Source organism: Gobio gobio (assembly GCF_949357685.1).
Source record: "Gobio gobio genome assembly, chromosome: 23".
NCBI classification, from domain to species: domain Eukaryota; kingdom Metazoa; phylum Chordata; class Actinopteri; order Cypriniformes; family Gobionidae; genus Gobio; species Gobio gobio.
Window position 1 is genome coordinate 34,209,778 of NC_137119.1, and position 72,089 is coordinate 34,281,866.

The 72,089-nt window shown below is 37.9% G+C and overlaps 3 protein-coding genes across 6 annotated transcripts in view; all 3 read right to left on the reverse strand.

The window, feature by feature from the left end:
- Window positions 1-9,326: 9,326 nt before the first annotated feature.
- hccsb (holocytochrome c synthase b) lies at window positions 9,327-16,553 on the reverse strand. Its single transcript, XM_079805473.1, has 7 exons — window positions 16,461-16,553; window positions 14,558-14,689; window positions 14,342-14,475; window positions 14,113-14,261; window positions 11,510-11,629; window positions 10,588-10,674; window positions 9,327-10,493 (listed from the first exon to the last, which is right to left on the reverse strand). The coding sequence occupies exons 2-7, from the start codon at window positions 14,676-14,678 to the stop codon at window positions 10,295-10,297; spliced, it is 810 nt and encodes a 269-aa protein (XP_079661599.1). The 5' UTR covers window positions 14,679-14,689; window positions 16,461-16,553; the 3' UTR covers window positions 9,327-10,294.
- A 251-nt stretch (window positions 16,554-16,804) lies between these two features.
- Window positions 16,805-45,505, reverse strand: tlcd4a (TLC domain containing 4a). Of its 4 annotated transcripts, none has more exons than XM_079806013.1 (7): window positions 45,167-45,505; window positions 32,983-33,152; window positions 31,504-31,593; window positions 31,290-31,348; window positions 27,949-28,043; window positions 21,951-22,024; window positions 16,805-19,279 (listed from the first exon to the last, which is right to left on the reverse strand). In XM_079806013.1, the coding sequence occupies exons 2-7, from the start codon at window positions 33,135-33,137 to the stop codon at window positions 18,964-18,966; spliced, it is 789 nt and encodes a 262-aa protein (XP_079662139.1). In that variant the 5' UTR covers window positions 33,138-33,152; window positions 45,167-45,505; the 3' UTR covers window positions 16,805-18,963. The 4 variants fall into 4 exon arrangements, with proteins under 4 accessions (XP_079662139.1, XP_079662138.1, XP_079662141.1 ...); XM_079806012.1 differs by lacking the exon at window positions 45,167-45,505 and adding an exon at window positions 33,605-33,701; XM_079806015.1 differs by lacking the exon at window positions 27,949-28,043 and having other exon boundaries at window positions 31,321-31,348; window positions 45,167-45,493.
- A 17,697-nt stretch (window positions 45,506-63,202) lies between these two features.
- cnn3a (calponin 3, acidic a) overlaps window positions 63,203-72,089 on the reverse strand; it is a 23,871-nt gene continuing 14,984 nt past the window's right edge. Inside the window, exons 3-7 of the mRNA XM_079805644.1 lie at window positions 71,204-71,270; window positions 70,756-70,893; window positions 70,547-70,663; window positions 70,003-70,149; window positions 63,203-64,309 (exon numbers count right to left, since the gene is read on the reverse strand). Coding sequence (XP_079661770.1) covers window positions 63,968-64,309; window positions 70,003-70,149; window positions 70,547-70,663; window positions 70,756-70,893; window positions 71,204-71,270 — 811 coding nt within the window. The 3' untranslated portion in view covers window positions 63,203-63,967. The remainder of the gene's footprint in view (window positions 64,310-70,002; window positions 70,150-70,546; window positions 70,664-70,755; window positions 70,894-71,203; window positions 71,271-72,089) is intronic.

Sequence of the window (72,089 nt, forward strand, 5' to 3'; positions counted from 1 at the left end):
TGCGATTAGACTTATGGTCATGTAGAGATCAGTGGAAAAGAAACTTTATTGGAGGGTTTTTATATGGTATTGCGTTTCTTTATATATATATATATATATATATATATATATGCACTAAGTGGAGTCCATAAACTCTGAGAACACACTGAAAATAAATAACATTTTGAAAGTAGAAGAAACATTATAAAAAAAATACATAATTATGAAATAAATTATATCTTATACATTACAAAAAATGTGTATATGTGTATATACAATGGGGCCATACTGACCAAGACCCCACTGAATATAATTTAAATATACACACACACACACACACACACACACACACACACACACTGGGGTCTATAAAGTCTTAGACTACTAGACTACAATAATCCAAATGTATTAAAAAAGAATGAATGTATGAAAAATACGAACATTAGGAAGATATAAAAAAAAGATCAATGTTATATTCTTGACATTTAAGACAATCTAAATCTCTTTGGTGAGTTTTTATGAATTAATTAATCTTTTGAGTCTAATCTTTTCTGTGAATCATTCATTCAGTTCACACAACCTGTCTGAATGATTTGTTCACTAATCGCACTGATTCTATTGTCAAATTCAACTCATTGGGTGCGTATCAGCTCCATAGTTCAGTAGTCAGGGCACTGATCAGGGAGTCGGCCATTTTAAGGACTGTCTCGATCGCAGAATCCTTCCAGTGAGTCAAACCAAGAGAGTTTCGATATTTTTCCTATTTAAAACTTGACTCTAAGGGTGTTTTCACACCTGAAAGTCCGCACCAAGGTCCGAACCGAAGTTCATGTTTTGATAGATTTTATACATTCGGTTAGTTTTGGTTTGGTTTCACATTGCAATTATGCGAGCGCACTAAAGAACTTTACATGACGCACTTGCGTCCACTCGTCATTATCTATGTGGGCGGCATCTGGACATTGATTGGATTGTAAACGGACGTGCGTCTGACGTCAGCGTCTTTGACAAGAATGAATGAACGGACGCATATCGTTGCCACTATTGAACAGTGCGCATTAAAAGTGGACATTTCAAGCTTTATGTACACATATTTCTCATGTTTGTGAGACAAGTAGCTACTGAGTTTCGGTTTATTTGAGACGCGCTCCAGTTCATGTGTAAAGCATGTGATCGCTCCCGCGATTATTGTCTGCTATAGACTATTTGCTTCTTATTTATTAAATCTTTATTAAATTATCTGATTAAACGTTGATTAAAATTAAGATACAATTTATACAAAACGAAATTCACATTAAAGAAAGTAGAGTAAAAATAATTTCTGACCTTCTGTCTTCTGACATATTGCGCATCTTTTCACAATCAATGTAGCCTGGATTGAATTTAAAAATAACATTATAATATTAAACATAAACAGGAATTTCCTGTAAATGGTCTGAAAGTACGAACCATACAGAAAATGCTTTCACACTAGAAACGAACCGAACCTTTGTTCAGTTTGATCCGGACCGAGACTACCTCTTTTCGTCGGACCAAATTTCGTCTGTTTGGAGGTTTCACACCTGTAATTTTGATTGGGACCAAACTGAAAAGTCCGAAAATCCGGACCAAACAAGGTAGGTGTGAAAACGCCCTAAAAGTGCTACCGCCAGACCCGGAGATCGGCTGAATGGATTTTAGTTTTTTTAAAAGTGGAGTGTTCCTTTAAGCTCAATGACAGGCAATGCAGAGTGCGGTGTCCAAATGAAATAACTATAACATTCATAATCCATTCACTCGCTCAAAATCACGAAGCAATGGGGCTCCAAATGTCTGCTTACATTTGATTGCTTCAACAACTAATCTAAGAAATAATTAGTGTAGGTGAGGAGTGTTTTCGGTCGGATGCTGGTCATGAGCAAAGCCAATCAGACAGGATGAACATCCATCCAATCGTGATGAAACAGAAAATGAGGTCACAATGGCGCAAACAATCGAAACAATTATTCTACAGCTGCTGATATTCCATCTTTTCTCGGCACGATAAGAAGCCCCACAAGAGGGTGAGTTTATTGATCTGGGCGGAGGGTGGGATGTCTGATCATTGCAGTGGTCATTATGCATGGGCTGGTTTCCCCCCTGCACTTATTAAGCTGCTTCGTTTTCTACCTGTTTCCATCAGAGCTCATTAAAAAACAATGCAGAAGGCCTGCCTATCTCAGCGTGCTGGTTGACTGCACTATAAAAGTCAAGAACTCATCACTTCCAGTGCTGTGATAAGCCCACGGCACAAATTGAAACCGGTTTGATTAGGCCTTGTGGATGGCTCTCTCTCTCCCTCTCTTTTTCCAGTGGGGTGCGTATCAAATCTCCCCTGAGGGTCGTCTGAGATGGATCCATGCCAATCCTTTGGCCACAAACCGGTCGGGTCCTTTCAGAACATGACCTGTGTTGCACACACAAACTAACAGTGTGAGGTCCAGTCGTGGCGCCTAATGTATTCAAAAGCCCTCTGGCGGTGTGCTGTGTGCATAAATTATCTGAGGTGAGGAAGTCAGACTGGATGTTGAATGTTGACGTCTGTGGATTTCTGCAGCCTAAGGGCTGCTCGATCTGACTTGATGTTGTAAACGCCTTAAAGACCTTCCTAACTTTCTTGTGTCAAGGATAAATGTCTCCTTTTTTAATTCTGGGGTCTTGCTTTTCCTTGTTGCATGGCACTGCACATATTTGGCTGGAGGAAATTGACACGATATTTACATTTACCTGCTTGTTTTGGGGCAAACGCAGATGAGGAAAAATTTGTTACAGTGTTAAAGCCTTCACAATCACTCCCTCTATACGCAGCATTGTTTTGCTACACACTCCAAATACAAGATGTAATCAGATGAAATAACTGGTCAATTCACAAGGATCCCAAAAACGTCCCTCTAAGTTGGCCAATATGCACCTCCTTATTATAAATGCACAATTCAAAACTATTGACATTCACCAATAAGACTGCACATCAAAAATAAAGAATAAAAAGTCAGTGTATTTTCCCCCACACAGAGATAAAAAAGCACCTCTCTCTCTCTGTTATGAACTTTAATGACATCCCATTCTTAATCCGTAGGGTTTAATATGGAGTTGGCCCATCCTTTTCAGCTATAACAGCTTCAACTCATGTGGGAAGGCTTTCCACAAGGTTTAGGAGTGTGTTTATGGGAATTTTTGACCATTCCTCTAGAAGCGCATTTGTGAGGTCAGGTGATGTTGGACGAGAAGGCCTGGCTCGCAGTCTCTGCTCTAATTCATCCCAAAGGTGTTCTATTCGTATCAGGACTCTGTGCAGGCCAGTCAAGTTCCTCCACACCAAACTCGCTTATCCATGTCTTTATGGACCTTGCTTTGTGCACTGGTGGACGGTCATGTTGGAACAGGAAGGGGCCATCCCCAAACTGTTCCCACAAAGTTGGGAGCATGAAATTGTCCAAAATGTCTTGGTATACTGAAGCATTAAGAGTTCCTTTCACTGGAACTAAGGGGCCAAGCCCAACCCCTGAAAAACATCCCCCCACACCATAATCCCCCCTCCACCAAACTTTATACTTGGCACAATGCAGTGAGGCAAGTACCGTTCTCCTGGCAACCGTCAAACCCAGACTCGTCCATCGGATTGCCAGACAGAGAAGCGTGATCCGTTACTCCAGAGAACACGTCTCCACTGCTCTAGAGTCCAGTGACGGTGTGCTTTACACCACTGCATCCGACACTTGGAGATGTAAGGCTTGGATGCAGCTGCTCGGCCATGGAAACCCATTCCATTAAGCTCTCTACGCACTGTTCTTGAGCTAATCTGAAGGCCACACAAAGTTTAGAGCTCTGTAGCTATTGACTCTGCACACTCTGAGTTGCTGTTGTTCCCAATTGCTTCCACTTTGTTATAATACCACTAACAGTTGACCGTGGAATATTTAGTAGTGAGGAAATTTCACGAATGGACTTATTGCACAGGGGGCAACCTATCACAGTACCACGCTTGAATTCACTGAGCTCCTGAGAGAGACCCATTCTTTCACAAATGTTTGTAGAAACGTCTGCATGCTTAGGTGCCTGATTTTACACACCTGTGGCCATGGAAGACTGGAACACTTGAATTCAATGATTTGGAGGGGTGTCCTAATACTTTTGGCAATATAGTGTATTTTAAGATATGTCAGTGCAAGTTGCTTTCAGTGACTAGACTTAAGCCTTGTCTGTGAAACCGGGGGAAGTACTAATACACATCCAATATCCTAGTAATATGCATGCTAATAAGCAACTAGTTAATAGTGAGAATTGGACCCTAAACTAAAGTGTTACATGTTTTGACTACTGAAACCTTTACTGTGAACTGTATTTGAAAAACCCTGATGTATAATATAACTGCAAAACAAAATGAATGGTGTGTGCAGAATAAACTCACACTGAGTGTACAAAAATGGTGGTGGGGTGTCATAAAATTGTCTCCATGGTTACCACATTTTACTTTCAAATAAAACTATTAAGTGCAGTAAAGCTTCCTGCGGGACTCTTGTCTTCCTGTTCCAGGCCCCAGACTGACAGCCCTTAAACACTCTGCATGCATTCATTTAGTTTTAGCATAATGCTATTTTCTTTATTATTATCATGTAGACGAGCACAATTACTTATTCCAGTGTGTGTGTGTGTGTGTGTGTGTGTGTGTGTGTGTGTGTGTGTGTGTGTGTGTGTGTGTGTGTGTGTGTGTGTGTGTGTGTGTGTTTTGTTTTGTTTTTTTACTGATGTGTGTTTACGGTAAAGTGTGTGGGAGAAGTGGTCCGGATGCAAATTATGCATGGGATTTGCATTTAAAACAGCTACTGATAAACAAGTGATTTCACTTAAACTGGGGAGAAGACACAACATTACATGGAATCACTGCCACAGCTTTTCTCACTGCTCCAGATAGGGCAGATACATATTTTGTATAAATATGCAGTGACCCCAAAACCAATTTGGACACTTATGCCACTTAAAAATGTATGAATGTCTGCATTATGAAAGTGCAACTATCCTTCCTTCAAAGGAATGCCACCTGGATTTATATAATTCAAAGACATTTATAGATTTTTAAGTGTGGACTAAGACTAAAGATTCAATAAATATTATTGGCTTAAGCTAATCACAGAATAAAATTCATTTTTGAGCTGTTTTAGCTGAAAGCAACTTGCACTGGCATATCTTAAAATATATCAGTGCAATTGTTTTGTCTCAAGATGCACGTCAGTAATGTTTTTTCTAAGGCAAGTTTATAAAAGCTACTTAAATGTCTTAAATTTGTATTTAAAGTTAACTAAGGCCCACTCTTGGCTTAATCTAAACTATGTATGTGAAACCAGGCCATAGAGCTTAATCAAAACTGCATTTGTGGCTTAATGTTGATTATCACACACACACACATAACATTTTTTTTTATAATAATAATAATTTTGACTCTACCCTCATTTTCTGAACAGAATGTCAAAATGCCATTTGCCATCACATTCTCATAGTAACTGTTCCATATTGCACAACGCAAAGGAATTCAATGTATGTGTGAATCCGTGCATTTAACAAAAAAAAGATCTAATTCAAAAAATTATTTTGTCAAATGCATGTAAATTTAAAGGTGCACTATGTAACTTTTCCATCCACTAGAGGTCGCCTATTCAAAACAAAGGCGTAGTTTGATGACGCCAAGTTTGAGCGCAGAATCCTGGGACATGTGGTCTTCATCTCACAGCCAGTGGAAAAGAATCGGGATGGGACTCGGGCAGAAATCATGTTCATGGATGCGATTATTAACGTTACTGTTGTATGAAGCAGAGCTGGAGCGAGTGTTGTGGGAGCTGAGAAAGGCCGCTGGAGCGATTGTTAATAAGATGAACGCAACACTCGCCTCGTGAGCAGCGGGACTTTTATTATGCCACAGTCACCAGAGCAATTTCCGCTTTTCCGGTCATGAGTATGAGGTAACGCAGCTCTGTTTATCATATTAGATACATCTGAGTGTGTTGAAAATGATGTTATGACGTTACTCTGTGCGTTCGCTCGGCGGCTGCTATGACATTTGTCGCACACTGCAGTGAGAGTAAAGCGTTTCTGCAAAATAAAACCCGAAACCGAGGGTAACGCAGATATGACGCAATCGGCAGGCGACTCCCTCACACGTCCCGGTTCCTTGGGTAAAATATTTTCTCACGATTTACAAATAGTTGGAAACATTTGGAATACTGTAAGTACTCAACTGAACAAAATATATAACACTAGCCTAGTGGTTTTTGTATCTTTTAAAAATGTTAGTGCACACATAAATATATATATATATATATATATATATATATATATATATATTTTATTTATTTTTTTTTTTTTTACACTATTTTTTTTTATATTATATAACTGTTTTCTATTTTAATATATTTAAAAATGTAATTTATTTCTGTGATGTAAAGCTCAATTTTCAGCATCATTACTCCAGTCTTCAGAGTCACATGATCCTTCAGAAATATCAATTTTGAAAAATGTCAACTTGTGAAAAATGAGAGATCATTTTTAGTATTTCTTAATGAATAGAAAGTTCAAAAGAACCGCATAGGCACTTAAAATGGAACTGAATTTTTGGAGGTTTTGGAGAAATGTGAAGATTATTCTATAAAACCACTTGCATGAATTCAGGTAAATCTTGTGTATTATTTGAGCTATAAATCTATTCAAATGTCATTAAATTCTCACACTAAAATCAAATGAACATCTTGTGGCTATACAATTGAAACTAGTTGCAGATCGACCCCATTCACATCCATTGTAAGTTCCTCACTGTAACCCAGATTTCTGCTTTTTTTTTAAAGAAAAGGAGGGACAACTGGAAATTAATTTTTGTGGCAATCAATATTGACAAATTATGTCAACCGAGCTTGTGCTGAGCGATGTGCATTCATCTTCTAACCGACATTTGGTAACAAATTTTAGACAAGGACCTCAGTGGTAAAGACTCAGTTATGATGACCTCGTCACGAGGTCATCATAACTGAGTCTTTAAAATAAGTGGGACTGAATCGGCAACACACAAGCTTTTCCATCATCATCAGCATTTACAATCAATACAACAGCGAAAACATCAGCCAACATCTGAACGTCCATGTCAGGTCAGGACCAACCACTGACCCGCTAGCTAGAAACTTTCCAACTGTTACTCCTTCCCATAATTAATGTTACAGTTCTGCAATCTAGACAAAGCCTGGTTATTGTACTTGGCCCAGCTGGGCATCTTTTGGTATGTAAATGAAACAGACTGGAAGGATTGCAGGGGGTTTGAATCCCCCCGCCAGACTCGACTGCCACGGGCTGTTTGTATATCTGTTCTGTGCACTACAAGGGGCTTTTCTGGTTCCCTGCCAAACAGAAGCCCTGACAAAAAAGCAAATACAAACATACAGTATCTTTGTCGCCACACATACATTATTCAAAAGACCAGGGCGGCCAAACGAACGCAGTGGACCCCACAATACAGCGTAATCATAGTATAAAAACGCTGGAGAGATCAGTCACAGTTAAAACTGCTCTTAAAGCTCAGCAAAATCAGATTCCCAGGACGGAATGGTGGAAACTTACCCCAGAGGATGAGGTTATTCTGGGCCGTGAGTGAAGATTTCTTTCCCACACCTACTCACAGATACGAGGAACCTCTGCTTTTCCTCTAGGTGCTTCAAAAAAAGCTCTTACAGGATTGACTTCATCACCTTTAGGGTAAATATACTGTTAAACGCATCATCTGTTTTTGTTTCTATATGTATTTTACTATGGACAAATTATTCATAGTATTCATGATGTGTGTGTGTGTGTGTGTGTGTGTGTTTGAAATTATTCATAATACCTAAGGGTGCAAAAGCACAACTAACAATAATAACTAGGAAGCAATTCTTACTGTAATTCTAAATGTGATCACATATAGGCTATACATTTGAATCCAGTCTAGATTTGAAACCTGTAGTTCTAGAAGGCTTTGGCAAATCTAACTACTTTTCTCAGAAATGCTCATTGTAGTAGCATCATGCTAACCCCAAAAGCTACATCCGAAGCGATTTTCACATACACCGATGCGTCCGAAATTGCATACTCTCTTGAAAAGGCACTTATTTTGAATAAGTGTTACTTCACGACCGCTAAAAAAGTATGTCCTATGAGTGTGTGTAGTATGAATGTAATCTGGATGTACTACATTTGCCATGTTGTCATTATCATGTGACCTACCAGTGTCAGCTGTGTCGCTTCACTGCCATTGCCACTGCCGTATGTGCACTTCAGAATCTCTTCCAGGTACTTTTTGTCTACTCTTTTATGAATACTGTGAATTCGGACATAGGCCTACTTCTTTTTTCACCTACTACTGTTTTTCGCCTAATATATAGTGGGAAAGTATGTGATTTCCGATGCAGCCTAAATGTTAGTAGCTACAGTATCATTTAAAGGTAGACATAACATAAATGCATATTATTTAAATCAATATAATACAATGTTATGGAGTGACCCTAGAGTTGAGTTGCACCATGCAAAAAATGCAATGTGATACTTGATATCAAAATAATGAGTAGCCTAGGCCTAATTAAAATGACATGTATTGTGTGATCCTATCATTTTTATTTCATATGTGTTTTTTATTCCAAGCCACTGATCACATTGGAGCCGCAAGGAAAATTATGACATGAAAACAGTAGGCCTACTAACTAGGGACTATTTTGTCTATTCTGCCTAGCGACAGACCCTTCAGTTTTTCCAAGTAAATTTATCACTGTTTAAGGTTTGTTTCACTGGCTGACATGACTTCATACTAATGTATATTGGATTCAAAATCACACAGAAGCAAATGTTTTCGATTACCTTGTAGAAAAAGCTATTCCACAGCTGAAAAAAATGTCTAAATACCTAGAGGGTAACTCGTGTAGCACCTTTAAAGGGTTAAGTTCACCTAAAAATGCTTTCATTAATTACTCGCCCTCATCGTTCCAAATCCGTAAGACCTTCGTTCATCCTCGGAACACAAATTAAGATATTTTAAATGAAATTGTTTGTTTTTTTACCACAAAAAACTCATAAAATTAAGGTTAACCCACAGTAACTTAGTCACATGGACGATTTTAACTGTCTACCCCTTTCTGGCCCTTGAAAGTGTTAATTAAATTGCTGTCTATGGAGGGTCAGGATTTAATCAAAAATATCTTAATTTGTGTTCAGAAGATTAACGGTCTTTAAATTTTTGGTGGACTAACCTTTCAACTCTGTCACTGTATTTAGTGTGCAAGTGCTAAGCTAACAAACCAACATTTAAGTAAGTTCCACAAACCAATGGTTCATGAGTATTTCATAGTAAGTTTAAAGGTAAAAAGTTAGTTACATTTCATCCTTACCTCTTATAAATCATAGGTGACTTTGGAAATGATAACTATTAATCACCATCACCGATGAACAATAATGAAAGAAATGATTTTTTTTTTCTGAGGAAAGGGCACCACCTGCTGGAGTGATCTGGAAAGCGGCAAAAGTGAAGACTGACACCCAAGCAAAACTATTGAAACCGTGTATTGGAACACTGTTGATTTACTTGTTGGAATTGTAATTTGGTACAGGTCAGATTTAAAACAAATGAAGTGGTTACAAATGATATTTAGCTAATTAGATATTTTTGTTTCAGAAACACTCAAAGAGAGCACAGTCAGCAACACATTAGCATACACACAAACAATAATGAAGCAGTTTGCGCAAAATAAATAAACCCAAACATCAGGTATGAGAAACTGTATCATTTTGAAAACTGAACCTGACAGCATGATGAATATGGACGAGCTGAACAAGGGCTTTTAATAAAAAAGCCACATTTCATATGCTTCATCAGATCAAATACATTCATAAGCAAAGACCACCAAACCATTTTGCCAAGCTACAAATGCATACAGCTGCCAATCGCTCAAAACACTCACTAACCAACCTTTGAAAGAGAAAAACAACCAGTAGATATGTTAACCTCTGAGTAAGATCAGATAGCAAGCTTTCAATTTAATAACCATCACTCAAAAAGTAGAAAAAAAGATGCTCGCCGATGATGAATTCAAAACCTCATCAGCAGGGGAAAAAAACATTGAATTGTTTCTCTCTCCAACAGAGAACATCAACCTGCAACTTCCTCGGTGTGCAATAATTTGCAATGATTCATGTTAAAGTCAGCAACAACCAATCTCAGAGCCTGTAGAACACAGATTCTATATGTACCAATGTCTCATAGTGGTGCAGAAATGATCAAACTGTGTCAGGATGGATTCTACGATGTCCAGCGCCACCAGGCCACCCTCGTCCGATCCCAGACGGCCCCCATAGAATCGATGGCCGGACGCACGTCCAGGATAGAGAACTGGTAGGTGTCTTTATCAAGGTCCCCGTCGTAGTAGTCAATGACATAGCGGACTTCCTTTCCGCACCGATCTACGATCCAATCATGTCGGTCGAAAGGCAATTCATATCTACAGAGAGAGTTAGCAGAGAGAAATCAAGCACTCTGCAGTGTTTTAAACACAACATGAGAAGTATCCTTTGGGATTCACTTTTATATCTCACCCCATCCAGTGACGTATTCTGGCTCTGGGTGAAAACTCTTTGGCTTTGCCCCCGAATCTCTTCAAAGTTGGACCACATGGACACTCGCTGCCAGAAACAAACATGTTTGAAACTAACAGCAGTGTCTAGGGTGCTATGATCATTCTTGCATTCTTGGCAGTTTGTACAAACAAAGCAAATCACACTGCCAGTGACCATCTAATGACAAACAGAAGGCAACTAACACAATATTATCACCTCGTTTATCTGGAAGCAACAGGGATGCAGAGGTGATGATGCAGCTTTTATGTGATTAAATCACAAGTTGTTTTATTAGCAGTCACCATTATTTCTGCTAACAATATAAAAACTGCAGTGGATCACAGTCTGTTATACTAAGGCTGCATTTATTTGATCAAAACTACAGCAAAAACACTTATGTTAAATGTTATTACAATTTAAAATAACTTTTTATAGTAATTGTGACCACACAATTCTGACTTTTTACCTCACAATTTTGACTTTTTACTTCACAATTCTGACTTTACCTCGCAATTCTGACTTTTTACCTCGCAATTCTGACTTTTTACCTTACAATTCTGACATTTTTACCTCACAATTGACTTAACCTCACAATTTTGAATTTTTACCTCATAATTTGACTTTTTACCTCACAATTTTGACTTTTTACTTCACAATTCTGACTTTTTACCTCACAATTCTGACTTTTTACCTCGCAATTCTGACTTTTTTTCCTCGCAATTCTGACTTTTTTTCCTCGCAATTCTGACTTTTTTCCTCGCAATTCTGACTTTTTTCCTCGCAATTCTGACATTTTACCTTGCAATTCTGACATTTTACCTTGCAATTCTGACTTTTTACCTCACAATTCTTACTTTTTTTTTTTATCAAACACTGATTATGAGAGTTGTGTTGCAGTCACCTGACATGAAGGGCTTCCCACTTCAGGATTTCCTGCCAGGCTTGATCGTTGTTTCGATTGTGGATCTGAATTATATTGGACATGTCCTCGGGAGCAAGACTGTCATCCTTCCAGCGCCACCTAGCAATACAACAAATAGCAATTAGCTATTTACAGTAATTCATGACAATGGACATTTTCCATCCATAATGTGCAAAACATGAGCATGTCTTGTCTGCAAAGTATCTAAAACCATAGCTTTGTCCCAAAACTTAGTGTGCTGCCCACCTAGACAGCATTTTAAGAAATCATAGGCACACTCCTAAATAAGGCTGCTCCAAAGAGTAAGCAAAAAAGGCCACACACACTAGTTTAGGGTCCAATTCTCACTATTAACTACAACTTTTGCCTTAATAAACTCCTAATTACTGCTAATTAATAGTTAGTAAGGTAGTTGTTAAGTTTAGGTATTGGTAGGATTAAGGATGTAGAATATGGTCATGCAGAATAAGGTAGAGCCCGACCGATATATCGGCGGGCCGATATTAGGCTTTTTCCAAACTATCGGTATCGGCATTTATGATGGCCGATAAATGAATATTTAAAAAAAAAAAACCGGACGAAACACCGCTCAAACACATTGAGTGTTGGCATTTGATAGTTTGTCCACAGCATGAGATGTATCATCTCTCCCCTGCCCGTTATTTTGAAAAAGTATACATATTTCTAAATTATGACTTATCATAGACGCTAACCACAAAGCTAGCTAATGCCATATGGCTATCAGTGGGAGAATGCTAACATTTATGCGCCTTGGAAATCACAACAAACTTATTCTGCCTAAATAAAGTAATGATTACTGTATTTATAACTAGTATATTTGTAGATCCAGTCCCTGCATTTTAAATCATAAGTTAGGCTCGTGAAGAGTGAACGAAAGTGCGTTGCTGACTTGAAGCATTAACGAGTCGAATAATGGATTTACTGTATCATCAGTAGTAGATTTTAGAAGGCAGGCAGCAAATGATGATTGAAAATGGTTTGTTGTAGCTTGATGGATAGAATTAAAAGAGTGCATGTAAATGGATAAGCAAGTTGACATTGTAATTATAAGGTAGCTCATATTTATACTGTATATAGTTTATATTTTGCTGTTGTTGTTATTTATCAGAACTTCTAGAACTTAACTGAATATTTTTTTTCCCAGTCTTGCTCAAAGTTATATTTATAAAGCTTACCACATCTATTAATACTGGTCACTTTGATTTTTTGTTTTGTTTTTGTTATTGTGTTTTCGTCCAAACGACTTTAAGTTTCATATCTTAAGTTTGTATTTTTATACATTTTATTTATCAGAACTTAAATATATTTTTATGTTCCTCTGTTCTGTTGTGACAATAAAACAAACTAGTTTATTTTTAAACTGCATTATCATATTATTTTAGAGAGGCTGAGTTATCATGAATAACTACAAATAACTAATGTAAGGGAAATCTGTTTGTGTTTTTTACGCGTTTCTGTTTTTTTATTTATTTATTTATTTTTAATATATATATATATATCGGCTGATATATCGGAATATCAGATTTTTAAATGACCAAATATTTGTATCGGTATCGGCCTTAAAATTCCTTTATCGGTCGGGCTCTAGAATAAGGCATTAATATGTGCATTATAAGTACTAACAAACAGCCAATATCCTAGTAATATGCATGCTAATAAGCAACCATAAGCAGTGTTACCGCAAAAAATTTTAAGACACAGAATTTGACCATATATAAGGCAACATCTAACAGATCCTGCCCGGATAAAGCAATCTGCGAGCATAATGGAAACATTTATATGTTCATATATATATATATATATAAAATTTTTTTTTTTTTTTTACTTAATAGTAAATAAAAAAGAATTATATTTAATAAACATATATATCATGTTTATATGACATTTTTTACATATATATTTTTAGTAAATAAATATATGTTTATATTTAATAATATATGAATAATTAAATGTGTATGTTTTGTTTTTGTTTTTTTTTAAATACATTAATACTTTTATTAAGCAAGGATGTATTTTGTAAATTGATCAAAAGTAAGAGATTGATAGAATGATTTCTTAAGGATCATGTGACTGAAGACCGGACTAAAGGCTCATGCATATTCAGCTTTGCATCACAGGAATAAATAACATTTTAAAATATAATAAAACAGAAAACAGTTATTTTAAATTGTAATAATATTTCACATTATTACACATTTTACTGTATTTTTGATCAAATAAATGCAGCCTAGTGTGGTAATCTTATATAAGCATAAGAGACTTCTTTCAAAAACATTTAAAAAATCGTACTGACCCCAAACTTTTGAATGGTAGTGCATACACACTAGCTCATGCAAAACCATTGTTGTGGTCTCTTTCTTGACATTGGAGAATAATGTACAATTTTTTCTATCTGGGGTAATCAAGTTACAGCACTCACAGACTTCCTGAAACTAAGCCAAATGACATATCAGCTCTCCAAATTATAAACAGGATGTATCTGGTTGTAAAACATGGATTTAGGGATCTTTATACAAACATACTGTATCATTTTGTACACAGTACAGCACACCGAAACTCACCCCTTCCGCAGCATGGCATTCCAGAACATCTGTTCAGAAGGATAGACCCAGTTCTGTTCTGTGCCTGATCGTGGGATTTTAGACTCCTCTCTTTTGACGGACAAAGGGAACGGCTGGTCTGCGGCGGCCGCCTGGTTTGGAGGGGGCATCTGTGGTACACATAAAAGCAACATTAAGCCAAAAATAAAAATCCCAAAGAGCATCTTATTCAGGGAGGTGCCCAGCTCACCATATTTGTGGGATCGATGGCTCCTTCAGAAGCTCTCATGGGACACTCGACAAACTCATAAGCTCTCTCTTGGTGTGCTGGGCCGGCCGGAGGCGTCTGAGCCTGATGCATCGGGCACTCAGGAGGCGGAGAGCCTGGGTTTATATTGCACATTACGAATTATTACATACAATCCGTTGATATCCAACTCATTATAACAGATGGAGTATGACTCACTTTTAGGGGACTCTTGATGCATGGGACACTCAGGGGGTGGGGACAACCCTCCAAAATGAGGCGCTGACATCGCAGACTCTGCCCGGATACTGGGGGCAAGACTGGATACGGATGCACCCATGATGAACAGTGCTGAAGAGATCAAGGACATTAAAATAAAGATCAAGCACACCCTGCTGCATCATTACTTGCGTCAAAATCTATATCACATGACTTTAAACATTTGATAATATATTACTGAATTGATGCTAAAGCGATAGTTCACCCAAAAATGAAAATTCTGTCATCATTTACTCAACCTCGAGTTGTTCCAAACCTATTATGAGCTTCTCGCGTCTGCTGAACCGAACAAAAAATACGATATTTTGAAGATTATGGGTAATCAAACAGTTGATAGGCACCATTGACAAAAAATACTATGGAAGTCAATGGGGCCCATCAACTGATGGTCACAGACATTCTTCAAAAGATCTTCTTTTGTGTTACGCAGAAGAAAGAAACTCATACAGCTTCGGAACAACTCAAGGTTGAGTAAATGATGACAGAATTTTCATTTTTGAGTGAACTATCCCTTTAATGGAATTGTTACACACAAACTAAATTCATTGTTTATTCATCTTCATGTTGTTCAATAGCTGTAGATTTTCTTTCTGCTGTATATATGGAAATATATACAGCATCTATATATATGGAAACTGTATGATGTGCGTGTGTGTATATTATATTCAGGGACATATAATATATATATATAAAATCATACAGTTTCCATAAAACAATCCATATGATTTTGTATGCGTGTATGTATGTATATATATATATATATATATATATATATATATATATATATATATATATATATATATATATATATATATATATATATATATATATATATTCAGTCTTCTGCTAAGTCGAGTCAAATTTGAGGGTTTTTAATGTGTCCATATTTAAATGTGGTGTGTTTAGTTATGAAAAGACCTCATGCGAGACAAGTGCCATATTTGAATAAAGGCAAAAATGTGACCCTGGAACACAAAACCAGTCATAAGTTGCACGGGTATATTTGTGGCAATAGCCAACAATACATTGTATGGGTCAAAATTATAGATTTTTCTTTTATGCCAAAAATCATCATTAGGATATTAAGTAAAGATCATGTTCCATGAATATATTGTGTACATTTCCTAACGTAAATATATAAAAAAATATATTAGTAGTAGTAAAATGTGATGCTAAGGACTTTATTTGGACAATTTTAAAGACGATTTTCTCAATATTTAGAATATTTTGCAGAATTTGCACCCTCAGATTCCAGATTTCCAAATAGTTGTATCTTGGCCAAATATTGTCCTATTCTAACAAACCATATATCAACAGAAAGCTTATTTATTCAGAAAATGGATTTGAAAAAATGAATTCAATTGGTTTTGTGGTCCAGGGTCACAAATATCTAACTTATGCAAAGCTGTCATGTGACGTAGAATATATGGCCTGAATCATTATTGTGCCTTTTATAGTCATTTTTGGAGCTGGTCACCATTCAATTTCATTTTTTGTAAAATAACAGTGTAAATATTCTGTCACATTCAGAACAATATTACAATGTTGTTTTGGATGAACTGTTACACCTTTCACTATTCTTAAAACAAACAAATGGGCAAACACACTACATCGCCAGTGACAGTTAATCTAAAATACAACGTTCTGATCATTTATATATTATATTATATACCAATCCCAAAATGTAAGAGTTACAAAATAAGTTATGTAATATCATCCATACAGTCATGTAAAAATCACAATATTCCACTACAAACTCCATAATAACGTAACCAGCTTTGTACATATCTAAACATAATAATATCCCTCAAGCAAGGTCTACAGATATGAGAGCATAACTCACCTTTATGTGCCTCTTATGTGAGGATCGGACGCTCTGCAATGTCAACGTGCACCACTACTACTTCCGCTACATCCAGCGTGCACTGCGCGCGGGGCGGGACGTAGCTCATGAATATTAATTAGATTGTATGAATGTCCTTGAAGTGAAGTCATATCGACTATATAAGTTAGGAGATGCTGACATTTTTTATGGAACATTTTAAAACAAATACTGTACTAAAATCTTTAAATGTCATCTCTGTTTTGTCTTCTTTCTAGTGCAGTAAAACTATGATTCATTTGAAATAATTAGACTAGGCCTACGACATAGAAACCACATCAGAAGAAGGGACATACGAAATGGTTATGGATCAAAATGAGCATATTGCTTTATTGAGGCAAATGGCATAATGTAAGTGACAAATTAAGGTGAAATCATAAACGTGTCATTCCTCATGTATACATGCACTTTCCTTCAGTATGTGGGAACACAATCCCTGTGGCCACTGTAAGAACATATGTAAACACGGCAACAATTTCCTGTGTCAACGTATGGAACGTACGGACAATGTTTTAAAAACACACAGTCATGATATTGTGCATCTCCACATTTCATACACCAAACGTTAATGCTGAACACTGAAAGTTTGGACCTTTATGTGTTGAATGGATTTCCTAAAAATCAACAGAGCTGGAAAAGTACAATTCAATATGGTCTTGGCAAAACAAACAAACAATAAAAACTCTTGAATGACATCTAACCGTCCATATAGAACAATGCCGTCTTGGAAATGAGCAGCAACAGGAGGTTTTGAAAGCAAATTTACATTGAATAAACTGTAGGTGTCACCACTTACATACTAAATATGCTAGATTAAGAACAGACTTCAAACAGCCATTCTTACTTCTGACCTTTGGTTGCAACATTGGCGAAAACTAAAGATAAAAACCAAAGTGATAATCATTCATTCCTTCACATGACTATACAGTGACCCGTGTGGTATGAAATGACACTAGAAGTAGTAAATAAAAGATGTTTATTGAAGAAAACAAAAAGGCATTTTAAGTGATTGAATGCAAAGGCAAAAACCACAACATGGATTCCTGTATAACTCGTGCCAATAAAAAGACAATTCTCCATAGGTCTGTCTCTCAGAATAACGCATTTCAAAATTCAAGTACCAAGTTCAATAAAAACAGAACCGATTTAAAATTGTTTCCACGCAAAGCCATCTCTAGCTGTCTTTCATAAATCAATAAAACGACTCATGCACTCACATCTGTGCCGCCACTGAATGCATGTGTGTACAGCATGAATATTCTACACTAAATTTGTCTTACATAGTGACAATGGATTCATAAAAGTATCTCTGTATTGTGAAATCTCTCATATGCTGTATATCTACTCGGATACATTGACGACTTTTATATCTTTCTGTTAAAAAATAATAAATATGTCGTACAACATTACCATGCCTTCCCAGTGTAAAACTGGTTCAATAAATTAGGTACGACGCGGGAAAACTATTCGACACCGGCGTCGAGAACTCCTCGAACATTCACGAGCTACACAAACCAAAGCTCTGTTGAATCTTCTTTTAAAACCGTTTCCAAAATCATAAGCGCTAATTAAAGTTCAGTATTGATACGCTGTACACAAACGTAATGAAAATAATCATCGTATGTTCAATAAAATTTCTATGTACAATGCAAACATTCAGAGAACATTGCCACATGCAATTAACTGTACAGTGCGAACAAATCGTGACGTCTGTTTCGTGGAAACACAATGGAATCCGAACGGAATCTGGAGCGAGTGTAAACCGATTTCATTCTTAAAACAGTTTCGCATCGGGAAGAGTTCACTGCGCTTATCTGGTATACATAGAAAACATTTTGGCTATTTAACCCACAGCGACAGATTTCCTCGAATACATCGCAAGTACAGCATAACGGTGGGTTTTCCAAGAGATTTGTCTTGAGTACACTGATCCCGATCGCTGATTTTCCTGGTTTAGTGCAGTGCAGTTGTGTGGATGAATCTTTCACAGTCAATATACGCGGCTTTGAAGTAAACGTGAACATCGGGTGACTCACTGACCGCTTGGCCCCTTTGCACAGTACAGCGATTGAGGGTGACGGACAGAACTTTGATGAATAAATAACGTGGTTTACCTGCCCACAGTTTAAAATTAAAACCACCCTCGGGTGTTCAGAAACAAACAGTGAAATACAGTTCAGTCGGTGGTCTTGTACAGTGCATCGTTTGCACTTTTTGGTGTACAGTTTTTTAAAACAAACTAAATAAAAGTGGGTCGGCCAGTCTTTTCTGGTGTACTAGATCTCAATCGGACATTTAGTCAAGAGTTTCTGGTCTTAACTCTGTGAGATATTGCTCTGGGGTGGTTTTCATTCTCAACCGGTCACTATCATGCAATAGTGTCCACTCCCTTGAAGACCGTCAATATGCCAACGACCCTGTTGGTGAGCAAAATACGAATGTCCTTCGAGCGATTTCCTTTCGCTCAGTCGGTTTTTCCATTCTCCTGGATCTCAGGTTTGGACCTCCGGCTGGAACGCAGGACTTTGTAGCAGCCGCGGGCGATCTTATGCATCCACATGACGTTCATGATGTCCAGACAGATGCTGGAGAAGATCCAAGCGCTGCGGCCACCGAAGGAAACCCTGTAGAAGGCGTCCGTGCCGTACACGGAGCACATTCGGGTGTAGTATACCGGCATGACAGCGATCCGCACCACGAAAAACACAGCTGCCATCAGGACCCCGTTAGCCATGTTGGGTTTTGACACTTTGGGGTAACCTAACACTTCAAAGAACCAGCTGGAAAACACAGGTGAGCAAAGTGACATGCTGTGAACTAATCTACTAGCACAACATTTGTGTCATTTCTTAATAAGACAGCATGAAATGGCATTTGAGACATTGGTAGCACTTTATTTTACAGCTCTGTTCTGCAAGTACATACTATGCAATAACAGGGTAATAGCTGGGTACTAACCATGAAGCTACCCCTAAACTTAACCTTAACCCATATAGTTACCTTATATTACCTAGTACTTTCTTAGAGAAGTACACGTAAGTGCACGTGCTGTAAAATATATAGCTACGGAAACATTTAATTAGGGATGTTAACAAGTTTTGTGCCCCCTAGCCAAGTCACTGTGTATTGAGTATCTGCCGATACGGTCCTGTGCCCGGTTGAATGAAACCTCATGTGTGGTTTTATCCCTAAGAGGGAAAAAAATCCCTGAGGCAAGGGATTTCTTTAAGAGCGTTGCAACAACGTCTTAACCGTCACTCTTACCTAAGTGTTTATACTAATAGATTCTGGCAAAACACGGCAATGGTTGCTATAGTTGCGAAATCTCACGCACTGACTTTTAAACAAGTTTGAAATTTACTAAACTATACAGCTGTACTATAATATTGAGTTGTGGAGAATATTAAAGGCTGTCTGACGTTTGTTTTTAGTCCAGCTACGACACTGGAAGCTGTTCCACTCGCATAGTTTTCTATTAAATTACATTATATCTACAACTCGTTGTTATTGTATTGCACCCACGCATCAACGCCACTTTGCATGTTTGGTGATTATTCACTGAATGACGCGCTCTGTGTCCTAGACGTGACACGTAGTTGCAGTAACAGGGTAATAACTAGGTACTAACCCTGAAGCTATTAAAGGGATAGTTCACCCAAAAATTAAAATTAGCCCATGATTTCCTCACCCTCAAGCCATCCTAGGTGTATATGACATTCTTCATTCAGACGAATAAAATCTGAATTATATTAAAAAAAGTCCAGGCTTTATAATGGCAGTGACTGTTAGGTCATTTTTGAAGTCCATAAAACTGCATATATCCATCATATAACTGCTCCACATGGCTCCGGGGGGTTAGTACCCATTTAGCCCTTAGGCTCCGGGGGGTTAATAAAGGCCTTCTGGAGCAAAGTGGCACGTTTGTGTCTCGTCAGGGGTTACTCTTTCGCCGTAAAGTCGACTTGCGCACCGCTGACCACCGGAAGCTAGTTATTTTATTCCATAAAGTTTAAATATGGATTTTCTTTTTACACAAAACGCACCACTTCACTCCAGAAGGCCTTTATTAACTCCCCGGAGCCTAAGGGCTAAATGGGTACGAAGGACTTTGTTGCAACGCATAACAGAACTGTCAAGTAATTAAGGGAAAATGCTTAAAGTTCCTTAAGTGGACCCTTAAAACAAACCATGTTTCACTAAGGGTACCCTTAAACTTATAACTGAGGGTTTTTTTAAATTAAAGGGCTTTTATGCAACCGGGCCCTTATCTTATAATTGTATTTTTAATAGGGTATTTTTACAGGGCTCCAGACTAACATTTGAGACCAAGTGATGATAGAGCCAGCACCTGATTTGGATAGTACTGAAGGGGGAGGTCAATTTAATCATAAAAATTACTATTTTTCTGCATTAATAAGTGCAGTTACTAATATTACATGTTTATTTCTTGGAAATGCACCGCACTTGAGTTGAGATGCAGATAAAATGAACATTTAACAACTTATTTTTATAGGGAAAAATCTAAATATTGTACTTGTTAAATCGCTCTTCCACATCATTTCCTCTATAGCATGATACTGAACTGACCGACAGCTTCAGTGATTATAAAAGAAGCGTTCTTTGCTTGCTTTCGCAGACATTTGCTTCGCAATTTGAAGAAGTTTTTGTTTTTCATGAGACTTTGTAACTTTTCCTACTTCACACTTCAGCACAAAGTGTCAAACTTTGACAAAAATTGATTTCTTGATGATGTTATATTTTATAATAGGCATTTCATAATATCTAAATATAAATTTAAAAGCAAAGGTGTGAAAACATATTCAGGAATGGCTAATAGGAGAATAAGTGCTCCTCTGCCGCCATCTACTGATTATAGTGGAATTGGTATTTTTTATTTTTAAATGAAAGCGTTTGGTGCCAAGTGTTGGTTTTCCTACATCTTGAAAATTTAAGTTTTACAAATAGAGACCATCAATAGATAAGTCATCACTAAAAAAAATTAACAAAACGGGATAATATTTAGAACTTTAAAAGTGTTATAAAGGGCTTGAATTTCACTCTCAAAAAGTTGTACAAACCTTGAAATTAATTAATGTAAAAACATTTGATTATTTGTTCCACAATACCATGGTTACAGTAAGCATTACTACATTAAATCCATTGTGAATGTTGGTGATTTGTGAATTGAAAAGCCTTCTTTAACTTGTCCGTTTCAACTTTATATTTTAAATGCTCAATATTAAGGTTTAGTATTTCTCCCCCGACTAACCGGCTTAAATAAGCGACTAATAGTTGACTAGGCTAGTCGACTTTTATTCAGAAACATTTACTGAAAAAGTAAACGGTGTTAATTCAGATTTTATGTTGTCTTTAATGGCTTTTTTACATGGTGGGCAACATTAAAAAGTTTGCTCGTAAAATATTTTGAACTCTAATCAGCCAAATACCTACCGTTGGTTTACACACGGTGTGGAAAACTCTGCAAGCAGACGGAAGTTAGCAAAATAAGGCAACATTCCTTGACCCTGGAAACACAAGGCGAAGAACAAACAAACAATGACACAGACACAAGTTATATAGAAAGACACAGCCTCATGAATCAACTCCATGAACATTCCCAATATCTCCTGCTGTCAGGTGAACACAGCTTGGGTGCTGAGTTATGATACTTCACTCTGACACACAATTTTTTTTTTTTATTAAAAAAACAGAAAGGAGGTTGCAGGAGGATAGTGTTATTCTATTAACATAGGATGTATTTTTTTAGATCAAATAATGCCTTTTAGTATTTACTGTCTATATTAAGCTTGTTGAATATGTAGAGATGATACATTACTTTCATTGAGAAAAAAATATGTAAATTGCACACTTGTATGTACAGAGCAGCAAAATTCAGAGTGTTAATAGATTACATTCATGATTTATTAAAGTCATACATCATGAAGAAATGTCTATTTGCCATAAATAAATAAATAATCTGGCTTTAATAGTGCAGAGTTTTTTGTTGATATCAATGATATTTGTAATTTCGAAGTCCCTGTAGTTATTACAGTAAAAGGTTAACAGAAACGATATTTAACAAAAGAAAAGTTAATTATGAAAATAGATACCAAAACTGTGTTGTCAATAATAACAGTCAGCATTTCAAATAAGCCACATATTGTCAGGCACAGTCTGAGCCCAAATGTCTGAGACCGCTAGAGAAAACACTTCTATTTTGATTTCTTCATTATAAATTATATTAGATAATATGGTAAAACTTTAGTTTAGGGTCCAATTCTCACTTGCTTATTAGCATGCATATTACTAGATATTGGCTGTTTATTAATACTTATAAAGCACATTATGCCTTATTCTACATCCTTAATGCTCCCAACACCTAAACTTAACAACTACCTTATTAATTATTAATAAGCAGTAATTAGGGGTTTATTAAGGCAAAAGTCATAGTTAATAGTGAGAATTGGACCATAATCTAAAGTGTGACCGATAATATTATTGAAATGGATATTACATATACAGAGGAAAAGGTACCAAAATTGTACCTCGTACAACAGCTTGTCACTGGGTCAGTACCCTAAAAAGGAAATCTTTGTACCCTTTTCACCCTTAAAAGATGCAAATTAGCACCTTAGAGTACAATATATACCTTAAGGTACTACTATGAACCTTTTTGTGGTAAAAAAGGTACAAATGTGTCCTTTTAAGGGTACTGCCCCAGTGACAAGTTGTTATACCTCTAAAAAGGTACAATTTTGAGACCTTTTTTCTCTGTGTGCAATGTATACACGCTTGCGTATCATCAACCAACCACTGGCATACAAAATAGTGTTTTAGTCATTTTCGCAGATCTGTGAGAACGGGGACCATTTTGACAACGTTGTCATCTGTACGCGAAAACACAAAAGGAAAAACGTTTCGTTTTTAGTGCATCATTGTTGTGTAAATGCATCCCTTAAAGGGATAGTACTCCAAAAAAAGAAAACTCTGTCATTTACTCACCTAAACCTGTATGAAGCTCTTTCTTTTGTTGAACATAGAAGATATTTTAAAGAATTTGGGGAACCAAACAGCTGCTGGTCCCCATACTATCAAAATCGATGGGGACCAGAAACTTTGTGTTCAGCACAAGAAAAAAAATGAATACAGGTATGGAACAACACGAGGGTGAGTAAATGACAGAATTTTCATTTCTGGGTGAACTAATAAAATCCCAGATTTGCAAGGTGGTCTCAGACTTTTAGATCCCACTGTATCAGTGCAGCAACGGTCAGCCATGCATGTTTTGTCAAAGAATTAAGCCTTTAGCCTTTCCTTGAGTCTGTGCCGATGAAACGTTCCTCTCAAAACATCATTCCTGAACATTTTTGCATCTCTGTAACACACTTACCTTGAGGGCTGCAATTAAAAAACACATTAGCATACTTACTGCAAAATGGACCATATAATATCAAGAAAAAAAATAAATCAAATAAATAATAATCAGGTTGGCTAGCAGATGCATGCTGGTACCCCTAGGTACTGGTAAGTCCATACTGTAACTGGGCTTCAGTAACTGCTCAGAGTTCCATAACAGCAGAACAGCAGACAAGACAGGAGAGAGTCCATCTAGATCAGCCAAGCCTAGCCCTCATCTCTTAACCCGACTAACAGTGACACTGGTAGTTTTTGCATGAAGGGTTTTGCTGGTCAGAGGAAGTGAGGCTGCGTTATTCAAGAAGTCATGTTAGGTGGGACAGAGACAGACGGACAGACAGATTCTTGGAAAAAAAGGTGCAGAAAAAATGCAAAAAGAACGAACGACACAGAAGCAGCAACAACATTTAAGACTCGTTGGACATGCACTATGAGGAACAAATCACACTGACAAATTAATTCAATTTTACTGTACTTAAAAAAAAAATAGAGTTTGATAGAGTGTTAAAGGTTACGTGCCAGTGCTTAATATATATAGTGAAACGCTTTATTTTTAATATGAAGCATAATCATTAAACGCTGAAAAGATTTGATTAATGGGTTTATTATTAAGCTTTAATGTTATATAAATAATTTAGTGTGGGAAGTACGTAATAACGAAAAGACACTAAAAAGGTCTGCTTTGGCCACTAACAGCATTTCTAAACACAGGAAACAATAACAACGAATGACATTTCGAACGACAGACTTATTTACTCAGTGAGACCCAACAGAGACTTCCTGCTCCATGTTAAATTACATCTATTCTCATGTAATAATTTAGAAAAAGGCTTGAAAAGGCAGTCATAAAAGTGACCAGTGACAGTATGGTCTACATCCTGACAACAAAATGCACGTTCAGGTTGAGGCGATCCTCAAAGTTGCATTAGATCAAGGTAATAAGGTATACAAGCAACAATAAAGCCATGAATATCAGTCGCTGCCCCAAATGCAGATTTCAGAAACAGAATTTTTGTGTCGCTGATTTTTTTTTAGAAATGTATACTTTAAAATAACAAATTAAGCCAGCAGAAATCATTTGTCATGGTCATTCTACATAGCGGGTGCCTTTTGAGTCCCTGTTGTTAATATATATCGGTGACTAAATATGTAACACTGACAAAATTATTACTAGATTACTAGATTATTAAGCAGAATTACAGCTGAACAGAAGTAATAATACATTACAGTATACTTAATATTTTTCACAGCGTGCAAGCATGACCAAGAAAAATATGTTAGTTATGTCAGGTCACTCTGAGGATTATATATTAATGACTTGAACAAATAAAATCTTATGCCAACTTCAAAATTTCATTCAATAGCATAGCAATTTATCATAACATGTACATAAATGTAAATATACTACACACACACACGTATTAGTGCTGTCGAACGATTAATCTTAATTAATCGCATCCAAAATAAAAGTTTATGTTTACAAAATATATGTGCGTGTACTGTGTATAATTAGTATGGATATTTGCATACACATGCATGTGTATATATATTTTAAAAAAAATTATATCTCTCTCTCATATATATATATAAATATAAAATTATTTTACAATGTTTACTGTATTTGTAAGTGGTCTTAATTATAATATTTAGAATATATTTTTTAAATTATAACATAAAAATGACTAATATATATATATTTTTTTTTCCTAAGGTTTACTGTATCTGTAAGTGGACCAAAAAACTGTTTATTGAAAAGATATTTGTACAAACATTGTTTTTTATAAATTACCATACTAATACTAGCATGTACATTGTAGTGTCATGGCTTTGAATGAGTGTGACAAAACTAGATTATTTCAATTAACAAAGAAATCATAGTGGAGTTGAAAATCTTTGTTGATTGTAAAGGGAACAATCTAGTTGTGTCACATACACTGCATCAACCCGGATACCATAAGTATTAATACATACACATTAATATGAATGTATTAATATATAAGAATGTAATTTATTAATATTTCAAGACATTCTTTGTCTAATATACTGTTAAAAATATTAGAAACTTTTTAAAACGGAAAAGGCACCCGTTTCACAGAACCACCTATGCCAAACAACGGAGCATCAACCGATGCTTTTTATTATTTCTTATCTGATTTTTCAAATTTTTAACAAAAGGCACAAGGATGACCTTGTGCAATGTGTAGTTATTTAGAATTCAGTTGAGGAACAGGTCAACCTGTTATTCTGCAAAACCTTCTCATAGTTTGGATTATAGAGCATCTCAAGACAGCCCATTAAACAAGCGCTTGCTCGCTGTTACTCATCCTGCAGTTGAGGAGTGGATGTTAGCTTTCAGAAGAGAGAGTATTTAGGAGGAAGATCGGCTCAAAGCAGGGGAAGGTATCAGAGCATGCACACAGGAAACCCTCCAACGGCACCACAGGAGCAGCGAGCATCAACACATGCACACAATCCGGTGCAGTCTGGGCCGAGACCCGGGCCACAGCTGACCGTTAGAGTTGCTGGGGGGGGGGGGGGGGGGGGGGGGGGGGGGGTCAGTGAGGTAGAGAAGAGGAGAGAATGGACTTCTGCATAACCGTCAATGAGCATTCCATGCAAAAAATACCATCATCATCATCATCATAATCAGCTACAGAACCTGGTGACCTAGAGGGTAACCGTACAGCTGAACCAAGAGTGAACAGAAGTGGCCTCAGTGGGAGGTGTAGTCTAGTGGTTAAAGATCTGGGCGGGTAAATGCAAACATTTGGAAACCATTTGAACAAACAAAGGATATACTAAACAGGGATGAGCAAAAAAACACAAATTTCCTAAACCGTTTACATAAGATGTGTCATTGTGCTCAAAATTAGACAGAGCACAACAGAACAGGACAGACTGCATAACTTAGGATGCATAAAAGACATCAGTCTGAATGTGTTTGTGTATATAACGGCGGTGCTTTAAAAATAAAAATAAATGCATTTTCCAAGACAGTTGTACTGTGCAATATAATAAATTATTAAAAAAACTACAAGAAAATCAACTAGTTAGTTGGAATGCTCATCCCTAATATTAAATAAAAATATTTTTACAAATGAGAACTTTGCATACATTAGTTAACAAGGCCCTTATTTCTTCAGAGAAGGTCACAGGCCCCACATGGGGTCAAATTTTGTTATAAACTAGAATGACAGCGCTTCTTTGTACAATAATTCCAGGACATTAATAATGTACAGTCAGTCTGTCATTATTGCTTAATAAACCCTATCATGTTGATACAAGATTTCCCAGTTGGGGTTTATGTTGCCAGTTTATTATCCTGATTATTACACTGCTACTTGCATAAATAAATACATAAATGCATAAAAAATGCCTAGATAAATACATAAAAAAATTGCACAAAGCCTAAATAAATAAATAAATGCATACATGAATAAAATGCCTAAATAAATGTATAAATCAATGCCTAAATGCTTAAATCAATGCCTAAATGCTTAAATAAATGCCTAAATAAATAAATGCCTACATAAATAAATGCCTACATAAATAAATGCTTAAATAAATAAATGCTTAAATAAATGCCTAAATAAATAAACAACTTGAGTTTAAATTATGTAATACAGACCAGATTGTAATGACAGACATGAAACTAGCTACTGGTGGCCTGGTCCTGTCATTATACAAATATATTTGCTGCAATTTGCCTTCCGTGCCGCAGAAATGTCCAATCAGAAGTATTCCAGAAAGGCAGCAGCTAACATTCACTTTAACAATGTTGAATGAGTGCTCTGAATGCTCAAAATGTGTACATTTTAAAAAGACGACACGTGAATAGTGATTGGAATGACACAAATGGAATAAATCCTTCTGAAGAAAATGACTTCCAGAGAATTCTGTTGATGTTCCTCTGTTTATAGAGAACACAGAGCTTTCAGCACCAGCTGCACACCTGACACTACCACTGCTCACTCTTGGTTGTCTCTTTCCCATCTTGCCTGCATGTTCTGTTATGGGACAACAGGGAACTCACCAGTACATAGTAGTAAGCATACAACGCTGCCAGGTGGTGGATTACAAAAAACTTGTCTCCTATTGCTCTCCAATAGTAAAATATAAGCAGCAGATCTGAAAAACACAAAGAAAAAAAAGGCGAGAAGAGTCAAAACTACTTTAAGGAATATGAATTTGGCAGTTTTAATTTAGATGTACACAAAACACTGCCACGAAAGTGACTTAATACATTCAGAGAGCTACAAACAATAATATAGCCTCATCTCACAAGGACACATTTATCTAGGGACTTTCACAGCACTAAATGTTTTCTCTGTGGTCAATTTAACCTTGCTTTAAAAGCCTCTGCCAACATCAGATGACTCTGGTGGCTGTGAGGTTATTTGGTTATTCGGTTGATTATTTCTTTAGAGAACATTATGCAAATATTACATTAAGTTACCAATTTATATGCCCCTTACCCACTATCATAAGAATATAAACAGTTTCATAAATTTTAATAAAATAAATAAAAATTCTAGGGATGCACTGACACAAACATTTTGACCGACACGATAACTTTATATTTGATAACCGATACATTAGCAGATAAATCTAAACCCACATTTTATATTATTTTGGAGAGCCTGATTACAAAAACAAAAGTCTCACCATTAAAAGCCATGTCCCAAGCACACAATCATAATGTCCCCATTATAATTTTATGTAGCCTATATGTTGCGCATGTTGCACTTTAACTGTATTTTCCTTTTTGAAGTGATTTCAATCATATTTCAAGCAATTCAAAAACATCATGGCGAACGGTGTGCATCTGAAGTGTCTCGACTGAAGGAAATAATACATTATTTATCGGCTTCAATATATCGGCAACATTTTCTTATCGGGCCGATAATGACAACTTTACAAACCGGCCGATATCGATATGGTGGCTGATATATCGTGCATCCCTAAAAATACAAAAACTGAGACTAAAAGTAAATATATTATAATAAAAGGTCTTATTTGAAATTAAAAAAATTGGTAACACTTTACAATCATGTCACATTTGTTAACATTAATGAATTAGCTAACAGGAAGAACAAATATATTTGCAGATTTATTCATAAAAATACAACTGTTAATTGTTCATTCACTTTTTAATGTTAATAATGCATTAGTAAATATGTAATTAACATTAACTAGGATAGGATTTAAAAATAGTTCATGAGAACTAATTTAGTCAACTAATGTTAAATTAAACCGTATTGTAAAGTATTTCCAAAAAATGCTAGTTAGGGCTTTTTCCTTGACTGGGTAAACCCAGCCTGATCTGCCGGCGATTTGATTTCGCCCTGCAACTCAGTCTGGAAACCTGTACACTAATTTCTGCTGCTTCTGTTACACTTTTGCAGGAACCAATCACAGACTGACTTATCCACCTGGCACGCTATTGGCGGGTTTAATGCTGCCTTCACGTGCTTTCCGAATGATCGTAAATACGAGTTTCCAAGGTAAAAATTGCACATGAACGCCCTCTGATGTCATGTTCACCACTAGGAAGTTCGGAAATAATTTTGATCCCCAAATTCCCGAGATGGGTGTGCCATAAACTTTAAACATGGTGGCGGGGAGAACTACTGCTGTGGCAGGTGTGATTTTATTAGTTTTTTTCCCCAAAACAGCTAGATCGTCTTGTCTTGACATTAATGTAGTGCATTTTTACATATACAAGTAATCATTTGAAGTGTATTGTATGTTTGATACACAGCGATAATAGCCTGCATTTGACTGAAATTACAGAATCGTCAGAAAGCGAACTATCTGGAATGTTTATATGGTTATTATTTATTTAGAAACTACATATGATGTTAGTTTTAATAAGATTTTCCCAATAAATAAGCAAGAATAAACCTGGTGTCTTCCATGTTTCCTGTTCATTCCGACAACAAAGCACTTGAATCCAACAAGCTCGTAATCACGACTTCTAAAGTGGGAATTAGGAAATTTCCGATAGCATGTGAAGGCAGCATAACACGATGACAGATAGAGAAGCGATGGGTCGTTGCCTGTTGATCACGCCTCTTGTGGTCTGATTGGTTGAAGGACTATCCAGTTGCATACAGTCATTTGAATTATGCTTGTTTATCATGCCTCTTGTGGTCTGATTGGTTGAAGGACTAATCGACTGCGTACAGTGTCGTTTGAATAATGCTCGCCTTTTGTGCAGTAGAAAAAACAGAGCAGACTCCCCAGACTAATGTTCAATCTTAAATTGAGCTTGGTCTGGTGATAGCCAGACAAGCTTTCTCCATCAGTTACTGATAATTTAGTCAACTTTCAGCTTTGAGAACATTAATTGCATTAAATTGGCCAAATGACAAGAAATATTTGAGAAACAAAAAAAGTAGAACACACCGAAAAACAAGACTAAATCTAACAATCATTGCGCATGGTCTAAAGTGCACGCTGCAAGTGCACTTAAGGTGTGTCCGAATCCACTTTTGCTAGTTTAACGACGGGAAAAATGGTTGGTGCGCCAAGCGCATGTTCTAAAAGGGTTGTACCTATTCTCTTAATGAGCCATGGGTGTGTTTTGGGCGTAACGTGCAATAAATAAATCATAGTCTTATCTCCCATTCCCTTTAAAAGCCAGTTGCGCTCGCACCATGGCGGAGTCGCTATTTACATGGCGGAATTTGCGAGCGGAAAGACTGAACGCTTCTCCAGAGAGGAATCCTTTTATTTTTATTTTTTATATTTAAAAATGTTTGTGTGCTGCTGCACACAAACGTCCCTGTGTGTGTAATAAGCAGAGTGTACGCACATTGTGGACCCGCCTATAGGCGCATACTACTAACACGCCCTTTAAATAACACAAAAAAATACTGGTTGTAACAAAAAGTTAGCAACGCGCCAACAATGCACCTGAACACACCTCGTTTTCAGACCAGCACGCCCATGGGCACACAGATGAGCACAAGTGCATTTGCTATTTAAAGAACGTGGCGCAGGACGTGAAAATGATAACTGCGTCGGGCTGAAAGTAGCAAAAAACACTTGCGTCGCATTGCGCCGGGTGTATGATAGGGACCAATGAGTGCAAACAAAGCTTAAAAAAAGATTGAAAAAAAACATGACATTATAATAGAGTATTTACGGAATTATCTAAAACCAAGTTAAAATGGCCACATAGATATATCAATATCTTTAAATATGTCTATCAGAAAGTCCCCAAAACAGGGGCAAGAAAAAGAGGAAATGACATGAATTTTTAAATCAAACTCTCAAAACACCCAATTGTCAACAAAAATATCCAGCATTCCTATGCATCAAACGAAAACCCTCCACCTCCAAAATCAGACATCTGCCGTAAGCTCTCACCAGATATGAGGTAGCCTGTAGTAATGCTCACGTTTATCTTCACCAGAGTAGGATCTCCCCTGTTGTGGTAAAGATGAGAACAAGGCACTGAGATTACTGCAAGACCATGTTACAACAGTTACTGAAAGCGTCCTGCTAGTGTGTAAAGAGCAGCGCTTTCCCAGCATGCCCTGCATGCAGTGTGACGGGTCGGTCCTGAGGGCAGAACGCTCACCATACGGGGTCCTGATTGACGGCCTCATCGAAGAACAGGATGTAGAGGCAGAAAAGGCCGACCAACAGGGCGTGGAGCGTGGACACAGTCCTACAGAGACACACAAAGGAAAGGTTTTAATCACACTTGACAGCAGTGTTTACAGTGGTTTGCTTCTCCCGTAGAACCATGCCAAGTTGAAACAATCGAAACGGAGCGATTGACTGCTGTCAGTCAACCAGACGCTGTGTGCCATACATCTAAAGATCTCCTCCAGCTGGCTGTTCTCTTGACAGCCCGCTGAAATGAGCAAATTATCGCTGCTATCTTCCCTCCGTTTCGTTCTGCATACACGGACATTAGTCATTTTGAGTGGCAGCTTACAACCTGCTCTCCTGCTTCTCCTGATAAGACATTTAACAGGGAAATGTCTGAGGCGCCACTGCGAATCCACTGGCTATATTCAACATACTGCCTGTTAAGAATGGCTATTAACCTTTAGTTTGACATTATTGTAACTGTATGTATAATTGTACTTAACAAAAACAAATGACTCAGTGAATAAATGACTATTACAGAATGAGCTGGGGGGGCATATTGCAATCAGTTGTCTAAACGATTCTTGAACAAATTAGTATTTTGAGTTCTTTTCAGTGACTCAGAACACAGCGCGACCAGCACAGTTCGATTCCTAAACAAATGACTCTTACGAGCTAGTTCTTTGTAGTGAATCAAAACATACAGTGCATGCAAGGGGTCTTTATAGTTGGTTCTTTTTAGTGAATCAAATCCATACAGTGCAACCAGATATCTAAATGATTCCTAAACAAGTGAGTCTTTTGAGTCAGCTCTTTTTAGTGAATCAGAACCAAACAGTGTGAACAGTAACCTGATGATTCTTAATAATCAAACGACTCTTATGAGTGAGTCAAACATCCAGTGCAACCATTTATCTCCAAAATATTCCTAAATTAATGTGTGTTTTGATTCAGTTATTTTTAGTGAATCCAAACCACACAGAGAAACCAGGTTCATCCGATTCCTAAACAAATTACTTCGGAGTGTTTTTTTTTTTTTAGTAAATCAATAGTGCGACCAGTTGTCTAAATGATTCCTGAACAAATGAGTTATTTGAGCCAGATATTTTTAGCAAACCAAAAACACATACCATGCAACCAGTTATGTTTGAATGATTCCCAAACAAATGACTCTTATGAGTCAGTGAATCAAACCAATTGTGTCTAAATGATTCCTGAATGAATGAGTCAGTCCTTTTTAGTGACTCAGAAACATACAATGAGTCTTTTTGAGTCAATTCTTTTTAATAAATCAAAACTGCACAGTGCAACCAAGCTAGAATGAATCCTAAACAAATGATTCTTATGAGCTGATACGTTTTAATGAATCAAACAAATACAGCCATTTTGTACCATTTTGAAACACTGAACATCTACAGACATATCTGATCATAAGACAAAAAGAACAAGCATGCTTCGTTACCTTGAGTTCCACTCGATCTTCTGTTTGTGGGTGAGTTTGAGGAAGCCAGGGCTGATTCTGGACGACGCCCAGGGGCTCACGCTGTGAAAGAGCCACTGGAAGGTGCAAAAACTCACCACCGAGATGAGCAGGATCAGCTGGCTGAAGGGGTCCATGGCCACCCGACCCCACTGCAAAAAAAAAGAGCAGAGGAGACAATTGCAGTTGCTTTACAAAAAGACATGAACATCAATGTCCTGTTGAGATCACACAATGGAAAAATCAGTCCAGGAGAAAAGTAAGGTAAATGTTTAACAGACATGCCCTCTGCCATTACGGTGTTAGTGAGGAGAAACAAATGAGGCCATCTCACGTTCATAAAAGTAAAACAGCCTCTCACACATTTTATCTAAAGCATAATTGTTTGATGATATTAATGCTGCCAGGAATGATGCAAGAGTTTGTTGACCATTCCAAAAGACTGTCCAAAATCTCAGATGTTACGCGTCCTGGTTACACAACTGTAAACAGCAGGCTTCTTTTGTAATAAATGACAATACATACGTAATCCTTGATGGCAGTAATGTGTATATACACATTACACTTAGCATGGATCTACCTTCTCCTAAAGATGAAATCATACCTCTGACATTTATAAAAAAATAAAAATAAAAATAAAGACAGTTTTAACAGTTCCTCTTTCAGTCTGGCTCATTGTGCACCAGAAAAACAAGTCTGTCCCCTTTGAAGCACATAAGGAAGCAGTGATCCATAATGATAATCCTTTGGCCAAAATAATCACAGCATTCCAGCTGGGTTTAGCAGGAGTAAATCGGCACAAAAAGCAAAAGACAGACACTGCATTCATGCTCACCTGAGCTTTTCTCACTTCCTGTAACAAGGGGCTTTAATGTCTTCCATATATGGTCGTTCATTAGAAGAAGAAGAAAGCCACAGGGTTAATGTTCAAATGGTCGGTTAGAGGATAGGCCATATCAGTATTTGAAGTACTTGAGCTAGTTTTTTTTAACCTTTCATTTGTAAACAAGCATTTCATTCACTGGATATATACAGTGAGGAAAATAAGTATTTGAACACCCTGCTATTTTGCAAGTTCTCCCACTTAGAAATCATGGAGGGGTCTGAAATTGTCATCGTAGGTGCATGTCCACTGTGAGAGACATAATCTAAAAAACTAAAATCCCAGAAATCACAATGTATGATTTTTTAACTATTTCTTTGTATGATACAGCTGCAAATAAGTATTTGAACACCTGTCTATCAGCTAGAATTCTGACCCTCAAAGACCTGTTAGTCTGCCTTTAAAATGTCCACCTCCACTCCATTTATTATCCTAAATTAGATGCACCTGTTTGATGTCGTTAGCTGCATAAAGACACCTGTCCACCCCATACAATCAGTAAGAATCCAACTACTAACATGGCCAAGACCAAAGAGCTGTCCAAAGACACTAGAGACAAAATTGTACACCTCCACAAGGCTGGAAAGGGCTACGGGGAAATTGCCAAGCAGCTTGGTGAAAAAAGGTCCACTGTTGAAGCAATCATTAGAAAATGGAAGAAGCTAAACTTGACTGTCAATCTCCCTCGGACTGGGGCTCCATGCAAGATCGCACCTCGTGGGGTCTCAATGATCCTAAGAAAGGTGAGAAATCAGCTAAGAACTACACGGGAGGAGCTGGTCAATGACCTGAAAAGACCTGGGACCACCGCGGAAGGTTCCCCTGCTTAAACCAGCACATGTCCAGGCCCGTCTTAAGTTTCCAATGGCCATTTGGATGATCCAGAGGAGTCATGGGAGAAAGTCATGTGGTCAGATGAGACCAAAATATAACTTTTTGGTCATAATTCCACTAAACGTGTTTGGAGGAAGAAGAATGATGAGAACCATCCCAAGAACACCATCCCTACTGTGAAGCATGGGGGTGGTAGCATCATGCTTTGGGGGTGTTTTTCTGCACATGGGACAGGGCGACTGCACTGTATTAAGGAGAGGATGACCGGGGCCATGTATTGCGAGATTTTGGGGAACAACCTCCTTCCCTCAGTTAGAGTTAGAGAGATGAAGATGGGTCGAGGCTGGGTCTTCCAACATGACAATGACCCGAAGCACACAGCCAGGATAACCAATGAATGGCTCTGTTAGAAGCATATCAAGGTTCTGGCGTGGCCTAACCAGTCTCCAGACCTAAACCCAATAGAGAATCTTTGGAGGGAGCTCAAACTCTGTGTTTCTCAGCGACAGGCCAGAAACCTGACTGATCTAGAGAAGATCTGTGTGGAGGAGTGGGCCAAAATCCCTCCTGCAGTGTGTGCAAACCTGGAGAAAAACTACACAAAACGTTTGACCTCTGTAATTGCTACTATACAAAATATTAACATTGACTTTCTCAGGTGTTCAAATACTTATTTGCAGCTGTATCATACAAATAAATAGTTACATAAAAAAAAATCATACATTGTGATTTCTGGATTATTTATTTTTTAGATTATGTCTCTCACAGTGGACATGCACCTACAATGACAATTTCAGACCCCTCCATGATTTCTAAGTGGGACAACTTACAAAATAGCAGGGTGTTCAAATACTTATTTTCCTCACTGTATACAGGGCTTGACATTAAGTTTTTTGCTCACCAGCCACTGTGACTAGTGGTTTTCCAAAGTTACTAGCACTCAGCATTTTCACTGGACACAATTTTGTCATTAATACCATGGGTAAAAACTGACATATAGATATTTTTAACATCTCATAATTTGGCAGCAGGTATATTAGGCTACTGTCACTTTAAGACCTGACGCATGGATCCATTATACTGTTACACATGGGTTTTCTTTCTCAACTGTTTACGTTCACTTTAGGGCGGCATGTTTAATCGAAATCGAACCGCAATCGCGATTTGGGTTATGTGCGATTATGAAACCGCAAAGGCTGCGATTTTAATTAAATAAATAAATGCCCAGCATGTTAGTGAAGAGCAGGGGCCTATTGCACAAAACTAGGATAAGGGATTAAGCCGGGATATCTTGATGATCTTGTCATCTGTATGCGAAATTTAGTACACCGCTGTCGTGTAAACTTACCCTGAAGGCACACTCACACCAAGAACGATAATGATAACGAAAGATAACTGTATATTATCAGATAAATTGAGCCAGGATCACCAAGATATCCTGGCTTAATCCCTTATCCTAGTTTTGTGCAATAGGCCCCAGCTCTGTGATCAGGAGTAAACGCTGCTCTGTCTGAAAAAAACTGCGAATTTGAGTCGCTTATAACGTGCGTTTGGAAAAACAACACGCGTCAAACATCTACACAAACTAGTAATGTGAAGTAATGTTCATAAACCTGTTGTCCAACAAAATACGTTTAAAGCCCCGTTTTTCCTGATTTTTTTTAAGCTTTGATTGCGTTTACACTGTGCAATATAACGTGTTCATGTTTCGCGTGTAAAAAAACAGTATTTTTCACACAATTTACTTATCTGTAAACCGCTGTTTTCACCGTCCTACAAAAGGGCTCGAAGATTTCCTTATCCTATGAAGTCCCTCCTTCAGAAATACGTAACGAGTTCTGATTGTGCCAGCGGTTTCCGTGTTGTGATTTGACAGCAGCTTAGCGCACATTGCCTGGAAAGTAGGGCTGTAACGATATGCGATACGAAATCGAAATCGCAATACGCAGGTCCACGAACCTGTATCGCGATGTGAGAAGGCAGAATCGCGACACACCCCTTCCAACTCCCAGAATTATCCTTCCTGTCCAGATCCAATGCAACCACATTTTTAAATTACTAGTATTATTTGAAGTTAACATTATAAAATACGTAGACCTACACCACAAAACTAGTTGAGGATAAATTCTTTAATTTTATCTGTAAGCGTCCTCCAATCACGTGTGATACCTTAAGCTTTCCAATCATGTGACGCGTCACGCAAGCTAGTTGAAGAACGCGAGGAAACATGGCAACCAAGCCAGAGATCGCGGACCCTCCTAATACTTTTAAGTCAGCAGTATGGCAACATTTCGGCTACCCGGTGGAGAACAAGGATGGCAATCGTGTAGTTGACAAGACCCACACAATTTGCCGTAAGTGTCTCAAGAAGCTTCCCCAACCGGCTGGCAATACAACCAACAGGCAGATGCATACATCCCGACATCAGTTTAGCTCGTGCACAGAAAACAACCCAGCAGCAGCAGCCTACACTGCCTAGTTTATTCCAAGCAAAGTTTCCAGCCAATTCAGATCGAGCACAAAAAATTACAGATGCAATTGGAATTTTTAATTCACTGGATATGCGCCCTTTTTCGGTTGTTGAAAACGAGGGATTCAAGTATTTACTTAGTGTGCTCGAGCCCCGTTATGCATTACCGAGCCGGGCGTATTTCTCTCAAAATGTGCTACCAAAACTTCTGGAGAAAACAAAGGCTAAGGTGGAGGAAGGGTTGAGTACTGCTGAATCCATCGCAATCACCACCGATGGATGGACGTCCCGTGCCACAGACAGCTATATGACCATAACCGCACACTATATTACGGCCGATTGGCAAATAGCAAACCCCGTCCTCCAAACACGCGCTGTGTATGAGAGCCATACAAGAGACCATTTATCGGAAATACTTAAAGAGGCAGAGTTCTGTTTGTTTTTCAACAGTATTTTATTACAAAGAAAACAGAAGTGTTATAGCTTTGGCTATATAGTTTAATTTACTTAGGTATTTTGTTAATAATTTACATAGTTAATATTGTTATTTGGTGTTCAGTTTATACAGGTTTTTCAAATGTTATTTAATACATTTATTTTTTTTCCCTCAAAATATCTTTTGAACTGTTTTGTCAAAGCCCTCCCCCCCCATATCGAGGTTTGTATCGTACCGTGGGTCAAAAATCGTGATACGAACCGAATCGTGGGTTTGGTGTATCGTTACAGCCCTACTGGAAAGGTCACGCCTCTTACCATAACGGGGAGATGCATGCGCTCAAAGTACAGCGTCCCTGAAGGCCAAACAAAGGTGATTTGACTCCGGGATGAAAATAACAGCGTCTGAACGACATGGCGACAAACACACTCTACAAACGCAACCGAACGCAACCATAAACGCAACACTTCCTCTTCTCCACGTGGGAGAGCAACAAGACCACGCCCCCTTTTTTGTGTATTCTTGTGGGCGGAGGTTAATCAACAAACTGTTCTACTGACGTCATCAAAGCAGGATGTACAGGGATGTAGTCCAAACCGGCCGTTCGCTGTAGGCTTTGAAAGGGAACTTCTGTTAAATAAAATATCTCGCTTGACATTGAACTTTGAGCTTTATAATTTTACAGGTATTATTTATGCTCTAACAGCAACATTACACAGTAACTAAAGTTTGAAAAATGGGATCACGAAGAATAGGACCTTTAATATGTTAAGACTGACTTCATAAAGTCAGTCGAGCTTATGTGGCGTCACAGAATTTCAATCAGCACTGCATACTTCATTATTATGAAAATACCCGAGAAGGCTTGAAGAACTCAAATACACCATATCTTGTCGCAGAAGTATTATCTTCATGTCTAATCAGTCAAAGCATTTCTATCTTCCTTTTCTCAGCCAACAGCGTGAGCTTCATATCAGGGAATTCCTGAAAATTATTACTTCTCTGAGGCGTATGTGGAGTTTCTGCTCGAGGGCGCCCTCTGGCTTCCAGTGTGAATCTTTTGGGTAGAAAATAAGAAAAATAATACTTCTAAATAAATGTATATGACAATCCATATGTTTTTCTTCAATGTACAGGTTAATCCCCACAGTGGATGCATAAGAGGCTCATATTTCATATTAAAGACATAGACTTTAAGAAATTGATATCACAGATAAAAAGATTTAAGATAATTTTTTTACAATTAATCCTTAGACCTTTCTACTGATTTTTAGTCGTAGGCTGTCTGCATACTAACAGGTAACCCATAATTTTTTAGTTTTCTGTAACCTAAATATTATAATTATTTTACTGCTATATTTATTCTTAAATGCTCTATTTAAATTTTTTAATAATGAATGTTATTGTAATAGTAATATTTCTTATTTTATTTAGCAATAATAATAAAACAATCATAATTATTATTTGTTAAATTAATAAATAAACACAATGTTATATACACACACACTTTTCATTTGTAAAAATAAAAAAATAATAATAAATCACAATTTTAACCAGAATACCAATTAGATATTTTCCCCAAATCATGCAGCCCTAGTTCACTTAAAACATAACTGTTTAACTGTTCATGACTGTTTACATGAAAACTCGCTGTAATTTTAAAAGACCGTAATTTTGTAATTATTTTGTGTGTATTTGACTGTTTAACAGCAATAAGCTGCTAAAAAGAACTCAATTTAGTGCTGAGAGATGGCTTTATGTGCGTGCACTTTGGGTGCGAGTACAAAATCTACAGGAATGAGTAAAAATATTTAAGAAATTCAAGCCCTGCATCACGAGGAGGTTTGTGTGTCAACTCGCTGTCAGAGAGATGAGAGAGCGAGAAAGCGCAGCTGGTTTCATGTATTGTCTATTCTGTGGAAAATTAGTATTGGAAGTTTAGATATTTCAGTATCGATGTGTATCGGGGGGGGAGAACAATATTTTTGACAACACTACATTGCAATTTATATATAAAATTCAACCCACCAAAGTGACTACTGTTGGATTGACTGCATTACACATGCATTTGGCAGGCAGACAGGTGTTAATGTCAAGCCCTGTGTGTGTGTGTGTGTGTGTGTGTGTGTGTGTACCCAATGTATACATACTATATATTAAGTGAATCAGAACCACAGAGTATGACCATAGAAATGGGATTCATAATCAAGTGACTCTTATGAGGCGTTTCTTTGCAGTGAATCTTGTGTCTAAATAATTTCTGAACAAATGGTTTTGATTCAGTTCTTCTTAGGGAATCAAAACCACACAGAGCAACCAGTGTCAACCAATCCCTAAACTAATGACTTATGAGTGGTTAATGTAAGTGAATCAAAACCATATAGTGCGACCAGTTGCCTAAATGATTCCTTAACACGAGTCCCTTAAGCCAAATCTTTTTAGTAAACAGTGCAACCAGTTTAAGTGTGTGTGTGTGTGTGTGTGTGTGTGTGTGTGTCACGGTCTGGAAATCTATATTCTAATGATTTTAAATATATTTCTTCAGACATTCAATATATATTTACTCATAACAGTATATTTACACAACACTGATATACTAATATTAGTACATAAGATATACAAGCATGTCCTTGACAACTGGAAATTCCAAAATATGGAATGGAAAAAGCATCATTTTCAAGTGCTCATAACATTTCCCGCTGATCTACTTTCATGACCTCTGGCCCATTACGGCTAATGGAAAACCTGAATCGCACTCTTACCTAAGGCTACAAGGCTTCAAAGGACGATAGAAAAATACAAAACATGAACCCTTTGCACTGAGAGAGTAGTGAAAAGAGACTGACACAGATTTGAAAACCATGAAATTGGAGTTGTGGCTTTTAGACCATGTTTACTATCTTTGAGGTCATCTACACTGTAGTGTATAAAAATATAAAACTTTAGCAGAGATACACATCTAAAATGTACAGTCTTTCAAATACTAATCCCTCGTCTTGTCACAGGGGTGTTTCATTTAGTTAGCCACTCATCCATATCCTGACATGCCTTAACTTGCTCATGATTGCTACAACAAACAAGTGTCCAATTCCACCCCCCCCCCCCACCCCCAACCCCCCCAACATAAGGGTACCAAAACTGCAGGTTTCCCTTCCTTTGACTGGTAGTTCCATCCCAAACTAATGCCATTCGGTTGTGCCAATGTCTATGCTTGGTTAGTTAAGACACTTAAAAGTGGGAATTCACCACAGACAAAATGGGCTGTCTGTTAGTGGTGTAAATCAGACGGTTCATCGTGATACGATCTGTTATCAATATCGATTCTCATAGGCAAAAATGTAGGGCTCAATGCTAAGAATATTTTCTACAGATAACCAAATTATAAGCAATAGTTCAAATAAATACAATAGATCAAAGACACAAAAATGAAATAAACAGTGCTTTTCATTCAAACAGAAGACGTCATCAAATATAAAACAACACTGCATAGTCTTCTCTGTATAAATTCAATATAGATTATTCCTTATTAAAGGAACACGGTGACTTTTTGGGACTTTAGCGTATTCCCTGTATCCCCCAGAGTTAGACAAGTCCATAAATACCATTCTCATCTCCGTGCGTGCCATAACTCTGTCTGACGCACCCACCGCTAGCCTAGCTTAGCACAAAGACTGGAGGTAAATGGCTCCAGCTAGCCTACTGCTCAATAAGTGACAAAATAACGCCAACATTTTCCTATTTACATGTTGTGTTGTGTATTGTGTGTAGTCACATTGTGTACTAAGACTGACGGAAAATGAAAGGTTTCGATTTTCTAGACCGATTTGGCTAGGAACTATACTCTCATTCGTGCGTAATAGTCAAGGAACTTTACTGCCGTACCATGGGTGCATTAGTTCCACAGACATCTTCCACATTTGTTTTTTATCTGTCATCTCTCTCTCTTTCTGTCATCGCTCAGCTAATGTCCGTCCTGTGTCGTGTCTTTTGAATAATGACGTGCACTGGGTGCTCTCTTCTCCCCGTCATTAGTAGACACACCCCTTACTGCTGATTGGCTATCAGTTTGTTATTATACTCGGCCCGAGACACATTTCTAAAGCAGTTTTGAAATAACACTTACCACACCTTTAACTCATATCACATCAAACCGTGCAAATTATTATTGATATACTTTGTTCTCAAATTGTTAATGTTAACATCAGGGGGGTATTCCAGAAAGCAGGTTATGTGACATACCTGGGTATGTTTAAGAGTAAGTTAGCGGAAAAACGGAGGTAACTTTCAGGGTATGTCAGTAACCATGGCAACTCGCTCTCTAAACATAAGAGCAGGTTATGTTCCAGGGTTAGTTTGCTTAAGAGGTATTCAGAAGTGTTTTATATAATTAATATAGTTATTATAACCAAATTCTTTTCAGTTATATAATATACAATAGTATATATTAATTCTAAAGAATTATAATAAGTTTAAATGTTAATTCAATTCAAATATATTTATAATTTATTTTATTTTCATTTTTTTTTTAATTTTTTTTTAAGATTACTTATTAAACGAAAAGATGATTGCACAACCACCAAATAGGTGGCGATGTGCACTAAGTAGGTTATGTAAATTGCCAATAAACAAAAGAAGAAGAGGAAGTAGAATGGGGCGCTTTTTCTGTTGAGAATGTCTTGTGTGATCACGGTTAACATACTCTGAGTTGGCCGAACTTACCCCCGGACTCGTTTTTGGAACCAGCATACCTTGAGTAAGCAAGGTTTGGGTTAATCAACCGAGAGTTCAAGGTATATGTGAAGATAAGTTAACCTTGCTTTCTGGAATACCCCCCAGCATTGCGTGACTACGTGTATTAAGTGTGTTTAGCGTTACCCCTAGATTTCAATTTCCGTACAGTCTAATTTTTTGCTTTTGCCTACGGGTCAATCTCCAGTTGACACTGATGATTGTGGTGATGGTGGACCTTTCTGGATTACGATCCGCCTTCAAAATGATACGTTTAATTATTCCAGCTGCTGTGAGAAAAGGCTATAAATGATCCACCACCTGAAGCATCCTCACATTCGATACTAATACTAGCTGGACTCCTTTATGTAGCTACACAGACGTGGCGTAATGACGCAAAGACGAATGGCGGCAAGCTCGAATTTCCAGCAGAAAACTACCAGTATCACTCAAATAATCATAACACATTATTACAAGCTTACCGTTGTGAATCGGGCTAAGGTTGGAGATAGTTTTGAACACTGGCTGGTTATGTACAAGCTCAAAAAAAAAAAACTTTATCAGTTGCAGTCTAATTTTTTGTGACGATTCAGCACTGGCCCGATCAGGACATTGACTGTTCCATCAACTGTGCAGTCGAAGTTTTAAATATGGATATTTTTCTTACAAAAACCTATTGCTTCACTTCAGAAGGCCTTTATTAACCCCCATGGAGTCGTATAGATTACTTTAATGATAGATCGATGCACCTTTTTGGGCTTCAAAACCAGTAGCGCCATTCACTCCCATTATAAAGCTTGGAAGAGCAAGGATTTTTTTTTATTATAACTCAAATACAAAAGTCAAATACACCTAGAATGGGTAGAGGGCGAGTAAATCATGGGATCATTTTCATTTCTGGGTGAAATATACCTTTAAGAGCATCTAAACAATTGAGTCGATAGTAAGCGTGATTTCAGAACGTGGTCAAAAATATTCAACAAGGTTAAACATGAGACTGTGACATCAGCACATCTCCACATGAGGTGATAGGAGTCAAAAAACATGCTGTGACTAAATTTAGATGTTCTTTATGTTGCAATATGCTCCATGCACACATGTTCACCCACTCAGGGGGAGGGGTGGGGGTGAGTGTATTTAAAGTCCCTATACAGGTTCATGCTGGTTGTGAAGGGCAGGCATCCAAAGAGGTCACGAAGTAACGTATGGCAATGGCTGTGACAACAGGAAGTTCAGCAGTTCTCACAGATGAACATGTGTGATCGCACGTCTTCTGCGGTGTGCGCATGTATCATGAACAAAAAACACAAATGTAAAAGCGTTCAGTAGTGGAAAAGGCAGATTAGCATGCTTTTCATTGTGATGTACAGGTTAATCATGTGGGTGGCGGATCCCAGCATTGATAAAGCTGCATTGCTGGCATGCTTTACTGCATTGAGTAAATGCATCAAATATTAAGAGAAGCAATGAATGAAAGATTAGCTGAGCAAAGCAAGGCTCATAGAGCAGAGGGATGGATGCATGGCTAAATGGATGCTTTAATAAACCCATGAGGAAACTCCACAACAAAAGCAACATTTTTTAGAGTGTTTGCTCATCTGCAATACCGTTTCCTGTCAGACAACATATAGACATTTAGAAGATGTTTATGCATGTAAAACTGCTTTTCCTAAGACATTTAACTGATGTTTTTACACAGCAGATCTCCGGGTCTTTAGCAGATGTACCGGTGCTATCAGTCGAACAGTGAAAATGATTTTTCACAATTAAAATTACAACATCTGCATTTTAATTGGGTTTAAATATAAGATTTTGGTTATATGAGACAATAAAAACAACTGTATGGATCAAAACCACTCCTTCCCTGGTTCAAAAAAATAATTATTTAGATTATTTAAAGACAAATAAACAGTTCCATTTGAAAATGATAATCATAGTCATGATTCAGAAACTCAAGATATTTGTAAACTTATGTTTTTGTCTCGAAAAGTCGACAAAGGAAACGTTTTTCCATTACCTGATGGCTGTCCCATGTGGCCATAACATCAAAACTTTAATGCCAGTTCTCAAAAGTTTTTTTTAAACAAAACATGACTACAAATACTACATTTCTAAAAGCATGGCACGTGTGTTTTAAACTAGATTATTTTTAAAAATATATATATATATTTTCATTGAATGTTTTATACACACACAGCAACCCTCAAAACTGAAAGTAAACTCGAAGGAAGAGCAAAATAAAAGACCCCGGAATAAAGTTTAGAAGTCAGAAACACTGTTTGATGAAAACATGTCAAACACTTCCAGAAAAAAATTATAATTTGAAAAAGAGATAAGATAAGAGAAAGTTAATGATTAAGTCGCAAATGTAAACAAAATATTTCCCTTCATACAGACATGCCTCTTCATGAAGAGTCGATCATTTAAATGTTCAACTTTTGGCCTTTAAATGTCATTTTTTAGCTGTCATTTGTCAATAAAGTCGGTCATTTAACTCCGTCTGGTGTGCTGCATTGAACCGCATAGCTTGTGTAACAAATTTGCACATCTATATTTTTGCTTAGATGAGCATTTTATGAAGATGGGCGCGTGTCAGATATACATCGATAGCACATATTTGATAGCACAAATAAATATTGAATCTCTATTAAAGGTCTCTAAAACATTACGATGGATAGAAATCGACTAGTGTTGTTACCGACATGCCTGCTTTCTTTAGGCCAAATCACACCGCAATGCTGGCTGAAAACACAACGCTTATGCAATAAAATATTGCTTGATATCATGCAATACATGTATTAACCCATATGCTTACCTCTTATCAATCATCAATGGTGTCTGTTGGTTAGTTGTGCATGGTGTCTGAAAACATGGGCTGATCAAAATCCGTGTTTTCTCGTCAGTCAGACACATGCATGATTCTCCTCTCTCCACCACGGCGATATGAAATGCATGATTTCAAAGCAAACATAGAACGGAAGGTCTTTATAGTAATCTCAATCTAAGATGCCTGTATGTTTATAAGCGCGCGTCGCTGAGAACATGTTGAGGATGATTATATGAACCTGATGATGGCTGTATGTGATGGTGGTGAAAGGATCCAATTTCAGCTTCATTCTTAAAGAGATATTCACACAAGGATACTCTGCCACTCTCTTGTGGAGGGATTTGATTCAACAGTGAGTCGAATCTTTTGAATCAGACCAACAAGATTCGCTCGGAGGCCATTTCTGCAGGTTACGTCGCTTACGTCCAGTAGGGGGCGATACGTGAGTGAGTGAAAAATTCCACGTAGTTAGAATTGAGATAGCCTATAAATTCGCAAGTCTTTTTTTCCACTTGCAATTGCGAGTTTTTATCTCACAATTCTGAGAAAAGAAGTCAGAATTGTGAGATATAAACTCACAATTCTTACTTCATAACTCGCAATTGCAAGTTTATATTTACCCTAATGCAATTCCTACTTTACAACTCGTAATTGCGAGCTTATATCACGCAATTCCGAGGAAAATAGTCAAAATTGTGAGATAAAAAATTCGCAATTAGGCCTACCTTTTTTTATTTTTTTATTCAGTGGCGGACACAAACTTGAAGCTTCCCTGGCTTTCCCCCCACAAATGACGGTCATTTTTCTCTATTTGTCTGCTGACGAGTTTATCGAGCTAAAACAACAATAACAGCCTAAATAAATTAGCCTACCAGGTTCTCAAGACAGTTTTACATAGCCTATTCATAATTTTCCATTGTTCTTAGCTAGTTCCATTGAAAAAAATATGATAGGCTATATATATATATATATATATATATATATATATATATATATATATATATATATATATATATATATATATATATATATATATATATATATATATATATATATATATATATATATATTTGATTTATTTGACAGATTTATTTTGAAGATTTATTTGACAACGATTTGTTCACAACAATACTCATTTGCGTGGACATTTGAAATGGAATATTTAAACATTATTTAGTCACTTTATGAACAACTTTTTGGGGACGTATGGTGATGTGATGGTAATAACCATTGTACTTTGATACTTTTAATAAGTGGGCCTAATTTGAAATTGAATGATATTCACCAAGAAAAGAAAAAAACGATTTGGATGATCATCTAGAAAGATTTTAAGCCATTTTTGTCCCACAAAGCTAAAAATAGCCTGGTCAAAAATATATATTTAACTGACACACCATCAGTCATACTCTCCTCTAATCACCTTTCTCATTATTAAGATATTTTTAGGATATTTTCTATTTTTTGTCATTCATATAGGGCCATACTGGATATAGAGTGAAAAGGATTTCCAATGACCTACGGTAAAATTATATTATGCAGTCCCAGTGTCAGAAATTAAACAAAAAAAGGCACAATATTTGCTCTATTGTTTTAATTTTAGAGCCATAATATAAAAAACACCTTTTTATCACTTTTGGTGGCTTTATACCCTTGATAATTTCTGACCTACAGGGCACTTTACAAAAGTGCAATTTTTCCATGTACTTCTCACAAACTTGGGTTATGATTTAACTTGAAGTTTGGTATGCATAAAGTTCACATTATATTGACCAAACAAACAGGTGCGATGTTCACATTTTGATCCCTGCTGGTGGTCAAACTAAAGTCCTTTTCAAGGAAAGTCTGTCCATATTTATCCAAGTATTTGACAGGGGGAATCCTAAAATCACCAACACTGCTTGCCAAACTCAAATTTAAATAACATATTTCAAATCAGCAACAAAATCTTATAAGAACTGTTCCATAATTTATTATATTTTAATGCTTTATTTGAACATGTGAACATTTGCACTATGGCATAACAAAATTAGAACATACTAAATACAAATAACATCAATAGAGAGAAAGAAAAAAACAAACATGAGTACCCAATACCATAGCTCAAAGTAAAACCAAATAGCAAATAAAAGAAAAAGAAAGAGGGCATTACACAAATTAAACAAATTTTACATGTTCTGAGAGCTTTTTTGTGAAGCGAAAGTTAAATTGTAAGTAAATAATGTTTTATCTCTTGTAGGAATAGGCTACTACAAAAATAGGTTTAGGCCTACAATTCGCAAATTTATGAATGTAAAACCTTCATAGAAAGAGAATTAGGTTTATTATAAAGCAGGCAATTGAATCATCTTTAAAAAATTTATTAAAAAAAGAATTGAAAAACCTTGTAAAATAGTATCATAAATGCTTATTTTTTCAGGCTAGACCAGCTAATGCGCATGTGCAGGTCGCTGCAGTGAGGTAAAGACTTTACCAATCAGCGATTAGCTCTTTTATTTAGCTACTGTAGAAGGCGTTTTTCCGCCATATTGCGTTACAGTTTCTCCCATTCATAACCGTCTTTGGTGAAACTAAGGCACTAGAATAACGCTTTCATCACACTTGGCAAAATGTTCTTAACAAACATGCCAAATTTGCATCATGTGCCCATATCTCAGGATAACAGACAGGTGCCAAACCATCTAAATTCATGACTCCCACACAAATAATGAAAATGCAGTTTCTTCTACTCACCGCCAGATGGCAGTGAGTCTCCATTGTGGTGTGAATGCGATTTTGAGCAGGAACTAGAATAGCACAGATTTGATACAGCATTCTTACTTTCCACATTCCAGAATATAATTCTGTAGTCAGATTATCACAGTACATTTTATTTTCATGTCGATTTATCCAACAAAAAACAGTTTATGGTTCCAGGATTGTTCATGTTATGTGAATCCGATCCATCAATACAGTGACATGATTTTCCTGCATCTGTGTCACTCTCCACCCTCCACTTCATTAGGCCCCATGCGGAAAGAATTCCATTCTCTGGACCTTTTCCTGAGGAAATAGACTAACTTAGCTAACACATATACAGGAAAAATTAAACAGGCCTCCATGAATTTTGTAAAATCTTCTGTCTGCCAATGTACAATGTGAAAAATCTCCAGCTGCCTGAAGACATTTATGAGTGTGGATCTCTGGAATCAATTTTGGGGCCTCAGGAGGGAAACATCCACTCAATTGATGCATAAATCAGGCTCAATTTTATATTTCGCCAGCACTCACCTATACAAGGTCATGTAAAAATTCTGCATAATTATGTTAATTAATATTATAGTTTTCTTTTATATTTTTTATATATTTTAAAAATGTCTATAAATATGTCGTCTCCAGCCTTCGCTGGCCAAGTTAACACATCCATTTCCCATTAATCTCTGCATGTGAAGTAGATAATAGCAAACACTTCTGTCTAGGGTTGGGAACCGAGAACCGGTTCTTATTCAGAACCGAAACTGATTTTTGAAAAATACCAGAACCGCGCGAAATTCCTAAGTTTCGGTTCCGAAAACGGTTCTGGTGCAATGTGTGTGCGAAGCGCTGGAAGCGTATCCTTTAATAGCGAGTGACAGCCAGTGTTGGCAAGTCCGTGGTTTTCCCGCTTTCCCGTTTTCCACTGTTGCCGCGGGCTGTGTTTCATGTCCGCGGGTTGAAGCGATTGTGCAATTGTGCGGGTTTTGTTGTGAAAACCTGGCAACCCTGGCTCACCTCCTCATGAATATTAATTACGTTGCCTGCCGCTTCCAGGAGTGCAGCAGTTCAGCCTGAAAGCCCTCGCGCTACACATTTACGGTTTTGCGTCAGATATTTTCTCGTTGACCACCAGCATGGCGAAGAGAAAGTCACAAGTATGGATTCATTTCCAAAGAATGAATGATAATGAAGCAAAATGTGAAAAGTTAATAACATGCAAAGGAGGCTGCACTAGCAATTTGACAAAACATTTGCTACAACACAGAGTGCCTCAGGGCTTATACCAGATTTATAGTGAAAGGCCTATATATATATATATATATATATATATATATATATATATATATATATATATATATATATATATATATATATATATATATATATATATATATATATGTATATATATGTATATGTATATATATGTCAACCGTTGAGTCACCATGGTTTAGGTAAGCGTTTAGGCACAATTACCTTTGTAATGCTGAATTGCAATTTATTATTTACAAGTTCACTGAATAACTGAATTACTATTAAATTAATATACAACTAATTAATAAATATAACTAATAAATATAATTTATAACTTGGTTTTATTCAGAGACAGAGAGATAAAATGTAATAAGACAATTTCAGAGGTGTTCATTTGAAAAACAATGTGTTGCAAGAATGGCTTAATTAATACTGTAATATATGTACAGTTCAGGACTTTTTTGACATTGCCAACCTGTAAATTAATTTTAGAGCAAGTAATAAACACAAAATGGATTGTTTGAGTTGCGTATTGTGCCTTTTTCCTTTACCACTATTTGTGTAATAATTTTAATGGAACCGGAATCGGAACCGGAATCGTTAGGCGGAACCGAAACCGGAACCGGAACCGGAAAATTTCTCACGATTCCCAACCCTACTTCTGTCTGTTGATGCCAAAAACTAAAAGAAACCGGCTTAGTCTGTTCCTTTTTCTCAGCATTCATGCAGAACACGACAGAGATCATTTCTCCGACTTCAGACGTATAGCAAAACGCACTGTCTGTCATGATGCCAGTATGGCTGAATTGGTGAAATCAGAGCAGGGGATAAAGAAATGCTCTGTCAGACCACGGGACAAAAATCAATCAAGCATCAAGTACTCCTAAGATCATAGCCTATATAAGTCAACTTATTGACTGACATGCATGGGAGTATTTAAAATAAGGCTATTCAATCAAATCTTATAAATTAATTAAGAATACATATAATAAATAGTAGCCTACTTAGAACTAAATTCTGAAGAAAATTTAAGTGGTGCTTGACCATTAAAAAAAACTGGCTACCACAATGCTAAGGTGTTTTGGCTGGTTGCCAGGGTGTTGCTATGCAGTCGCTAAAGATGCGGTCACAAATTGTGCTGTCAAAAAAGTCCATGCAGCAAAGCGTCACCAACTTGAACCCATTGCGAAATGTGTATGGAGAAATATTTAGCTCTTACATGAAAATACCAATAGGTGGATTCCTATCGAAATGGATTTTGCCCACGAAAATTCACTGAACAGCAGTAAATGTGACAGCACCTTAAAGGGATAGTTCACCCAAAATGAAAATTCTGTCATTAATTACTCACCCTCATGTTGAGCTTCTTTAAGAGCCAATGAGGTCCATTCTTGTGTTACACATCAGGTTTGAGCTTCAGCAAGAACCAATGAGGTTCATTCTCGTGTTACGCAGCACATTTGAGCTTCTGTAAGAACCAATGAGGTTCATTCTCGTGTTACGCAGCACATTTGAGCTTCTGCAAGAACCAATGAGGTTCATTCTCGTGTTACGCAGCACATTTGAGCTTCTGTAAGAACCAATGAGGTTCATTCTCGTGTTACGCAGCACATTTGAGCTTCTGTAAGAACCAATGAGGTTCATTCTCGTGTTACGCAGCACATTTGAGCTTCTGTAAGAACCAATGAGGTTCATTCTCGTGTTACGCAGCACATTTGAGCTTCTGTAAGAACCAATGAGGTTCATTCTCGTGTTACGCAGCACGTTTGAGCTTCTCTAAGAACCAATGAGGTTCATTCTCGTGTTACGCAGCACATTTGAGCTTCTGTAAGAACCAATGAGGTTCATTCTCGTGTTACGCAGCACGTTTGAGCTTCTCTAAGAACCAATGAGGTTCATTCTTGTGTTACGCATCACGTTTGAGCTTCTGTAAGAACCAATGAGGTTCATTCTCGTGCTACGCAGCACGTTTGAGTTTCTGCAAGAACCAATGAGGTTCATTCTTGTGATATGCAGCACGTTTGAGCTTCTATAAGAACCAATGAGGTTCATTCTTGTGTTACGCATCACGTTTGAGCTTCTCTAAGAACCAATGAGGTTCATTCTTGTGTTACGCAGCACGTTTAAGCTTCTGTAAGAACCAATGAGGTTCATTCTTGTGTTACGCATCACGTTTGAGCTTCTGTAAGAACCAATGAGGTTCATTCTCGTGTTACGCAGCACGTTTGAGCTTCTATAAGAACCAATGAGGTTCATTCTTGTGTTACGCAGCACGTTTGAGCTTCTATAAGAACCAATGAGGTTCATTCTTGTGTTACGCATCACGTTTGAGCTTCTGTAAGAACCAATGAGGTTCATTCTCGTGTTACGCAGCACGTTTGAGCTTCTGTAAGAACCAATGAGGTTCATTCTCGTGTTACGCAGCACGTTTGAGCTTCTGTAAGAACCAATGAGGTTCATTCTCGTGTTACGTATCACGTTTGAGCTTCTGTAATGGTAAATGGACTGCATTTATATAGCGCTTTTAACAGACATACGGCCATCCAAAGCGCTTTACATTTTGCCTTACATTCACCCATTCACACACTCATTCACACACCGACGGCGGTGTCAGCCATGCAAGGCGCCATCCAGCTCGTCGGGAGCAGCTGGGGTTAGGTGTCTTGCTCATGGACACCTCGGCACTTGGTCAGGTGGAACCGGGGATCGAACCACCAACCTTCCGGTTTGTAGACAACCTACATGAACCACTGAGCCACTGCCGCCCCAGTGTCTGTAAGAACCAATGAGGTTCATTCTTGTGTTACGCATCACGTTTGAGCTTCTGCAAGAACCAATGAGGTTTGTTCTCGTGTGTCAAGCAGGTTCAGTTGAGCTTCTGTTTATGTTCGCTGATCAATGTTTATATGTGAATAAAATCCTAAATTCAATCTGTTCATCGTATATAGCGATCAAGTCTCTTCAGAAAATTTTAACTAAACTGCTCAATTCATGTTGATTACATTTACTATCTCTTTATGAACTTTTTGAAGCATCAAAGTGGTAGTTTTGTAGCTGCCAATGGAGGAAAGCTCTCAGATTTCATCAAAAAGATCTTCCTTTATGTTACAAAAATGAACAAAAGTCTTGCAGGTTTGGAATGACATGAGGGTGAGTAGGCTAATTAATGACAGAATTTTTGGACAGAAAGTGATGAACTAACCCTTTGAGCACTAAGTAAGAACCACTAATCAAAACTAGTTCTGTTCATTAATGACAACCTGAGCAAAAACGGATTGTTTGACCAGAGGAACACATTCCTCCCTTAAAGGAGAACAGGCTCCAAGTTACAGACAACCCTCTGTTTGGATCAACTCAGTCCAGCACTCTGAAAAAATACTGATGTGTGTGAGAGAGAAAGAGAGCAGTGGTTTATGCATTCATAGCCAGGTTATGTAATGTTCCAGAACCTTTGCATTACTTAGACCACAGAGGTCTGAGCTCTTCAGCTGGATTCCTCTTTAATAAAGCCATTCAAAATGGCTCTCATGCAACAGACTGGACTCTTTGGCAAGATGCCAGCCAGCCACAAAAAAAGAAAGAAAGAAAAAAACAGTAGGAAGGTCTGTTTTTCTTCCAGTAGATTCACTGCCAAAGTGAATGGCGATTTCCTTTCTAACACTGTGTCACAGATTTGTGCTAGTCTTCCCTCTCGACGTGCGAGGACATTCCTCACTGGTTGGTGATTTATCTTGGAGTACTTTTTATAGAAATTGAGAGCATGTCATAATCCCCAGGGCCATAAATGCCTGTGTTGTTGTAAATCTAAAGTTAATGCATCTGCAAATGTGCTTCCATTGCTTTCAGATGACATCCACCAATGCATTACATCTAGGGACAGATTTACTAAACAGGCTAAATTAGCACGAGAGCGCAATTCCATAAAAGCATCTGGTTTAAGACGTGTTTTTTTGGGGGCGGTAAATAATGCCACAAACAACAGTAAATTGACGAGTGCAAACCTTAGTAAATCACCTTGCATGATTCATTTAAATACTCTCCTCCCATGAATTTTGCGTCTGAAAGGTAAACTCCTACAAATGCATAAGCAATAACGTCAGCCACAAAAAGAACTGTCCATGCCTTTTCAGAGCTATCACTGCGTGTCTTTAGTAAATCCTTAAAGTAGTTTTTTACTGTTTGAATCGATTCATTTTTTAGCGCCGAAAGAGGGCGTTATCATAAACTGTAAACCCTAACGCACAAAATAATTAATTGATTTGAGTAGAGCCAACTCAAATTTAACAAATGAGTCTAATCAAATGAATTTTTATGAGTTTTTAGAGCTTTTTTTACTTTTGAGTTTTCAGAACTGACACATTTTAAGTAATCTGAATTGTTTCATTGTTTTTGAGTTTTATGAACTTGTTTCTTTTAATGTAGACAAACTTAAAATTAACTGAAACTGGGCTGGGATTTCTATTTCCCATGCAGCATGACAGGGAGAGTAAATGCTAAAAAAGTGTTATTTAATGTTTTTTTGTGCAAGATTAATGTTAACTGGGAGATTTAATAGTGTTTAATGTTTTATGTTAGTTTAGAAGTGTTTCTTTTGTTGGTTTTTTGTACGGATACCATCATGACGATATTAAATGTTTTATGTTGCTGTACTCATTCAGCAATTGTTATACTATGCTAAAGCTCTCAAAACATTGTTACCATTTAGCAAGGTATAGCGTTTATTGAATTAGCTAGTTAAAGTTAAAGCTAAGTTTCGACTATTAAAATATTTATGTTGAGATTAAATTATCATTTTTAAATATTTGAAGTTAAGAGCAATTCAAATGTAAAAATGAAAATGACTACAAAATAAAAATCTGCAAGTTCTGCTTACTTAAACTTTAAATTTCTTAAAATGGTACTTCAGCGCTGGGAAGATGAATGTGTATTTAAACTGGGTCCTTTATGTAGTAGAAATGTGAAAGTATTTTTGAATTTGGTGCCTTCTAGACTGAGAAAAGACAGAAAATATATTTTTGTCTCATGTGGATGAAAGACAACAACTCCCAGAATGCACTTGCTTCGCTGCCCAACGAGGCCACTCCCAAAGCCACGGCTACTGGTTATCACTTGCCCTCCATCACACCGCCCCCACCGTTGTTTTGATTTTCATACTAATACAATAATTTTGTTCAGTTAGAGAACAAACACGACAATTAAAAACTGAACGTGTCTTTTCAATAAAGTGTGAGTGAGCCGAACGAAATGCAGCATGAGTCAGATTTCTTTCATCACGAGAGCGAAGAGCCAAACAGAGTTGAGGTAAGCGTGTCCAGTCGGGCGCGTTTTCATATCATTCCTATGGAAGCTTAACTTTCATAGGAATTCATTGAAAAGTTGAAACACTCACTTTGCTCCGCACCGTTCCGTTATTAATGCCCGAGCCGAGTGGCCGTGCGCATTTACATTCTGTGCGTGAGATCCCACCCCTGTGGGCAAGATGTTGGGTCTGGGAACACACCATTGGCAGGGCTCAATCCGAGAGGCGGGATAAACGGTTGTCTTGAATTCCCTCTGCACGCAATAGGATAGCGCTACAACCAACCAGAGCACTATCAGTGGTGAGACAACAATCACAAGAGGGTTGTGGCTGAATCCCAAGCGTTTTCCCACCAGCAGAGCTAGTTGATAGATTAAAATTTTGCCGTATCCGGTTGGCAAAACTCCGAACACATTTTCCTTTTTTAAGAATGACTTCAGTGCCGTAACATTCTTTGTTAGCAGGGAAGAAGCAGGGATTTCACGCGGAACCGTCACAACTCTGCCGTTATTATGTTAAGCCCGCCCACTGACTCTATACACGATGTGATTGGCCTGACTAGAGTTTGGTTTTTCATGCTCGCAAGCCAACGGAGAGTTGCTAGACGACACAGGCTGCAGCCGCTACGGTGCGTCTAGATTTCTAAGCTAACCATCAAGTTCTTTAAAAAAAAAAAAAAAAAAAGAGCAGGACATTTAAATAACCTATCAACCAATATTTCAAGAAACTATAATGTAAGATCAAGAATGTTTTAACCTCCGAAGAACCACAACTGAAGGATCAATTTGGACTTCAATGAAAAATGCTTCTTAAAAAGATCTTTAAAATGAACTTTTGGCTATTGCACTGCAAAAAAATATATATATATTTTCCTCATCAGTAGGCCTATTTTTTTTCTCTCTCTTGTTTTCTAGTACAAATAGGCCTATCTAAACATTCTTAAATCGAGATAAAACATAAAAAAAGTGCATAAGTCCAACATGGTAAATGTATCAATTTAGCAATCACTTAAAGGTGAACTATGTAGGATTTTTGCAGTAAAACATCCAGAAACCACTAGGCCAGTGTTGTATATTTTGTTCAGTTGAGTACTTAGAATATCCCAAATGTTTTCAACTATTTGTAAATCGTGAGAAAATTGCTATTTTAACCAAGGAGCCGGGACGTGTGAGGGAGTCGCCTGTCGATTGCGTCATATCTGCGTCACCCTCGGTCTCCGGTTTTATTCAGTGAGACACTTTACTCTCACTGCATTGTGAACAAGTGTCATAGCAGCCGCCGAGCGAACGTCATAACTTCCTTTTCAACACACTCAGATATATCTAATACGATAAACAGAGCTGTGTTACCTCACACTCAGCACTGGAGAAGAGGAAGTGCCGCCGGCAACCGTGTCATAATAAAAGTCCCGCCAGCGACTATGCCATAATAACAGTCCCGCTCTTCAATCGCTCCTGCGGCCTTGCTCAGCTCCACAACACTCGCTCCTGCTCTGCTTCAGACTACAGTAATGTTAATAATCGCATTCATGAACATGATTTCTGCCCGAGTCCTATCCTGACTGTTTTCCACCGGCTGTGAGGTGAAGACCACATGTCCCGAGATTCTGCGCTCAAACGTGGCGTCATCAAACTACGCCTTTGTTTTGAACAGGCGACCTCTAGTGGACGGAAAAGTTACATAGTGTAGCTTTAAACCGGAAGATATTATATTACATTTTTATTTTTATATGTAGTAAATATATTTTAGTCCTAAGAAACATTCCCCATGCGTAGTTTCCACTGTATGGCCTGTAATGAAGTCTGGGACGGTTATAATTCAGGCCTGTTGCTGTTTTCCGCCTTTTAATAGAACAAACTATTTTACTAATTGGTTGTAAAACAGAGGAAGTCTTACCTTCTCTTTTATAAGCTGACTAAATGTGAGAAGGTTCACATCATGCTGGAGAAATGTGGCCTTCATTGTTCAGAAGCTGATGTCATAAACTTGCTTACAGGTATAGTCCAGAAACCAGAAATGCTCTTACTTTGCTGGGAATTCACCTTTGTCTGCTTGGGCGTCAGTACATAAGAAAATGAGATATACTTTGGGCTTTATAAATATAACATATGGGTCTCAACTCAAATCCAGCTGTTTTTGATTAACGGGAGGTACTATAACAGAAACTCCTTTTAATTAATAAAGAAAACATTTGGCATTCCAACATGCAGCATGAGAACCCTCCCTTTCAGAGTTGAATATCTGGGGGATGAATTGAGAGGGCTACAGAGGCCACTGGTTTTGGATTTGAAAGCAGAAGAATCAATACTGAACTCTTCGTTCTGAGTCTGAGCGGCCAGGGAATGCGAGCGTTCTGCAAAAAAAAAATATCCACAGGCATGTGAGGAAGTCTCAGATGTCACGGACACATGGTTTCAGCTTGTATCCAGGGAAATTTAAACTGGGAGCGCTGCTATAAACCATCTGTGGTTCTCATTAAAGCCCACTTTTCAATCTTTCACCTACAATAATGATGGTAATAATGTGTAATATACATTTAAATTGATGAAATGGTTTGGTTGAAAGAAAACTGAGGCAATTGGAGCACAGACAAAACATTTTAATGCATTCCTAGAGCAAAAACGGGCAGCTTTTGATCAGCTTTTTTCGCTTGAACCCATTGGGCTGGAGAGTCACACAAACAAACAATCTTCGCCCACGTACTCTCACTGATCTTTCATCAGGCCAGTTTTCTCACCAGCGAGGATTGAATTCTATGGTGATCAGCAGTCACAATTCCTCCAAGCGTGCTTGTCTGAGGATCGGTATATCTTTGTCCTTCATCCTCTCCCCCCTCTGTTCATTCCAGGCCGGTTGCAGTGAGACTCAGCCTGAGGAACTGGGGTGATCTGCTAATGAACTCCAGGCTGTTTCCACTTCTCTTGTTCTTTATTGTTTTTGGGTCCACAACATGCCTCTCCGCAGCTGACCACCTTTATTATATATTGTTTTGGGACATAAAATCAATAGACAGCTACTTTTAGTGAAGCGTAACTTTTAACAAATCTCATATCTTACATACTTCGCATCACATTTTAGTGGATTTACAATCAAATACTATATTTTAATTATGCTAGTGTTTTGCATACTTCATGAGTTTTTGCTATGCGAAGGTGTTCTGATTGTTTTTAGATGCGCTGCTATCAAGTTGCAAAGGTGTTCGGAATGAGTTTTTTTTACATGCTTAAAGGGATAGTTCACTCAAAAAAGAAAATTCTGTCATACAACAACGACAAACTAAAAACAGAAAAGTTTTCCTTTCGCGTTTTTTAATGTACATTGTTGTAAAAACAATCCCCGTTCACACGGATCCATGAAAACGACTAAAACACTATTATTCATGCCAGGCCAGGAGTTGGCGATGTCACTTTGTAAAGAAACACTGTAAAACGCCTGCTCATGGCGTCACAGTTTTCGCAAATTAGCATTTTTGTAGTTTACACCAAGACGATAACGTTATCGTATTCAAAAACTTGCAGTTTGAAACCCCTATGCAGCTGTTGTGTAAAGGAACGGCCAAAACGGATAAAACGTTTTCTGTTTTTAGTTGAAAACTGTGTCAAGTAAACGGCCCGTCATGTCGTTCCAAACCCGTAAGACTTTTGTTCATCTTCGGAACACATGATGATCTTTTTGATAAATCTGAGAGCTTTCTGTCCGTCCATTGTCAGCTACACAAATACCACTTTCAAGCCCCAGAAAGGTAGTAACTGTGTTCTTAAGAGCATCACAAAGTGTGTTAACATGAATAGCATGATTAGTATGTTATTAGCAAGAGCAGACGTTGTTGCGTGAATGCGTGTCGAGATTAATATTTTGTAAACATGTTTTACTTTAATGATGTCTTTGCTACCTTTCTGGGGCTTAAAAATGGTTCCGTGGGCTGTCAATGGAGGGACATGCTTTTAACATGTTGCTAGCATGAATTAGCACAATGTTAACATGATTTAGCATGTTGTTGGCATTAATGAACATGTTGCTAGCATAATTTAGCACATTGTTAGCATGATTAGCATGTTATTAGCAAGAGTAGACGTTGTTGCAGGAATGCGTGTTGAGATTCATATTTTGTCAACATGGTTTAATTTAATGATGGTTTATGTCTTTGCTACCTTCTGGGGCTTAAAAATGGTAGTTGCATAGGCTGTCAATGGAGGGACATACTTTTAACATGTTGCAAGCATGAATTAGCACAATGTTAGCATGATTTAGCATGATACTGGCATTAATGAACATGTTGCTAGCATAATTTAGCACATTGCTAATATAATTAGCATGTTATTAGCAACAGCAGACGTTGTTGCGTGAATGCGTGTTGAGATTAATATTTTGTCAACATGGTTTAATTTAATGATGTCTTTGCTACCTTTCTGGGGCATAAATTAGCACATTGTTAACATGATTTAACATGTTGCTGGCATTAATAAATTTAGCATTTGTTGCTGGCATAAACATGCTGCTAGCATGATTAGCATGTTACTAGCATAAGCAGACGTTGTTGCGTGAACGCGTGTTGAGATTAATATTTTATGAACATGGTTTAATTTAATGTCTGCTACCTTTCTGGAGCTTGAAAATGATAGTTGTGTAGGCTGTCAATGGAGGGACATGCTTTTAACATGTTGCTAGCATGAATTAGCACAATGTTAGCATGATTTAGCATTTTGCTGGCATGAATCAACATGTTGTTAACATGATTAAGCACGTGGCTAGCATGATTACCATGTTATTAGCATGAGCAGACGTTGCGTGAACGCGTGTTGAGATTGATCATTTGTCAACATGGTTTACTTTAATGATGTCTTTGCTACCTTTCTGGGGCTTGACAATGGTAGTTTTGTAGGCTGTCAATGGAGGGACATGCTTTTAACATGTTGCTATCATGAATAGGCACAATGTTAGCATAATTTAGCACGTTGCTAGCATGATTAACATGTTATTAGCAAGAGCAGACTTTGCATTAATGCGTGTTGAGATTCATATTTTGTAAACATGGTTTATGTCTTTGCTACCTTTCTGGGGCTTAAAAATGGTAATTGCGTAGGCTGTCAATGGAGGGACATGTTTTTAACATGTTGCTAGCATGAATTAGCATATTGTTAACATGATTCAGCATGTTGCTGGCATTAATAAACATGTTGCTAACATAATTTAGCACGTTGATAGCACGATTAGCATGTTATTAGCAAGAGCAGACGTTGTTGCGTGAATGCGTGTTGAGATTAATAATTTGTCAACATGGTTTACTTTAATGATGTCTACTACCTTTCTGGGGCTTGAAAATGGTAGTTGCATAGACTGTCACCGAAGGGACATGTTTTTAACATGTTGATAGCATGAATTAACACGTTAGCATGATTTAACAATTTCCTGGCATGAATAAACATGTTGCTATCATGATTTAACATGTTACTAGCAGGAATTAACATGTTAACATGATTTAACATATCGCTAACATGAATTAACATTTTGCTAGCATGAATTAACATTTTGTTAGCATGATTTAACATATCGCTAACATGAATTAGCATGTTACTTTGTCAAGCCAACATAATTAAGTGAATGAAATGCTGCAATTGCCCTCAGATTTCCTTAAAATATTCTTAATTTGTCTTCCAAAGATAAACGTATGTCTCATGGGTGAGGGAGAGTAACTAATGACCGAATTTTCATTTTTGGGTGAACTAATACCTTTGCAAACACCACTAACTACCTCATGACACACTCTGAAGCTTTGGCACAGTTATGACTGCACATGGTTTTGGCCCCGGCTCCTCGAGAGCTAACAGGGTGGCATCGTTAGCAGCGTGACGCAGCATACAAAAGCTGCAGCACCGGTTAGGTTCCCGTATGCCTTTAAAGGCTTTCTGTGGTTGCTGCGGTAACAGTCTTTTTCGGACCTTCTCTATAATTGAGTCTTGCGTTTCTGTCCCGGATTCCACAGCCAGCACAAAGCGCTGATTATGCCAGAGTAACTTAGTCGGGAGGGGCAGGGGGCAGCACTTGAGTGAATGCCATTGCTTTCTCATGAAGCCGATTGGTTGCTCGGTCACTGTCCTGTACGCACGGTTATACTTTTATGTGGTCCTCCCCTCATGTGGACCCACTTACTTACACAATAGCAGTTTAACCAAGACACCCAGATTTAGCACTAACACGTTACTTAAATTAGTAGACTCAGTTCTTCAGTTGTGACTGCAACCACGAGTGCTTTTCTGAAGCAACGGCGATGTATTGAAGAGAATTCTTACATATTATTGACCTCTCATATGCCCAAATCACTATGGAAATGAATGTTTTGGCATTAAGTTACATCTGAATGACCCAGAATGCAACATGCAACTCTAACATGTAATTTGCTACACATATAAATCCTCTTCTGCTCTCGATTCAAACCTGCAGCCTCAACCCAGCTCAAACTAGCCCAGTCCTTCTGGAATGTTCCATCATGAGCCCCACCACTTTTACCATTCCGTCGTGCTTCGGTTGACACTGCGGCCCAAGAGAATGGAGAAAGGCCACGGCATGGGAAGCGTAATTCAATTCAGTGGTGCACTACCCGTTCCAAATCCCTCTACACACCAAGGCTGAACTCGGTAAACTCATCGAGTGCAGCATTTCGTTCACTTAATTATTATGTTGGTTTGACAAAGTAACATGCTTATTCATGCCAGCAACATGCTAATTCATGCCAATCATGCTAACAATGTGTTAATTCGGGCTAGCAACATGTTAAATCAGGCTAGTAATGTGTTAAAAACATGTTAGCAATGTGGTAAATCATGCAAACATGTTACAATGTAAAAAAAACATGTTAACATGCTAAATCATGCTTACAATGTGTTAAATCATGCTAGCAATGGGCTAAATATTGCTTGCAAAATATGTTAATTATGCTAGCAACATGCTAACAGAGTTAAATCATGCTACCCTGTTAATGTGTTAAATCATTATAGCAATGTGCGAACCATGGTAGCAACATGTTAAAACATGCTAGCAATGTGTTAATCATGTTGGCTAAATGTTGAAGCATGTCAGAAACATGCTAATCATTCTAATAACATGTGAACATGTTGATAGCATGTTAACAATGTTTTAAATTGTGTTAGCAATGCACAAAATCATGCTAGCCGGTTAAAAATGCTAGCAATTTGCTAAAACATGTTAACAACTTGTTAAAATGTAAAAATAATGTGTTAAATCATGCTAGCAATGGGTCTCAAATGGCTAGCAAAATATGTTAATAATGCTAGCAACATGCTAACAGTCTAACAATCATGCTACCCTGTTAATGTGCTAAATCATTATAGCGTGCGAACCATGGTAGCAACACGTTAAAACATGCTTGCAATGTGTTAATCATGTTGGCAAAATGCTAAAGCATGTTAGAAACATGCCAATCATGTTAACAATGTGGTAAATCATGCTAGCAACATGGTAAATCATGCTAACAACGTGTTAAAATGTAAAAAAAATTGTGAAATCATGTTAAAATGCTAAACCATGCTTTACAATGTGTTAAAACATGCTAGCAATGGGCTAAATATTGCTAGCTAAATATGTTAATAATGATAGCAACATGCTAACAGTGTTAAATCATGCTACTCTGTTAAAAATGTGCAAAATCATTATAGTAATGTGCGAACCATGGTAGCAACACGTTAAAACATGCCAGCAATGTGTTAATCATGTTGGCAATATGTTAAAGAATGTTAGAAACATGCTAATAATGCTAACAACATGTTAAATGTGTTTAATCATGTCAGCAAATGTGCTAAATCATGCTAGCCTGTTAAAATGCAAGCAATTAAAATCATGTTAACATGATTAATAATGCCAACATGTTAAAACATGCTAGCAATGTGTTAAATCATGTTAGCAAACATGTTAATAATATGCAAATAATGCTAACATGTTAACATGCTATCAACATGTTAATCATGTTAACAACATGCTAAACATTCTAAAAACATGTTAAATCGTGATAAAATTTTAAATCATGGTAACAAAAATGCTAGCAACATGTTAAAAACATGCTAGTAACATTTTGTGACTTTCTCTGAGTAAAACCTTCAAACTTCAAGCTTTTCAAAGTTATTTTAAAATGTCAGACCTGGCTTGGTTAAGCCAAACTTTACTTTGTCAAAGTTTGTCATCAAACTTAACTCATCCAGCTTTAGAATGCAAAGACGCAGAGCATATTTTTTTTCCCTGGGACACAAACAAATGTTTTCAGTAATTAATTTAAAAACTAAAATCTGTAAGACATATACAAGCACAAAATGCAGTAGTTGCACGAATTGCTGCACAGACAGTGACTTGCTCTACTTTAGATTCTGGTTTTCACCGCTTTGTGTGGTTATATAACTGTTTCCAGAAACTCTGGGCTATCGACACAAGGAGCAGCTTCCAAACGCCTCTGAGGCTAGCCTCAAAAACACAGGATTTATGGCTCCGCTGTGATATTTGGGCAGAGTCAGCGCACATCTGAGGCTCTGTGCCACTTCAATTCACCCTAATAAAAGATACAAGAGCAAAGAACCAAATAACAAAATCAGGGCCATTTCAGAAACCACACCTCAGCTTTACAAAGCAACAGCAAACTCTGACTCTGCGCTTTTTAATTAGGATTTATAGATTATCAAGCAGCTATTTTTACATTTAAATGCAATAGAGAACACATAGAGAACCAAGACATTCAATACTTTAATTATAACATAAAATTTATTCATAAAAGAACCATATAACAGAAAGTTTACAATGAAAAGCAGGGCAATAAATACAACGGGAACGATTTTTTTCCGATATTATGGCACAAAAAAAACTAAGCAATAGCGGAATGTTTTCGGTCGTCCAGTCAGCTAATCTTTAAAATGCTAACATGTGTAGCATGTCAAATTTCCAGGCGTTTGGAATTCTAAATGGAATGACTTAGGAAGGAATGTCTTCGGAAAGGCTTTCGGTCCATAGCAGTCTGTAATGCGTGATTTCAATGGTGGATTAGCTTTCAAACTAGCAAAGCCAAGAAAACCTCAAAAAGACGAGGCGTAAAAACAAAGGATCGTACTGCAAAACTAGAAAAATCTCTTTACAGTTCTCCATACTTCATAAAAAACACTTTAAAAATGCTAAAAGATCAGTTTCACCGTTGTTAATGTGCGGCCACATTAGCGATATATCCGCCAAATTTTGCGGGTAAAAAAAGGTATAAAGCACAACATGAGTGAAATTTGAGTGGGGAGTCGATCGAGATTTCACCCGCAAAATTTCACTTGAGCTACGGTAAATGTGACCGCACCTCTAGGATGGCAAGTTCGAGATTTCTTACCACTCACGATCATTTTACCCAAACACATGCGCTGGGAGGGGAAGGGTAACTGTGAGAAGCAAAAGGCATTGCAAAAAACTTGCTCTGTTGATATACATGGTGTTAATACTGCTTTGACTAACAGCGCAGCAGAGTTCTCTTAGTAGTCGATGCCCTGGTCGTTGTAGTGCCCTCTGTACTCGTCGTGGTATTCGCCCTGGTACTCCTCCTCCTGATATTCAGCCTGATAGTCACTATCGCTGATTTCTGAGCCATTCGTGCCTGTGCCCTGGCTGCCATTGGCGTGGATCATGGGCTCTGTTGGGGTGGCGCAATACTTGGGGTCGTAAACCTGCCGTCCCAGCCCGTACACGCTCATGCCCTTCTGAGAGGCCACCTTATTGGTTCCCATTTGCAATGAGATAGTGGAGTTGTCCACTGGTTGCAGAGCTGCCTTCTGGTCATAGATGTCCCTTCTGGTGCCTGGGGCAGACATACCAGCCTAGAGAGAAAAACATGCCATTTTTGACAACTTATAATTTTTTGCGTTACATTGGCTACATTTACATGCAATCGAAAAATCCATTAGTCAGGGCTCGACATTAAGCCTGTTAACGTGCTTGTCCTTCAGAAAAGTAGATCTGTCATTCACTTGTCCGAGTAAAAAATTTGCTCGTCCAGCTTGTGTAATTTATTCTGAAGCAATATTCTCACCAGTGTTCAATCAGCTTTGAAATATTTTAAATCTGCATATTCGTGATATTTTTACCTTTTATAAAGGGCTTCCCCCGCATAATCTTATTAAATATAGGTTGTGCTTCAGCTTTAATTTTATATTCTTAAATTTGATCAAATTAAACTAGATTAAGACACAAAAGGGCTGTTTCCAATCAAATTTAATAATTTATACTGAAAAATGACAACTGTATTAAATAATGCTATGAGATTGTTGTAAGTATTTTTTGAATATACAAATAAGAAACGTTGGAAAGAATGTAACTAAACTGCCAGTAGGTGACAGCAGGTGACCGTCTTAATGAGCGAGTCATTGAGTCGATTCTTTCAAACGGCTGATTCTTTCAAGAATCTGGCCCTGTCCCGAATGGCACCCTAAACCCTCACGGTCTTCCTCTGAGTCCACACTTTCACGACGTAATGCCGCTTTAACTGCCGGGAAGAAGTCCGCTGCGTAACCAGTGCAGGCTCGGCAGAAGTGCACATCGAGGGCGCATATCGACCTCAAAGGGGGCACTCGTGAGCAGTGGTGGAAAGAGTACTGAAAAAGCATACTCAAGTAAAAGTACTGTTACTTGTCAAAAAATGTAGTGGAAGTAGAGAAATAGTACCTGTCCAAAGTAGGAGTAAAAAGTAGCCCTTTTAAAAGTACTCATGAGTAGTGAGTATTAAGCTCTGAATGTTATTCCACCTTATACCCTGCAAATTAAAAATGTAGCTTACTCTTTTATGGATGATTCTCAGTAAGAACAAAACAAACATGAGATCAACAGTATTTCTCCAAGTTTTATTTTTGACTGCTAGCACTAAAAATGCAGCCATGTAATATTTGAGAAAGCAACCAATAATCTGGTAACATTTATGACAACCATTCTGTTGAGGTTTTCTTGCGGTTAATTAAAAAAGGTTGCAAAGCGTTGTACATTAACAATTTTACTAAAAAAAAAGACGCATTCATTGTACTGCTTTAATTTCAATGGATTTTTTCTCTGTTAAATAAATCTGATGTTTTATGAAAGTTATTTGCTATATACATGGACTACAATTTTAATTCGCCATGTGAGAACACTTTAAAATATGCACTTGTAATGAGTGTAAAATCAACATTATAATTTTCACTCTTATTTATTTATTTTGAATATATTGTTTGATTTTCCTTGGATTGTCTTTTGCTTTAATTATGCTGGTGTGTATATTTTTGGAGTTTTATATGATTTGTAATGAAGTGTATCGCCCCTTTAAGAAACACTTAACTTTGAACGCGTTCTCTCCTTGCTCAGTTGATAAGCTATGCTGAGATGAGGATGTATGGTGGCTCACGGAGCAATTTCACGATTTAAGTCATTATACCGTAACCAGCAACAACCCCCTTACATAAAGCGCGCGTGCCTCTCACTCTAGGCTGGTCGATATGACGGGAGTCACACGCGTGAGGCATGGAGACAGAACTTATTATTCGCCTTGGCCAATCACGTTGACAGGACAAAAATAAACATAATGTAGCGACTGCAGGTTTAGGGAAAATAGCGCAGTAAAAGTACAGATACAGCACTTAAAATGTACTCAAGTAAAAGTACACTGTTTTTAAACTACTTAATAAAGTACAATTCCTGAGAAAAACTACTCAATTACAGTAACAAGAGTATTTGTAATTTGTTACTTTACACCACTGCTCGATAACATTTAATACAGTTAAAAAACATCACACGACCAAGAGTGCGGTTTTCCTGAATACCATCACGACTGAAAATGTGACACTGATTTCATATGATAGTTCCATAAACAGTTAATTAACATCAAGTCACAATGTAAGTGACTTGTTAATTAATTGTTTATGGAACTATCATATGAAATCAGTGTCACATTTTCAGTCGTGATGGTATTCAGGAAAACCGCACTCTTGGTCGTGTGATGTTTTTTAACTGTATTAAATGTTATAAATATAAAAACTACACATTTTGAATTTTTACCGCAGTATGTTAACTGAGTTTCTCTGTTTGAGCGGCTGATTTGTTTTGATTTCTCCTTGAGAGGCTGCGCGAGCCTCAACAGCACAACCTTGTTACCGTCAGTACATTATACATTATATATTATTATCCACTATCGATCGCCACTTACACTAAATTAATGAAGAATCATTCTTGCATTTTGGTGATTCCCTAGATGTTTTTTTAGTTTTTGATGTTTTAATGAGGCTACTTGTCCGATCGGGCAAGTAAAATTATCTTTCACTTGCCCCTTCAAAGAATCTACTTGTCCCGGACAAGCGTTAATGTCGAGCCCTGTATTAGTAATCGGATTTATGGCTAAATTGGACTGAAATGCCTTCATGTACCGTATTTTACGGACTAGAAGTCGCACTTTTTTCATAGTTTGGCTGGTCCTGCGACTTAGCCTGACGTCGTCATACTCAATTCTAGTCAGAATATGAGTCTGATACTGCTCCGTTGGGCTGTGATTATGGGGCGTGTTTCAACCGAACCAGGAAAGACCTCAATTGGATAGACCTACAACCAATCAGAGCAACGGAGCGATGCATAAGTTAGTTGTCAAATGTCAACAGAACTCAACTGCACTGTGTTGCCAAGTCCACGGGATGAAGCGACCCCAATTATGTGATTATACAGACCCAGGAATGCGAATTTTAGCAGGCAGCCCTGCCAAAATAACATATTTTGTTTTGTCAAAGTTCAAAGTTCATCAAAGTTTTGAGGAACGTTAGCAATTGGGCGGGTTTTGTTGTAAAAACTTAGCAACCCTGTCTGCACCAAGCCTGCAGTGCTCCAGTCAGAAATTGAAGCCTCGATCGCCCCCCGGTGGTCGGTCCCAGTATAGCTCCTAAACCCGCCTCTCCATGTATTTGAATGGGCGCGAGACACACTAAACAATTTAATTACACTTCAAATAATTGTTTCCTAAAGATGGTTTCTGTCATTTTAGGCAGTTTTTATTACAATAATTTCATTTCAAGTGTTCGTTTTTTAAATACGTTTAGTTTTAGTGAGTTATTTGATGCTATAAAAACGGGGGGTGTGACGTCATGATTGACAGCTGAGATTGACGGCTTCTCTGAGTGAAGTTGTCACTGAGGCACTAACAGACTTTTTTCTGGATTTTTGGGAGGAGATTGGAGCTTTGGCTTTAATTTCTACACTTCCATAACTGTTTATTTCACACCAACATAATGAATTGTTCTGCATCTGCGAGAGTGTGGGCGGGCTTTTGATAATCGCGCCTCTACTTCCTGTTCTCTACTGCGCAACTCCGGTCCCGAGATCGCTACTGCGCAGACTCGGTCCCAAGATGTCAGCGCCGTGAGCGGGCCTATGAAAGCTTCAACTTTGGTCAGCGGAAGTCAATGGAGTCGCGTCGTCCATATTTTTTTACGGTCTATGGTCTGCACGCACGCTGGAATGAGTAGCCTAACGTTAGAAGAAAAAGATTATTGTAAACGATCTTTCCCGGTGTTGTAAAAAAAGAATTTAAGGATACACAGAGTACTTACCAACACAATCATCATTTCTGAGAGAAATGGTAAAGGTGAATGCATATACGAACAAGTTCTCCGTTTAGGATTAGAACAAATTCACCCAAGCGCCTTTGATGACGTGGATGATTACGTTACGTTTATCATCTGTCCATCATCTTCTAAAGCCCGCCCTGACAATTTCATTGGTCTGAACAGTTTCTGTTCGGGCATAATTACTTCTCTACCGATCAAGTCCAGACCGAACTGCCCGAGTAAAAATGTTGTGGGCGGGGCTACGTTCGGCTGGCATCCAGGCTACCTGCGACTTATAATCAGGTGCGATTTAATTCATACTGACAGACAAGAATAAACATTTAGCTACGTCTACAGCAGCGAGAGGGAGCTCTATGCTGCTCCTGTAGCCTACCCCTGAAAAAATTAGCTGAAAACTGAAAAAACTGTTAACTGAAATATTAACTTAAAGACAACTGAGAAAGACTGAACACAAACAAAATGCCCCCCATAAATAAAATCCTATTCTGCAAATTGCAAACTGCAGGTAGTAAATATGCAGCCGAAAACGGTAATCGAGCAGCAGAAAGAAAGTTTGGAGTGAGTGAGAAACTTGTGAGGGACTGGCGAAAAGCAGAGGTTACTTTAACTGTATGAAGAAAACAAAGAAAAATAATCGCGGACCGAAAGCAAGATGGCCAGAGCTGGAGGAACGAGTCCACAGATGGGTGCTTGAACGCTCTGCCGGGAGAGGCTCAGCTGCGCGAGACAAACGCTGCCAGTGGTGTGAATGCACGGCTCCCGCTCTCCGCACTGCTTCTGCCCTGCCAACACTTGCGAGTGCGGTGTGAAGCTAATGCGACTTATAGTCCAGTGTGACTTATATGTTTTTTTCCTCTTCATGACTAATTTTTTGACTGATGAGACTTATACTCCAGAGCGACTTATAGTCCGGAAAATACGGTAAACACAAGTGTGCCACACTCGTCCTGAAAAGTGAAGCCAAAGCATCTCGATCACCCCAAGGTGGCTGGTCCCAGTATGGCTCATAAACCCTGCCTCCTCCATGTATTCTTATGTGAAGCGAGACAAACTAAACAATCAAATTACACTTCAAAAACATTTTTTAACAAAGATGGTTTCTGTCATTTTAGGTAGTTTTTATCACGCTGATGTTAATTCAAGTGTTCGTTTTTTAAATAAGCTTGGTTTTAGTTAGTTATTTGATGATCAGTGCAAGATGTCAGCGCCATATTCGGACGTTGGCGGCTTCACTTTTCACCAATAGAAGATAGTGAAGGAGCGTCGTCCATCTTTTTTACAGGCTATGAGTAAACACCTTAATCGATCCTATTGAGCTCGATCCGAATGAAATTTTGATCGGATTGAAAGGGGTGAATGTAAGACAGGTTTATTCCTCTTCTAATCCGATCAAGAGAACATGTAAACACTTGGATTGAAAACCGAAAATGAAAGGACTGCGCATGTGCAGTGACGTAGAAATAGCGTTATGACGTATGACGGGCGGAATAAGCTGTTCTTCCTGTTGAATAAAGTGTCCTATAAAGGAGTGTCCCGTCATTCTAAAATTCTCCTTTCACTCAGTGTCTGTGAAGTGGAGCAGGACAGCATCCCACCAGTCCTTGTTTCATACTCTCATCCACAGACGACTGGTTTTGTGCACGGGGAGGGACATTTTTACTGCGTGATAAATATAAGCAGCACGGCACAACGGTTCATATGCTCATGGTCTCCAAATTATGATCAGAAATGAATAAATATGTCTGCTGTAAAACAAATACAGAACCAATTATGCGCAAACAGTGGGAAACTTTGCATATTTGTGCAGTGCGCGCATGTCAAAAAAATCTATTTCGATTTGAAGCTTGTGTCATATATAAATAAATTCAGTCCGATTAAGACAAAAGTTGTGCATGTAAACATAGCCATTGTTGATATAAGTCTGTCTTTGGGTGTACCTGGCTGGCTCCTTTATTGGTGCCCATTTGCAAGCTGATGGTGGTCTGGTCGTAGGGTTTCTCTGTCTGTGTCTTGGGGTCGTAAAGATGTCTCCTGGTCCCGTAGGCAGTCATACCAGCCTGGCTTGCGCATTTGTTGGTTCCCATCTAAAACGAAAGTCAGAAAAGTGCTTTAAAAATCACCGGTAGATGATCAACCTTACTCTCCAATCAAAATTTCTCTTTATGAACAACTCCCAGAAGCACATCTGCACTGTCATACTGTTTGGTTCTAGATTTGGTTTTGTAATTAAAGACTTTTAGGTTCAAACCCCACAATGGGCGGTCCTTGATCTATCACTATTGTGGCCTTGAGCAGCCACCTAACCGGAGGTTATTCCAGTCACTTTGGATAAAAGCATCAGCTAAATGAGTCTTTCGTAATGTGTCTTCCCTTCTTCCCCCGTCACAAATCAAATGAGGTAACACTGTGGGTCAGGCTTCCTTTAAAAACAATGATGTTTATCCAGAAACATTAAGGGTTTCCAGGAAACGTGTTTATAACCTGAAGTCCGATGACACACTGGCCAGCCTTCATTTTCTCCTCATCAAAATGTCTCTGCTGCTTGTCTGCATATTTCACGCCAATGTCGACATTCGTTTCCATGCCTTTGGTCTTTGCCTGTTGAAAAAGCAAAAAACGTTTCATAGATGTCAATAATATATTAATTTCGGAGTTTTACCAAATATTCAACTAAGGACTAGTAGACGTACCATGCTGGCCAAAGCGAGAAGTGTGGTCTGAACTTGCGTCATGTTTCCGTTTTCGAAGAGGTCGTTGGCTTCAAAGATGTCATTGGGCTTCAACCCGTAGGCTAGGATGGCTTTGATGAAATTCCCAAGGTTCTCTAGCTAAGGGAACAATGGTAACAGTAAGGGTGTGTTTCTCAGCAACATCATTGGTTACCTCACTTTCAGATAAAAGAGATGAATCGAAGACTGCATGAATGGGTCCATTTATTCTTACAGATTCTTCAGAGCTTTTATACTATAGGGTCTATCTGCAGTTGTTAGGAGCTTCATGCGTCATGTTTTCTCAGCTGCCTGTACTAGTATTTGCCAATAATTTGAAAATGTCACGTCGGAAGAAAAGCGCTTCTCACTATTTTAAAGGGGCTGATCTGGATGAAAACAAAGCCCCCCGAGTCTCTGAGGCACTTACCTTATGCCAGTTTAACTGTGTATGGTTTATTTTCTTTATCGATCCAGGCTGAAGCTTGTTTATCAATCTGAAAAGAATAAAAACAAAATCATTTCAATTAATTTCTTTTCCATAAGCATCACATATTCACATACACTCACCTAAAGGATTATTAGGAACACCATACTAATACTGTGTTTGACCCCCTTTCGCCTTCAGAACTGCCTTAATTCTACGCGGCATTGATTCAACAAGGTGCTGAAAGCATTCTTTAGAAATGTTGGCCCATATTGATAGGATAGCATCTTGCAGTTGATGGAGATTTGTGGGATGCACATCCAGGGCACGAAGCTCCTGTTCCACCACATCCCAAAGATGCTCTATTGGGTTGAGATCTGGTGACTGTGGGGGCCATTTTAGTACAGTGAACTCATTGTCATGTTCAAGAAACCAATTTGAAATGATTCGAGCTTTGTGACATGGTGCATTATCCTGCTGGAAGTAGCCATCAGAGGATGGGTACATGGTGGTCATAAAGGGATGGACATGGTCAGAAACAATGCTCAGGTAGGCCGTGGCATTTAAACGATGCCCAATTGGCACTAAGGGGCCTAAAGTGTGCCAAGAAAACATCCCCCACACCATTACACCACCACCACCAGCCTGCACAGTGGTAACAAGGCATGATGGATCCATGTTCTCATTCTGTTTATGCCAAATTCTGACTCTACCATCTGAATGTCTCAACAGAAATCGAGACTCATCAGACCAGGCAACATTTTTACAGTCTTCAACTGTCCAATTTTGGTGAGCTTGTGCAAATTGTAGCCTCTTTTTCCTATTTGTAGTGGAGATGAGTGGTACCCGGTGGGGTCTTCTGCTGTTGTAGCCCATCCGCCTCAAGGTT

Coding starts and splice junctions, on each gene's coding strand:
- hccsb (XM_079805473.1), bottom strand. CDS start 14,678: ATGGGTGCATCCGTATCCAGTCTTGCCCCCAGTATCCGGGCAGAGTCT. Junction 11,630..14,112: donor AATGCCATGCTGCGGAAGGG/GTGAGTTTCGGT, acceptor TTGTATTGCTAG/GTGGCGCTGGAAGGATGACA. Junction 10,494..10,587: donor AGAATACGTCACTGGATGGG/GTGAGATATAAA, acceptor CTCTCTCTGTAG/ATATGAATTGCCTTTCGACC.
- tlcd4a (XM_079806012.1), bottom strand. Junction 28,044..31,289: donor TACAGGCTACCTCATATCTG/GTGAGAGCTTAC, acceptor TGTGTTTTTCAG/ATCTGCTGCTTATATTTTAC. Junction 22,025..27,948: donor ATGCTTACTACTATGTACTG/GTGAGTTCCCTG, acceptor TTGTGTTTCCAG/GGTCAAGGAATGTTGCCTTA.